The sequence below is a fragment of the Hevea brasiliensis genome, chromosome 9, assembly GCF_030052815.1.
Source record: "Hevea brasiliensis isolate MT/VB/25A 57/8 chromosome 9, ASM3005281v1, whole genome shotgun sequence".
NCBI lineage: Eukaryota > Viridiplantae > Streptophyta > Magnoliopsida > Malpighiales > Euphorbiaceae > Hevea > Hevea brasiliensis.
Genome location: NC_079501.1, coordinates 30,233,911 through 30,294,858, shown reverse-complemented (window position 1 = coordinate 30,294,858; position 60,948 = coordinate 30,233,911). Strand labels below are relative to the sequence as shown.

At 33.3% G+C, this 60,948-nt stretch overlaps 2 protein-coding genes, 1 non-coding gene and 1 pseudogene across 3 annotated transcripts; 3 read left to right on the top strand and 1 right to left on the bottom strand.

Moving 5' to 3' along the window:
* The first annotated feature begins 426 nt into the window (after window positions 1-426).
* On the top strand, window positions 427-20,689 carry LOC131183246 (kiwellin-1-like). The gene is made up of 2 exons (XM_058153669.1): window positions 427-752; window positions 20,437-20,689. Exons 1-2 carry the CDS (start codon window positions 427-429, stop codon window positions 20,687-20,689), a joined length of 579 nt encoding a protein of 192 aa, XP_058009652.1.
* Window positions 20,690-21,114: 425 nt separating this feature from the next.
* On the top strand, window positions 21,115-22,100 carry LOC131182871 (kiwellin-1-like; annotated as a pseudogene).
* A 6,987-nt stretch (window positions 22,101-29,087) lies between these two features.
* LOC110660828 (disease resistance protein RPV1-like) lies at window positions 29,088-35,446 on the bottom strand. Its single transcript, XM_058152219.1, has 4 exons — window positions 34,968-35,446; window positions 31,063-32,161; window positions 30,629-30,928; window positions 29,088-30,542 (listed from the first exon to the last, which is right to left on the bottom strand). The coding sequence occupies exons 1-4, from the start codon at window positions 35,444-35,446 to the stop codon at window positions 29,088-29,090; spliced, it is 3,333 nt and encodes a 1,110-aa protein (XP_058008202.1).
* A 13,600-nt stretch (window positions 35,447-49,046) lies between these two features.
* Window positions 49,047-49,153, top strand: LOC131183515 (small nucleolar RNA R71). The gene has a single exon (XR_009151566.1). It is a non-coding gene; the product is annotated as a small nucleolar RNA R71 (small nucleolar RNA).
* Window positions 49,154-60,948: the final 11,795 nt, after the last annotated feature.

Genomic DNA, 60,948 nt, shown 5'->3' with positions numbered 1-60,948 from the left:
AATAAAAGTTAGAATTATCCGAAGTATATCGCCAAATTTATTAATTTGGCCTTGAAATTTTTACATTGCCACAGCAAAAGCCGCCCCCTTTTGTTTCCAAGTTGATTCCAGCTTCATTTTTCTCAGATCCCAATCATCTTGAGTGCATCTTTCTAGGAAAGGAAACATATATGCCAAAAAAGTATCTTAAAAGCAATAACCCACTTATCATAACTATCTAATTCTTGTTTTCCACCATATAATTAATTTCGCCACAAAATATTATTTATTAACCACAATACGACATGGCAATCTTCTTGTAGTTTCAGCTCAAGATATACGTCCTTATGTGCCTTCTCAACACGTAGTTCTCTATTTATACCCCTAGAACTTGTTCATCCTCTCTAACCCATATTCAGTACACTAAGCAATACCCATTGTTCAAAAATGAAGCAAGCTCCCATTAGCTTTGCTACTTATCTCCTGGCATTCATTGTTCTTCTTGCCACCGCTAGTGTATTGGTTGATGGGCAAAAGTGTAAGCCAAGTGGCAAGATTAAGGGAAAGAACCCTCCAAAGGGTCAATGCAATCAAGGTGATAATTCTGATTGCTGTAAGGCAGGCAAGTATTACACCATCTACAAGTGCTCGCCTCCTGTATCCAAGCGTACAAAGGCGACTTTAACTATCAACAGCTTTGAGAAAGGTGGAGAGGGCGGTGCACCGTCGGCATGTGATGGTAAGTACCACAGCGACGACGAGCCGGTGGTGGCATTGTTGTTGACCCCGTGTAGCTCAAAATGAGCATTGATTTTGATGATAACAAAACTCAAAGAGAATCTATCTAACCCAACTTTAAAGTGATGTGTAGATTCTTTATTTTATTCCTAAAGTATCTTTGAAGTTGCATCTAAGGAGAAAGGATACTCAAAGGCATTTCAAGACAAATTCAAAATGAGAAAAGAACAAGACTATGTAAGCCAAGACTCAAAGAAAAGGTATGAAAGGCATAGTATTGGAGATTGAGTCTTAGGTCTTTTGTGAAAAGAATGGATGAGAATTTAGTCATATGGAGCTCAAAAATAAAATTTTATTTTCTGATTACTTTTTCTCATCATGACCTTGGGTACTACCATTGAAATATTTTTAAGGTCTAAATCATTTGACATTGCAAGTTGAGATATGCAGCTGTTGACTTAGTTTGCTAATTGGTTTGCTAAATTTTTTAGTTTGCTAATGAGTTTGCTAAAAACGTTAGTTTACTAACCAGTTTACTGACTGCTCCTAAAATTTCATTAGTTTGCTAATTTATCAGAGCTGCTCAACTTCGCACAAAAGGACAAAATAACGGCTATTTTGTCTTGGGCAGTGTGTGTAACGTTCCAAAAGGGTTTCAAACGGTCTAAAATAATTTGGGACTATAAATACACATTCTTTACTTCATTTACACTTGATGAAAGCCTACATTTGAACTCCAACATTGATTTTTCATTTATTGCTTTCATTCAAGAGTTTTAAAGATTTTGAGCTTCCATTGGCAAATCAACTCATCTCTTCTTTATAGTTTGATTTGTATTGAGTAAGAGTGAGTGTTACAATGTTGAATTGCATTTAAGAGAGGTTGTACAAGCACCTATTGAAGCTTGAGAGAGAAAGTGCTTGTGATAGCACTTGTGAAGGTTTCAAGCTACCTTGAAAAAGCTTGGTGTTGAAAACTTGTAAAGGGCTTTTGGTCTCTTGCCTTCAAAAGAGCAAATAGTGGAGAGAAGACTCAAAGAGGGTTCTTTGAGAGAGTGGATGTAGGCTAGTTAAGCCGAACCACTATAAAAATCGTTGTGTTTGATCTCTCTAACCTTTACCTCCTTAATTTTGTGCAATTTAAATTTTACTTGCTATATATATGATATTGAATGTTGTTTGAATAAGATTGAATTGATGAATTTGAGTAAATATTGAGTGACTTGAGAAACAAATTGTATATTGTATGATACATGCCTTGTTAGATATTGCCATATACATTGATTAAGGGTTGAATTGCTACTTAGGAACACATTTTTGAAGCACATATTATTTTCAGTATATATAGAGTAGCACTTAGTTGAACAAAGCCACAATTTTTCATTAGGCTACAAGCAAGGGCCGAAAAATTGTTAAAGTCCAATTCACCCCCCTCTTGGACTATTTTTGGGATAACAAATTGGTATCAGAGCCTGTCTCTCTTGCTTAGGGTCTTACAACCTTAGAGTGATCCACAATGGCTAGTTCATCTAGTAATTCTGCCGGTATACCCGCACCATTAGTTGAAGGCTACTCAATCACTAGACCACCACTCTTTAATGGCACTAATTATTCATTTTGGAAAGTAAGAATGAGAAATTTCATACAATCTGTAGATATTGATGCATGGAGAATTATTAAAAATGGTCCACATGTTCCTCAAAAGAATGGTCCAGGAACTACAAAGGTTCCAAAACTTGAAGATGAATATGATGACAATGATTGGAAGAAAATTTCTATAAATGCTAAAGCTATTAATATTTTGCATTGCTCACTTGACCTTAATGAATACAATCGTGTTTCAGGATGTCAATCTGCTAAGAAAATTTGGGATAAGCTTGAAGTGACTTATGAAGGAACTGATGTTGTTAAAGAGTCCAAAGCAAACCTTCTTATTTGAGATTATGAGCTGTTTGAAATGAGGCCAGGAGAATCAATTGCGGATATGAGTACAAGGTTTACTGATCTTGTGAATCTTCTCAAAGCGCTTGGTAAAAGATTTGAGGAAGCTGAACTTGTGAAGAACATTCTTAGATCACTTCCAAAATCTTGGGAAGCAAAAACTACAGTTATCCAAGATACCAAGGATTTTAAAACTTTCACCTATGATGAACTCATTGGCTCTCTCATTGCACATGAGATGGTATACAAGAAAGATGAAGTTGAAAATGAGCAAAAGAAGAAGAAAAGCATTGCTCTCAAGTCAAATAAGGATGAAGAAAAGAAGAAAGGAGTTGCATTCAAAGTTGACTCAAGTGACAACTCAAATGCTTCAAGTGATGATGATGATGAAATGGCTATGCTTGCAAGAAAATTCAAAAGAGCTTTCAAGAAGGGAGGAAGCAAATACAAGAAATTCTTGAAAAAGTATACTCCCAAGGATAAACACTTCAGAGATTCAAAAGAAGAAATTGTATGTTATGAGTGTCACAAACCTGGACATATCAAGCCCAAATGTCCATTGCTCAAAAAGAAGAAAGGAAAAGAAGATAGGAGCAAGAAAGCTCTGAAAGTAGTTTGGAGCAACAGTGAAGAATCTTCAAATGATGAATCAAGCGACAAAGAGACTGCTCTTCTTTGTATGATGGCATTTGAAGAGAAAGTAGAGAGTTCACAAAAGGAAGAAGAAAGTGACAATGAGGTAAATTCTTATGAATCTCCTAATGTAGAAGAACTTGAACTTGCATTTGCTAGAGTATATAATGAGTATAGAAATTACAAGAGAAAATGCACTAAAATGAATTTAGAGATTGAATAATTGAGATCACAAAATATTGACATGTCAAATGTGCATAAAGAAAATGAATTTTATAAAGGACAAATTGCTTTGTTTAAAGAACTAGACTTAGAGTTGAAAACCTCAAAAGAAACTTGTGAAATGCTCATTGAGAAAAATAAAGTTCTTGAAGCTAAAGTAGAGTCTTTGACAAATGATTAGGCAAAATTTACAGAAGGAAAAGAAACTCTAGATGTACTTCTTGGAAACCAAAGAATTTCAAATGAGAAATATGGAATTGGTTTTGATGGTTTCATGAACTATGACAAGTACAAGAATCATTTCATTAAAGCATCTACATCCTCCTTGCCAAATGTTACATGTTATTATTGCAATAGAAAAGGTCATATGATTAGTTCTTGTGCACTTAGGAAAGGTCATCTTAAGGTAAAGAAGGTATGGGTACCAAAGGGAACCTTACCTAAGGTCACTAACCCCCAAGGACCCAAAGTTGCTTGGGTACCTAAAGTTCAATGATTAAATTTCAGGTTTGTTTCAAAGGGATAAAGGAAAGTGAAAAATGGTACATAGATAGTGGTTGTTCAAAGCACATGACTGGTGAAAAGGACAAGTTTTCAAAAATCACAATGAAAGGTGGAGGATACGTAAAATTTGGAGATAAAGGAAAAGGAAAAATAATTGGAAATGACACAATAGGAACCAAACCTTGTATTGAAGATGTGTCGCTTGTTGAAGGATTGAAGTACAACTTGCTAAGTGTAAGTCAACTTTGTGATAAAGGTTTTGAGGTAAAGTTTACTTCTTCTCTATGTACAATCAATAACTTAGATAATGATACATTGTTCATTGCCAATAGATCTAACAATGTTTACTTGCTTGACATGAATAATTTTGAAACTAATCATGTACATGTCTAGTATCTCTTGATAACTCTAGTTATTTGTGGCATAGAAGACTAGGTCATGCAAGCATGCATACACTCTCAAAATTATCTAAGAAAGAACTTGTTAATGGTCTTCCTAAGATTAATTATGAAAATGAATTTCAATGTAGAGCATGTGCACTAGGAAAGCATACTAGAGCATCTTTTAAATCTAAAAATATTGTGTCTACCACTAGGCCACTAGAATTGCTTCATCTTGATTTCTTTGGACTCGTAACTCCTACTAGTCTTGGTGGAAAGTCATATGCTTTAGTTATTGTTGATGACTATTCAAGATATACATGGACATTTTTCCTTGCTCATAAAGATGAAACTTTGGAAAAATTTTCCTCTTTTAGTAAAATGGTTCAAAATGAAAAAGGCTTTTGCATCTCATCTATAAGAAGTGACCATGGAACTGAATTTGAAAATCATTTGTTTGAGAAATATTGTGATAAACATGGAATCAATCATAATTTTTCAACTCCTAGAACACCACAACAAAATGGGGTAGTAGAAAGAAAAAATAGGACTTTGCAAGAAATGACTAGAACTATGTTGAGTGAAAATAATTTGCCAAAGTACTTTTGGGCTGAAGCTGTTAATACATCTTGCTATGTGTTGAATAGAGTTTTGATTAGACCAATTTTGAAAAAGACCCCCTATGAGCTATGGAAAGGAAGGAAATCAAATATCTCATATTTCAAAGCATTTGGTTGTAAGTGCTATATTTTAAATAACAAGAAGGATAACTTGAAGAAATTTGATGCTAAATCCGATGAAGGAATCTTTCTTGGGTATTCAACAAAGAGTAAAGCCTATAGAGTGTTTAATAGAAGAACTTTGGTTATTGAGGAAACTATTCATGTTTTGTTTGATGAGACTAACCCTTCTATTAGAAGGAAAAATGCTTGTGATGATAATAATGAGCAGATTTTTAGAAAAGAAAATTTAATATCAAGTCAAGAAATGGAACAAGTTGATGACAAAGATGAGGAAACTCAAGGAGAAACTACAATAGATGTCCATGATGCCAATGAAGATCAAATTAATGAAGAAATGCCAAATTTAGAAGAATTACAAGTAAATGAGCCCCAACATGAAGATTTACCTAAATAATGGAAATTCCATAGAAATCATCCTCAAGAAGACATTATTAATGATCCATCTCAAAGGATGATGACTAGAGCACAATTGAGAAGATATTTTGGTAATGTTGCTTTTGTTTCACAAATTGAACCTAAATGTTTTGAAGATGCTCAAAATGATGAAAGTTGGATTCTTGCCATGCAAGAAGAACTAAATCAATTTAAGAGAAATAAAGTTTGGAATTTAGTGCCTAAACCAAAAGATCATTCAATTATTGGTACTAAATGGGTTTTTAGAAACAAAATGGATGAAAAAGGCAATGTTGTTAGAAACAAAGCTAGACTAGTGGCTCAAGGCTACAACCAAGAGGAAGGGATTGATTTTGATGAAACCTTTGCTCCGATTGCTAGAATTGAGGCTATTAGGATGTTGTGCGCCTTTGCATGTTTCAAGGATTTTATGCTTTATCAAATGGATGTCAAGAGTGCATTTTTAAATGGTTATATTGATGAGGAAGTGTATGTTGCACAACCTCCAGGCTTTGAAAATCATGAGCATCCAAATCATGTTTATAAACTTACTAAAGCTTTATATGGTTTAAAGCAAGCTCCTAGAGCATGGTATGAAAGGCTTAGTAAATTCCTTTTACAAAATGATTTTCAAAGAGGCAAAGTGGATACAACACTTTTTATTAAGAAGCATCATGATGATATGCTCATTGTGCAAATTTATGTTGATGATATAATTTTTGGTGCTACTAACGAATCTCTTTGCAAGAAATTTTCTAAGATTATGCAGAATGAATTTGAAATGAGCATGATGGGTGAGCTCACATTCTTCCTTGGACTTCAAATTAAGCAAATGAATGATGGCATCTTCATAACTCAATCAAAGTATATCAAGGATATGCTAAAGAAATTTAAGATGAAAGATTTGAAGAGCATGGGCACCCCTATGAGTTCAACAATTAAAATGGACAGTGATGAAAAAGGTAAAGAAGTAGATACCAAGCTTTATAGAGGTATGATTGGCTCTCTTTTGTATCTTACTGCATCTAGGCCAGACATACACTTTAGTGTTTGCTTGTGTGCAAGATTTCAATCATGTCCAAAAGAATCTCATCTAAGTGCAGTTAAAAGGATTTTTAGATATCTCATTGGCTCACAATCAATTGGTTTATGGTATCCAAAGTGTGAATCATTTAATCTTGTTGGCTATAGTGACTCTGATTTTCTTTGGAAGTAGATTGGATAGAAAAAGTACTTGGTACTTGTCAATTTCTTGGTCTTGCACTAGTTTCTTGTACGATGAAACAAACTTCAGTAGCTTTATCTACAGCTGAGGCAGAATATATAGCTGCTGGTAGTTGTGTTGCTCAAATCTTATGGATGAAACAACAATTGGAAGATTTTGGCTTAAAATATAACCTTGTCCCAATTAGGTGTGACAACACAAGTGCCATAATGTAACACCCCTGATTTTTTATATATTATTATTGGGCTTCGTGTAGGTATCCTCAATTCGCGGAAATTCGACAGTTGTCCGGATCTGTGAATTTCCGGCCAGACAGACCAGCTACCAGAAAAGTCTCCGAATTGGATCGAGGTTTTGGCTACCCCACCATTGTCAGGCATCCCGAGCGCGTTCCCGAAGTCGGAATCGGCAAAGGTAAACCCGAACCTTGCTTTTTCGTAATTTTTTAGTGCTTAAATAGGATTAAAAATCCATAAAATATTCGTGGTAGCTTAGAAAATTACGATTCTTTTTGCAATAGCTTAGTAATATTTCTAAGGACCGCGAGCGAGTTTTATAATTTTTAGAGCTTATTTGAGCGGTTTTGCAAAATGATCAATTATAAGGACTAAATTGAAATTTTACATATTGTGATGAATGATTGATTTGATGGGCCCAGGAGGGGCTGTGTGATGTGATTGAGTTGTGGATATATGGATTGTGGATATAGAAGTGTGTTTTGAGCCCTTTTGCAGGTTGGGTAAGTCCTAGGTATAAGGGAGACTCTGCCGGATTTTCGGCACGACTTAGGACGTATTGGGTCTTTTCTTGATTTGTATTGAGTCATTTGTATTAAATAATTGTAATATAATTATCAGGTGAGCCGGGACAGCCTTCTTCCTTCGCCTAGCCGCCACAGTGATTGCCGTCAAGTCTGTGAGTAAAATATTAATTTTAATTGTAATTTCGATATTATTATATGTTCAGCATGCCCATGCATCACTTATATGCATATATTTATGTAGTTAAACTCTAGGCACGATTTATGATGCATTGATAACTGTTAAAGTGCCATGATGTTGTTGTGGTAATTTGGAGCAGTGTGCGTGCGTTGGCGTGCGTGTGATGTGGTGTGGACTATGGATAGGACGGGTAGTCACGGCTTGAGTTCTTCGCTGGGACCCGATCCTTCGAGGGGTAGTCACGGCTTGAGTTCTTCGCTGGGACCCTCGATTTGGTTATTAAGTGGAAGTCCGAGATGAGTTCTTGGCACGGGTTGGATTTAAGAGAGTGTATAGGATCGGCTCCCATATGTTATGATTGATGCTACGAGTGCGTGAGTGCTCCAAATTACCTTTTTGATGTTATGATGTGAAAATGATGTTGATGTTGCATTTCACTCTACAGGGTGCATTAGTTCTAGATAGTTATAGAGATTATGGTTAAAATTGATATTTTACTCTCTGAGTCGAACGCTCACTCCTGTTCAAAAATTTTTACAGGCCACAGGAGGATATTTTATTCTGGGTTAACCTGCTTTTCTACTTCGCAGGTTGTTTATCAATATTTGTGTAATTTTATTTACTCCTAGAATTTTCGCATGTGTTAGAAGTATTTATTGATTATGGTCTGTAATATTATTATCATGTTGGACCTGTAAACGTATAATGATATGCATGTTTGATGGATTGGATGAGGGAGCTGAGCTCCCATTTATTATTATGAGGATATGAGTATGTGGAGGGTGAGCTGAGCTCCCCAATTGAGTATTTATTGTGTTTACAGGTCGGGTGAGTCGAAAACTCCCCGTTGGAAAGTCCATTTTATGGCCGGACTCTGTCCGTTTGTTTTCTTGATACTGGGCCCAAATGGGCCTTAGAGTTGGGTTAATGAACAGTTAGGCTTACTACGGGCCTCGGGGGCTTTAGGCTGGCCCAGGTCCTAGTGCCGGTCCGGCCCATAGGTTGGGTCGTGACAAATGTGGTATCAGAGCTTAGGCTCCAGATTCATAGGGAAAAATTATCTAAGTGTTGGGAAGAGTCTACTAGGAGTCACATGCGGAGTATAGGATTCTATTTCGTCTTTTCCTGTAATTCTTTGTTTCTAGATTCTACGTTATACCTCGGGAAATATAAGATTACCTCAGTTAGTGTCTTGATTTTCGTGGAGTACACAGAAATGTGAAATAGAGTTAGTAGACATGTGAGATCTATCATGAGGATACGTACTCCAAGAAATGTTATATTTTTGTCAGTATGGGTTTAAATGGTGTGCCCATTTCGTGTAAGACACGAGTACATAAAAGTGAGTCTTAAAAGTACAGTTGCCCTAGATAAGGATGAGGATACCACTACTGGCAGTCATCAGTAGATGACCCAGTCAGAATAAGTTTGTGATAATAGAAGATTCGTGAGAGATAAGAAATTAGGAGACCTAGTCTGTCAGGACGTATCGTAGTAACTATACAATGTTCTCGATGTCTGCTCTGTAAGCTGCAGTCTGATGCACATGAGATTATTGTGTAGAGCTGCGTGCATCCCGTGGTGCTCCATAATGAGGGTGTTTGAGATGGCTTCTGTTTTGGTACGATTATGCGAGCGAGTTCTATATTTGCAGAGGAGTTGGGAACTCCTGGCTAAGAGTCTAGAGTTAGAATATTGAAAGGTCACAGTTGGGTGATAACTAGAGTCAGTGACTCAGTTACCCCAGCATGAGCTAGAGTTACATCAAGAGTTGCCATCAGACCAGAGGTTTCGGACTAGTTGCAAAGTAAATGTGACACTTATAGAGTGAGAATAGTATACCTTGTGTGTATCAGTATGGAATAAAGTACAACTCTACTACCTAGAGAAGGTCGAAACTATGAATTGATGATTTATAGAGCTATGATATGATAAAAGAGTCATTAACTTGACATGGTTCTGGCAAGGTGGTAGATGTAGTACCTTTGTTGCAGCAAGTTAGGATATAGTCCTATCTTTTCAGAATGGATCGAAAGTTATTACTAATAATGGTGACTAACCAAATAGTACCGCCCGGATGGGATGTAGAGTGTGGTAGAGAGTAGTTGGTGGGGTATCCTGCGGATGATACAAGTTCCATTATAGGAATCATATATAATCAGATCATGATGGATGTAAATCCTTTGAATTGGATGACGGGTTTGGGTACCCGAAATCTTAAGTTTTGGCTAGTTGAGTAAACATGGAAATTAATAATAATAATAATAATAATAATAATAATAATAATAATAATAATAATAATAACAAATAAATAAAATTATTGCAGAATTAGTTCTCGAGGTAGTAAGGGTATTATGTAAGCTAAGAATATAAATCATACAATAAAAGTATGACTGTAATTTCCTGAGTTCCTTTCTAACTTCATATCGTTCAAAACAATAGTATAATCTAATTATAATAGTGTTAAGAGTAATAAAGTAGCAAAGATAAATTATAGAAGGCCAATGGATAGAGAAAGTGCAGAATGAAAGTTTGGACAATTGATTGCAGATGCAATATAATCTAAATGCTAGTGGAAGTACTAGCTAGAGTGGTCAAAGGACCAAATCTGAGTAGCATAGACATGTGATAACGTGGTAGAGACTCTGAAAGATATAGTTTGCAGGTACAGCTGTCATGTTAGGAAGAAGAATGGAACCAGGGATAGAATAGTTAAGTTCTATTTTGGGTAAGACAAAGGAAATAAATGAAAGGACAACCTAAAGAGCGCATAATAAAAGGAACAAAGTTAAGATATAAGATAGGCTAAGTGTTATTCTTGGCAAGGAGAATGACAAGGATGGAAAACCCAAAATGGGACCACATTAGTGAGAAAAGTGATGGAGGTATGGAATACAATAATAATGAGTAAATGTTAGAAGGTGTGCGATGGTATTGCGGACTACCTAAATAGGTAGAGAAAGAGAAGTTAGTAAGCGATAAGTTGAATAAAAGTCGTCTAAGGGATCAAATAGGTATGATGAGAGGAAAAGAATGATAGATAATGACACATAGGTTTTAGGTTAGACTTTTGAGATAGTGAGAAGGTAGTTAGAGGTTCGTTATGAATGTCAGGCAAACATTTTTAGTGTGATCAACAGAATCACTTTGTAGTGAAGCAATAACGACAGGACAATAGTAGGGGTAGAACGAAAAGTGACAAGTCTGGATGGTTATAAATCACTAGAAAGTTCAAGGATCAAATTAATGACCCTAGATAAGGGTGGAATTAGTGTTGGAAGAATTTAGTAGTGAGAGAAATCTTTCAGAATCAACAAAAGTTAAGGGCACAATAAAAGCGATGATAGATATGAATCATAGGTCGAGTATAAGTAAAGTTAATAAATTATAAAATATTATGTCAAGAAGGAAAATGGTGCAGTAAAGGGTTCATGCAGATGATACCTTATAGGTAGAGCATAATTGTGCTAGGAGATGATGAAATTTGGAGAGAAAGACCAAGAAACTTAGGTGAAACGTTATAATATGACAATCAAGTGTAGTTGAATATAAGAGGATATTTTCTTTCTTTTCAAGTTTAGCTTGTGCTTTTGGTTCTAGAAGGTTATATAAGGAGCAATGAGTCAAGGAGACCTAGTTATTGAGAGTTTAGTAGGCACAAATTCATACATAATTTCCTGATATGAGAATGACAGTAAGTGCATACCTAGTATTAAGTATGAAAGGATGAACAGAGTAATGACAGGAGTTAAATTGAGTTAGCTACTAAGGCTTGCAATTGTTTTAAACTATGAGTGGAGGAAGTACTATTTATGGTTGAGATTCAATAGTGAAATTGTTCTTTGATGGGTAATTTAAGGTTGAAGTTTGGAGAGCTGTAGGTAGTAGATATGATTATATTAAGGAGAATGAACACGTGAAGTATCTTATTTGGAATTAAGGCATGACACATATTTCCTAAAGCCGTGTTAGTTCAGATGGAACTTATAGTTTATGGGGCTCATATTCATCCAGGATAAGCAATTTCCTACTAAGGCTGATAGGGAATGATAATGTTCTGATAGTTAAGTTGGAAAAAGGGGATACAAGAAAAAAAAATTTCTATGAGTAATTATAAGTGTTACATAAGGTGAAGAATGTCTTTGGTAGGAGTAAATCATAGGGTTAGAATTCTTGAAGTAATGAAACTAGTATTCAAGATAAGACTAAGAAATAAAAAGAAAGTTAAAGTTGATGATGGGATAGACATCTTTGAAGGAAAAGGTGTAAGGATGAGATAAGACTAAAATTAAGGAATAAGTACAGCAGGTTGAAATGATATCAACAATACCAAAAATAGGAAAAGGGAAGTGGATAAGATGCAAAGGACAGGAAGAGAGCTCGATAGAGTCAGTTATAATGATGAGGATAAGGAGTGTCTAACCACTGCCCCTGTGTTAACACTACCTATGAGCGGTGAAGGATACACCGTGTACTGTGACGCTTCCAGAGTTGGCCTAGGGTGTGTTTTGATGCGGAATGGAAAAGTAGTGGCTTATGCTTCAAGGCAGCTGAAGAGGCATGAGCAGAACTATCCCACCCATGATTTGGAAATGGCGGCTGTAGTCATTGCACTAAAAATCTGGAGACACTACCTGTATGGTGAAGTGTGCGAGATATACACCGACCATAAGAGTTTGAAGTACATCTTCCAACAGAGGGATTTAAACTTGAGACAGAGGAGATGGATGGAGCTTCTGGAAGACTATGATTGCCCCATCCAGTACCACCCTGGGAAGGCCAATGTAGTAGCAGATGCTTTAAGCAGAAAATCTTCTGGCAGTTTGGCGCACATTTGTGAGAGAAGAGATCGTTGATTCGGGAGGTACATGAGTTGATGGATCAAGGTTTAATCCTAGATCTTTCAGATGAGGGTATTGTTGGCTCACTTTTCAGTGAGGCCAGACTTGAGGGACAGAGTTAGAGTTTCCCAGCACAGAGACCAACAATTGATGAAGATTATAGAAAGAGTACAACAAGGTGAAGGTGGTGAGTTCGGATTTGCCAATGATGGCGCCCTAGTGCAAGGTTCTAGGATATGTGTGTCCAATGTGGACAACCTCAGGAATGAAATCATGCGAGAGGCACACTACACCTTTGGACAATGTCCACCTGAGTTCCACCAAGATGTACCATGATGTGAAAGATAGCTATTGGTGGAATGGCATGAAGAAAGACATAGCAGACTTTGTGTCCAAGTGCTTGACTTGTCAGAAGGTGAAGTTTGAACACTAGAGACCGTCAGGGAAGCTGCAAGAGCTCCCTATCCCAGAATGGAAGTGGGAAATGATCACTATGGATTTTGTGGTAGGTTGCCTCGTACCACGTGAGGATATGATTCGATATGGGTAATTGTAGACAGCTTGACCAAATCAGCTCACTTCTTACCTGTAAAGACTACATACTCTGTGGCACAGTATGCCCGGCTCTACATTCAAGAAATAGTCATATTGCATGGAGTTCCGGCTTCCATAATATCTGACAGAGGGCCCCAGTTCACTTCTCGGTTTTGGAGAAAGTTGCAGGAGGCACTTGGCACAGTTGAACTTTAGTACGGCTTTCCACCCTCAGACAGACGGACAGTCCGAAAAGACAATCCAAACACTGGAAGACATGCTTCGCATGAGTGTTTTGGATTTTGGAGGTCAATGGGATGATCAGCTAGCTTTGGTGGAGTTTGCCTATAACAACAGTTATCACTCCAGCATAGGAATGGCACCCTATGAGGCAATATATGGAAGAAAGTGTAGGTCTCCTCTGTGTTGGACAGAAATGGGGGAAGCGAAGGTGCATGATGTAAACCTAGTGCAGTACACTTCAGAGATAGTTCCTTTAATCAGGAAGCAGCTTGACTTTCGATGGCGAGAAGAGTTATGCAGACCCCAGACGAAGGGATGTGGAGTTTGCAGTGGGCGACTATGTATTCCTAAAGGTTTCTCCAATGAAGGGAGTCATGAGATTTGGAAAGAAGGGCAAGTTGGCACCTCAGTATATTGGACCTTTTGAGGTTACTAATAGAGTTGGAGCAGTTGCCTACCGGTTGGAGCTACCACCCAACCTCTCTCACGTTCATCCCGTGTTTCACATCTCCATGCTCAGGAAATACATTCCCGATCCTTCTCATGTACTGCAGCCGGATGTGATAGAGCTAAAAGAGAACTTGACATTTGAGGAGCCATAGTGGACTACCAAGTGAGACAGCTGAGATCAAAACAGATCCCTATGGTTAAGGTTTTGTGGAGGAGTCAGTCAGTGGAAGAATGCATCTGGGAGTTAGAATGGGACATGCGTAGCAAGTACCCTTATCTGTTCAATGTATAATCATGTGCTTTATTCTGCCTTGTGTAAAATTCGAGGACGAATTTTCTGTAAGGGGGGAAGAATGTAACACCCCTGATTTTTTATATATTATTATTGGGCTTCGTGTAGGTATCCTCAATTGCGGAAATTCGGTTGTCCGGATGCGTGAATTTCGGCGAACAGACTCTAGGAAAAGTCTCGAATGGATCGAGGTTTTGGCTACCCCACCATTGTCAGCATCGAGCGCGTTCGAAGTCGGAATCGGCAAAGGTAAACCGAACCTTGCGTTTTCGTAAAGATTTAGTGCTTAAATAGGATTAAAAATCCATAAAATATTCGTGGTAGCTTAGAAAATTATGATTCTTTTTGCAATAGCTTAGTAATATTTCTAAGGACCGCGGGGCAGATTTTTATAATTTTTAGAGCTTATTTGAGCAGTTTTTGCAAAAATGATCAATTATAAGGACTAAATTGAAATTTTACATATTGTGATGAATGATTGATTTGATGGGCGGGAGGGCTGTGTGATGTGATTGAGTTGTGGATATATGGATTGTGGATATAGAAGTGTGTTTTGAACCCTTTTGCAGGTTGGGTAGGTCCTAGGTATAAGGGAGACTCTGCCGGATTTTCGGCACGACTTAGGACGTATTGGGTCTTTTCTTGATTTGTATTGAGTCATTTGTATTAAATAATTGTAATATAATTATCAGGTGAGCCGGGACAGCCTTCTTCCTTCGCCTAGCCGCCACAGTGATTGCCGTCAAGTCTGTGAGTAAAATATTAATTTTAATTGTAATTTCGATATTATTATATGTTCAGCATGCCCATGCATCACTTATATGCATATATTTATGTAGTTAAACTCTAGGCACGATTTATGATGCATTGATAACTGTTAAAGTGCCATGATGTTGTTGTGGTAATTTGGAGCAGTATGCGTGCGTTGGCGTGCGTGTGATGTGGTGTGGACTATGGATAGGACGGGTAGTCACGGCTTGAGTTCTTATTGGGACCCGATCCTTCGAGGGTAGTCACGGCTTGAGTTCTTCACTGGGACCCTCGATTTGGTTATTAAGTGGAAGTCCGATTTGAGTTCTTGGCACTGAGTTGGATTTAAGAGAGTCGTATAGGGGATCGGCTCCCATATGTTATGATTGATGCTACGAGTGCGTGAGTGCTCCAAATTACCTTTTGATGTTATGATGTGAAAATGATGTTGATGTTGCATTTCACTCTACGAGTGCATTAGTTCTAGATAGTTATAGAGATTATGGTTAAAATTGATATTTTACTCTGCGAGTCGAACGCTCACTCTGTTCAAAAATTTTACAGCCACAGGAGGATATTTTATTAGGTTAACTCGCTTTTCTACTTCGCAGTTGTTTATCAATATTTGTGTAATTTTATTTACTCCAAGAATATCAGCAAGTGTTATAAGTATTTATTGATTATGGTCTGTAATATTAACATAATGTTGGACATGTAAACGTATAATGATATGCATGTTTGATGGATTGGATGAGGGAGCTGAGCTCCCATTTATTATTATGAGGATATGAGTATGTGGAGGGTGAGCTGAGCTCCCCAATTGAGTATTTATTGTGTTTACAGGTCGGGTGAGTCGAAAACTCCCCGTTGGAAAGTCCATTTTATGGCCGGACTCTGTCCGTTTGTTTTCTTGATACTGGGCCCAAATGGGCCTTAGAGTTGGGTTAATGAACAGTTAGGCTTACTACGGGCCTCGGGGGCTTTAGGCTGGCCCAGGTCCTAGTGCCGGTCCGGCCCATAGGTTGGGTCGTGACACATAAACTTGGTCAAAAATCCAGTCCAACATTCAAGAACTAAACACATTGAGATCAGACATCATTTTATTAGAGATCATGTTCAAAATGGAAATATCAAAATTGAGTTTGTTGCCTCTGAAAATCAACTTGCTAACATTTTTACAAAACCTCTTAATGAAGAAACATTTTGCAGAATTAGAAGGGAAATTGGTATGTGTGAACTAGTTGTTTGAAATTTTATTCATAATAATTTCATGATTTACATTTTGTTAAATATGTGAGTGATCTGCTGTAATATAGGGTTGCTAAGAAATCTTTAAAGAATATTAGCTAACTTGTTTGTGTTCTCATGAAATTAGTTTACTAAGTTGTATGCTAATATTGAGTGACTAAAATTAGTTTGCTATATCTTGTACTGTTCAAATTTCAAACCGAAAGGTGATTGTTCTTGAAATTTTTCTGCATGTCCAGCAATGCATTTATCTTTTCACATTTGATATCACATTCTCAGTGCTGTGTCAGACATGTAAAAATGTTTATGTGTGCATATAGGGACAGATAAACTTGTTTGAAATATAGAATAAAATAAAATAAAAAGTAAGAAAACTGGTTCAGTTGAAAGTACAGTGACACTGAAAAGCGCGGGACTCAAGAGGACTTAAACCCTCTGCCACACGAAACCCCCACGCTTTCTCTCTCTCCTCTGTATCGATTGTCGTCATCTCCCAAAACACACCCAATCTCTCTTTCTAGCGAAACATACCCTAACTCACCAAAAATCTCAAGTTTCCTTTCCTCTTCCTCTCTTCACTCACCGAAACACCATTACCCGATTTCATTTCTGTCTTAATGGCTCGCACCAAACGAAAATCCCCTGTTGCTGCAGCTGCTTCATCTTCCTCTTCAGCCTCTGACGATGTTCCTGTCGCGGCATTGCGAAAGAAAATGAAAGGAGAGCAAAACTTGCCGAAATCGAAATAAGCTAGTGAGTCTTCAAACTCGTCCAAGGGTGTCGAATCCTCTAAATCGATGCCAGAAAAGAAAAAGGCAGGACAGAAGCAAGGGATGGATACCAAACGAAAAATGCGTACCGAAAAATTTTCGGGTTCAGTGGATAAAGCATTGTTGGATTGCAAATTCATCAAATGGGAGAACTTTAATCAGGTAAACTTTCAATTTAAAGAGCTTTTTGAGTTTCAAGGATGGTTGGATGTGTGTGAATGTGAAAATGAGTACTACCATAGGCTTGTTCAAGAGTTTTATAGAACCATGAGAACTGTTGATGATGAGGATCGATTTGAAGTGATTTTGAATACCAACACATATAGTGTTTCTATTGAACTGATAGCCACGGCTTTGAAATTGCCCAATGATGGAAATAGAATTTCCACACATAAGGATGTTGCTAGGGTGGCAGGATTCAATCTGGTTGAGTTTGAAAATGAGGTGTTCCCTGCTAACACTGCCAAAAATGAGAAGTCCACTAGCACAAAGGCACTTCAACATATCAAAATCATTCACAGTATGGTGAACTATATTTTCTGTCCTAAATCTGGCAGTTATGGGTATTTGAGTCACTTGGACATGTGTATTATGTGGCATATTGTGCACAAAGTTAGATTGAATCTTGCTTATTTAATTTTCAAAAACATGTGCAAAGCTTATGGGATTGGAAAACTGCCGTATGCACACCTTCTGTCTGCTGTGTTTAAAGAGCTACATGTGAATGTTTCTAAGGAAAACTCTCGGGCTGACTTGATAGTGCTTAGAGAAATACATTCAGACATTGATGGGAGAAAGACACGATTTGAAAAGGGTAGTTCCTCCTCTGCTAAGGTTGATTCTGAATCAGCTAGTGCAGTTTTGAGTGAAATTCAAGGGACAAAAGCTACTGTTAATGAACATTTTAGTTCAACAAATCAGTCCCTTGACATTCTCAGAAAATTTGTGGATGTGGTTGACTATAAAGTGAGTCACCTGCTCACTCAAAATGAGGAGTTAAAGAAGCTGATTATGGATCTTCAGCAGGCCAAGGAAATTGGAGTTCCAACTAAAGTTGAGGCTGCTACTCAAGTTTCGGCTGATAAGGGAGAAAGCAACAAAGTTGAAGAGTCTCCTGCTGCTATGGCATATGAAAGTGGCCAAGTAGCTGAATCTGAACATGAACCTGCAGTGGATGCCCATGTTGAGCATGCTAGTGACCAGGTCCTTGAACCTAAGATTGGTCCTACAGCTGATGTACCTACTGAACTTAATGGTAAAACGGTTGTAGAAGCTGAAAATGAGTTACCAAAGGAAGGTGAAAAGGTTCTAGAATCTGAACAAGTAGTTGAACCTCCACCTGCACCACTAGTTGAGACTGCTGCCATTCCTACTCAGCACCAGGAAACTTCTTTAAAAGATCACCAAGCTAGTGCTCAAACTCAGCTATCTGCAACTGCTGCCCCTGCAGCAAAGAAAGGTAAGAAAAGGTACAAGTCCACCGTGTCAAATCCATACCAGACCCTCGCTGCTGCTCTTGAACCACATTCTGAAGAAGATGAGCCTGAGAAAAATGATCAAGTGGCTGAACAAGCACCTCAGCCCCTTGTTATTAAACTCCCTAGGAAGAAAATGGTGCCTTCAAAATCCACTCGCAGGAGTAACAGACTTAAATAGCATCTCATCTGGATTTTTAGTTTATTATCTGCATATTTAGTTTCCTAGTCTGTTTGCTACTATTGGTTTTTAGTTTGCTACTGTCTACCTTACTGCATTTACTTTGGGCTAACATGATTCTTTTTGGATTATTTTCTCCTGTTTCCTTTTTGATTGATGACAAAAAGGGGGAGAATGGATATGGATATGTGAATATGTGTTCATGTGAATATGTGTTCATACTTGTGTTGATGAACATGGAAATATGGAAATGTGTTGATATACTTGTGAAGTGTGATGATATGTGAATATGTGTTGATACTTGTGTTGATGGATATGTGTTTATACTGGTGTTTATACTTGCGAATTGTGAATATGCTTTATAGCATAAATTCAGGGGGAGCTTATAATAGATTTCTTGGAAATTATGTGCATATATTTAGGGGGAGCATTTTCGGTATACTATACTTGAATTTACATACTCACATAAACTTTCACACACTTTTATCTTTGATTGTTGATTCAGTTGAGTTTTGTCATCATCAAAAAGGGGGAGATTGTTGACCCCGTGTAGCTCAAAATGAGCATTGATTTTGATGATAACAAAACTCAAAGAGAATCTATCTAATCCAACTTTAAAGTGATGTGTAGATTCTTTATTTTATTCCTAAAGTATCTTTGAAGTTGCATCTAAGGAGAAAGGATACTCAAAGGCATTTCAAGACAAATTCAAAATGAGAAAAGAACAAGACTATGTAAGCCAAGACTCAAAGAAAAGGTATGAAAGGCATAGTATTGGAGATTGAGTCTTAGGTCTTTTGTGAAAAGAATGGATGAGAATTTAGTCATATGGAGCTCAAAAATAAAATTTTATTTTCTGATTACTTTTTCTCATCATGACTTTGGGTACTACCATTGAAATATTTTTAAGGTCTAAATCATTTGACATTGCAAGTTGAGATATGCAGTTGTTGACTTAGTTTGCTAACTGGTTTGCTAAATTTTTTAGTTTGCTAATGAGTTTGCTAAAAAAGTTAGTTTACTACCAGTTTACTGACTGCTCCTAAAATTTCATTAGTTTGCTAATTTATTAGAGCTGCTCAACTTCGCATAAAAGGACAAAATAACGGCTATTTTGTCTTGGACAGTGTGTGTAACGTTCCAAAAGGGTTTCAAACGGTCTAAAATAATTTGGGACTATAAATACACATTCTTTACTTCATTTACACTTGATGAAAGCCTACATTTGAACTCCAACATTGATTTTTCATTTATTGCTTTCATTCAAGAGCTTTAAAGATTTTGAACTTCCATTGGCAAATCAACTCATCTCTTCTTTATAGTTTGATTTGTATTGAGTAAGAGTGAGTGTTACAATATTGAATTGCATTTAAGAGAGGTTGTACAAGCACCTATTGAAGCTTGAGAGAGAAAGTGCTTGTGATAGCACTTGTGAAGGTTTCAAGCTACCTTGTAAAAGCTTGGTGTTGAAAAGTTGTAAAGGGCTTTTGGTCTCTTGCCTTCAAAAGAGCAAATAGTGGAGAGAAGACTCAAAGAGGGTTCTTTGAGAGAGTGGATGTAGGCTAGTTAAGCCGAACCACTATAAAAATCGTTGTGTTTGATCTCTCTAACCTTTACCTCCTTAATTTTGTGCAATTTAAATTTTACTTGCCATATATATGATATTGAATGTTGTTTGAATAAGATTGAATTGATGAATTTGAGTACATATTGAGTGACTTGAGAAACAAATTGTATATTGTATGATACATGCTTTGTTAGATATTGCCATATACATTGATTGATGGTTGAATTGCTACTTAGGAACACATTTTTGAAGCACATATTATTTTCAGTATATATAGAGTAGCACTTAGTTGAACAAAGCCACAATTTTTCATTAGGCTACAAGCAAGGGCCGAAAAATTGTTAAAGTCCAATTCACCCCCCTCTTGGACTATTTTTGGGACAACAATTGTCAACGGGGTGGTTCAATAACAAGAAGAGGTGTCACAATTACATCACCGTTCGTGGAAATGGAAGGAGTGTGAAGGCTATGGTAGTGGATGAGTGTGACTCATCTATGGGATGTGATAGCGATCATGGCTACCAGCCACCATGCTCAAATAATATCGTTGATGCCTCTAAGGCAGTTTGGAAAGCTTTAGGTGTTAAAGAAAGTGATGACAGATGGGGATTTATGGAGGTGACCTGGTCTCATGCTTGATTTCCATTGCTGTGGTTTTTCCTTCTGCTTCTTAACAGAATGTTTTTGTTTAAGACTGCCTCAATAAGATTGCTTAAAGCAAGGCAGTATCGATTTCATACTTTTTACACTACCCAGTTGGAGGGATGATAGTGTCAATAAGACTGTTCATGCGTTGAATCTAAGTGCAATGCTTCAATCACATTGAAAAATAATGGTATTCTACCTTCCAAATTAAATCCACTGAATTTAGATTTTAAAGATCAGTATCTGTCTCTTATCACCAAGCTTGCCTTGCACCATATTATCTTCATTCAACTGCTGATAAACCATGTTATCGTCCTGCGAATAGCTAGACTGCAGCATATCCCCAAGAAAATTCCTTTTTCCCAATATATATATTATTCCATGGGGCTAGCTCCATCATTAGGTGAATCTTCCTAGTAATGGACCCAGCCAAGTTGGTCTTCACTCTTCATTCAGGTGAATCTTCGCTGATAGAAAATTCTGCGGAACATGTAGGAGCTTTGGCTGCTGGCTCATTAATTTGCAATTGCTGTCACATATTCCCTGTATTGTCGTTATGTATTTATTTTTTGTATTGTGGTGCGATTAAATTTACTGATAATAAAAATAAAAGCAATCACTTTCATGATAAAATAGGTGAAACCCACATCTTTGTATCCCAAGTTTATAATTATTCCATACAACGGTTGCATGTAAAATAAATGGATTTTAATCGTTGATTATGATGACATCATAAGAAACCATTTGCACAAAAAACTATAAATCCAGCAGTCTTGTTGTAATTTTTTCACTTTTCAGTTCAAAATTTACGTCCTTTTATGCCCATCTTTCTATACATGTACCCACAATTTAAACATCCTATCAACACCAACAATTAACATCAAGCAACATCAATACTCCGAAAAAAGAAGCAAATTCTCATCGGCTTTACTTATATCCTATTCTTCTTTCTTCTTGTTGCTGCAACTACTGTAAGGGTTGAGGAAGGTGAAGGGAAAGAAAACTCCAAAGGGTGACTCTAACCAAGATAATGATGCTGATTGCTGAAGAGGAAGGCAAGTATTACACTGCCCATAAGTGTTCACGCCCGTGTCCGAACATATATAAAAAGGCGATTTTAACCATCAATAGCTTTGAAGAGGGTGGAGATGACATCTCACCATCATATTGTTGTGGCAAGGACCGTGATGATGACACGCCTGTGGAAGCCTTGTCGACAATATGGTTCTATAACAAGAAGAGGTGCCACTATTATTACATTAACATTCATGGGAATGGAATGAGTGTCAAGGCTTTGGTGGTGGATGAATATGTGACTTTACCATGGGACGTGATAATGAACATAGTTTCCAGCCACCGTGCTCATAATATCGTTAACGTTCCGAAAGCAGTTTGGAAGGCGTGAGGTACTAAAGAAAGTGATGGATGAATATCACGCGATTTGATGCTTGATTTCAACTTACTTGTAATAGGAACGCATCAAAGTTTGAAAGTGCAATGAAAATGGCCAGGTAATATCTGCCTTCTAAATTAAATCTCAACTTGCGTTTTAAAATTGGTGTCTGTTTAGAATAAGAAAAATTCTTACCTAAATCAAATTTATTATAGACTCAAAATATAAAGGGGGTCTCACTATATATCTTATATATTAGATTTATGGTAAACCCAATCTAGGTAAAAAAAGTCTTTAGAATAAAAGGCCTAATAAAAAAAAGCTAATCCTTATTACATTTTGATAATTTTCTAATTCTTTTAATTTTAGTAGAATATGTCAAAAATTTAAAATGTATAAAAATTTAACTCAAAATCGAAATTGGATATAAGGGAGAATGCCTCAACTTATGCAGCACTCCACCTACTATCACTATATATAAAACAAATAAAGTTTTCCTTGAAAGTGTTAAAGCTTGGCTTAGTAATTATTAATTATTACTTTTTCTTTAATTTTATTATATTAATATTTTATTTTTTCTTTAAGCATGTCAGTTATATTTAAGACTAATACATATTGTAATTCATGTAATAATTAATAAAAAAAAGTAATTAATTGTTTTTATTACAATATTGATTGTGACTCAATTATTATAATTATTATTATTTAAAATAAAAATAATTTAGTTTCTTACTATAATTTAATTAATTTAATTTAATAATTGTCACCTTTTTAATAGAATTTTCTTTGGTTTCATAGACTTAATTATAGCCGGCTAATTAATTTGTCGTTTAATTATTAAAAATTATCTTATTTAATTATTTTCGTATGTAAATAAAAATTATTTTCTTTGATGTTATTATATTAATATTTTAATTTTTTCCTTAAATCATTTAAATTTTATTTAAGAAATCACTCCAAAATTGCTCTATTTGGCCTTATAAAATTGCTTTCTTTATTTAATTCATCTTTTTAAGATTAATAAATATTGTAACCTATGTAATTATTTAATAAAAGAAAATAACTACTTTTTATCATAATATTGATTGTCATTTAATTATCATAATTGTCATTATTGTTTTAAATAAAAAGTAAATTTAATACTATAATCGTAGCTAAAATTTACAATATATGTAACTATATTTATTTAATTAAATTTGAATGTTTTTAATATTATTTATCTACTAATCATTATGATAACATTTTATATATTTTTTAATATTTTTCATTTGTTTTTTTTTATTAGTGATGATATATTTTAATTATATATATATTAATTTATTTATTTTTTCATAGAAATTGCAAAAAGTGATAAAAAAATATAAATTTATTAAAAATCTAAATTTGATATATAAAAATTATAAATAAGTATTAAAGTAATAGTATTATGGCACATGTATAAATTTTAATAATCGAATTATAAAAAAAATAAAAAATAATTTTAATAAAAAATAAATATTAAAATTTGAATTAAATAAATAAAAAAATTAATTTCTATTAAATTTGTGCATATCACAAACATTTAGCTAGTTTATATAAAGTAATAGTCCCACTTGCCACATATGACTAAATAAAATTGAGATCTTTAATCATGGTTAACAATCTAACTCAAGGATAAAAATGTAAATTTAACTTTTAGAAACCCTATGAAAGCATTGTCATTTGTAAAATTTGATTTAGAATTTTTATGTATTAAAATGACTTTCTAATTTCATTTAAATAAATAAAACTCAAAATTAATTAAATAAAGTTAAGTTTCAACCTTTAAATCTTTTAAATCAAGTGAAATTTGACTTGACTTAGTGTATTTACACGCCTAATTCATTGGCATGGAGAAAATTAGAAATAATTTAAATAATTGAAACAAAAGTCATTAACTTATCAATCACGACTTGATGATAATTAGGACTTACTTTCACTGTTAATTATAATTAGGACTTGCTTCCCATGAAAATGAAAAGTAGGGGGAGGAATACTAATTGCATGGAGAAAATTAGTAATAGTGGGCCTATAATTTAAATAATTGAAGCAAAGTCATCAACTTGTAAGGATATTATTAACTACAAGCTTCCTCAGTGAAAAAATATAGGCCCCATTTTCTATAATCAAGGAAAAATTAAATGTTTGAGTCTAATTTATTTTAAATGTATTTAATAATTAGTCTAATTTAAGACTTACTTTTAGTTTTATACTTTTCTATAATTAAAGAAAAATTGAATGTTAAATAGTATAAGAGAGTATTATTTTTTTTAGTGCTCTCGATGTATTAATTTAATAATTAACCCAACTCATTAGTTAGGACTTGATGATAATAATCAGGACTTACTTTCAGTATTATACTTCGATTGGAAATCAAAAATAGGAGGAAGAATATTGCTCGCAAGGAGAAAATTAGTAGTAGTAGGCCTCTAATTGAAATAATTGAAGAAAAAGTCATCAACTTATCAATCACAACATGCATGATGATAATCAGGACTTACTGTCAATGTTATGTGATCAATTCTCATTCACTGGTGGTTCTTATTTTCTCCTTCTACGAGCAAATACATTCTTGCTTGTACTCAGGAGTATATATATATATATATATATATATATATATATATATATATATATATATATATATATATATTACACAATAATTCATAAGCCCAAAAGCACCCCATTCAAATTAGTCATAATTTGAACCAAAGAGTTAAAAAGATGAAAATAAATCAATGTGCCCTTACTTTGCGTGTAGCTATTAATGATTTTAATATATAAATAAATATAAAAATATTTTAAATTTATTATTAATTATTATGTATTTTATTTTTATTAATTTTTATGTAATTGAACTTTTTGTCTCTCAAATTTTTAATGAGATTTCATATATTACAAAAATAAAAAATATTTTTAATAGAAAAATAAAAAATAAAACACAAATAAAAATATGAAATAATTTGAGATTGATTAAATCATATGATTATTTTTATTATTTTAAAATGTAAAAAAATTATATTATATTAATATATTAAAAAATATTCAAACATTTTCTTCATTAATAATATTAATACTATTCTAAAAAAAAGATATTAATAATATGAAAAGTATATTAATAATAGAAAATGAACAAATAAAATTTGTGTGCACTATATATAAATTTTTAGGTATATGGAATATATGTTAATAAGAATTAATGATATTGAAGCTAAAAGCTAAGTTAATTGGCTAGCGTTATATCTATAATTTTTCTATCATAATAATTAGGATTTATATATTTTTACCGAATAAATACAACTAAAATAATAAAATAAATAAAATAATATTTTATGGAAATTAAAATACAAATATTAAAATAAAAAATATTATAAACTTTATCCAAAAATATTAGAAAAGAAAAAGACAACCTTATTGAAATTAATTAATTTAATATAATATAAACATATATAATTTAATTATTTGAGATAAGAAATTATTTTATTTATTTTATTATTTTAGTTATTTTTTTCAGTAAAAGTTTATAAATCTTAATTTTATATATATATATATATATATATATATATATATATATATATATATATATATATATATAAAATAGTAGCCAATTAATTCAACTTTTAGCTTTAGTGCTATTAATAAATATTAACATATATTTCACATACCAAAAACTTTATATAGTATAGATATATAATTTTATTTTATTATCTTAAAAGGATTAAAAAATTTTGATATTTTAAAACGATAAAAATATAATATAATTTATTCAATCTCAAATTATTTCACATCTTCAATATGCATTTTTATTTTTTCTAATTTTATTGACATTATTTTTTTTATATAATATTATTAAACTTGATTAAAAAATTGTGAGATAAAAAGTTTTCATAATCAACCTACGAGTTAAAATATGAAAATAAATCAATGCTAATGCTCCCGTTTTTTGCATGCAACTATTAGTAATTTTAATATAATAATAAATATAAAAGTATAAAAATATTTTAAATTTATTATTAATTATTCTGTATTTTATTTTCATTAATTTTATGTAGGCTAAACTTTTAGTCTCACAATTTTTTTAAATGAAGATTTCATATATTGCAAAAGTAAAAAAAAAAAATATTTTTAATAAAAATAAAAATATAGATAAAAAATATGAAATAATTAGATATTGATTAAATCATATATATGATTATTTTCATCATTTTAAAATATCAAAAAAATTCTATATCATCTTAATATATTAAAAAATATTCAAACATTTTCTTCATAAATATTATTAATATTATTCTAAAAAAGGATATTAATAATATGAAAAATATACTAATAACAGAAAATAAAAAATAAAATTAGTTTGCACTATGGAATATATGTTAATAAGAATTAGTGTTATTAAAGCCAAAAGCTATATATGTTAATAAGAATTAGTGTTATTGAAGCCAAAAGCTAAGTTAATTGGCTATCATTATATTTATAATTATTTCTATTATAATAATTGGGATTTGTATATTTTTATTGAATAAATGCAACTAAAATAATAAATTAAATAAAATAATATTTTATGAAAATTAAAAAACAAATATTAAAATAAAAAATATTATAAACTTTATCCAAAAATATTAGAAATTAAAAAGACAACCTTATTGTAATTAATAAAAAAATTTGATATTTTAAAATGATAAAAATATGATATAATTTAATTAATTTCAAATTATTCCATATCTTCAATATGCATTTTTATTATATTGTTTATTTTTTATCAATTTTATTGATACTATTTTTTTATATAATATTATGGAATCTTGATTAAAAATTGTGAGATAAAAAATTTTATTTATATAAAAACTAATAAAATTAAAATATAAAGTAATTAATAAGAAATTTAAAATATTATTTTATTTTTATATAAAAAAATTAAAAAAAATAAATACATAAATTAAAATTATTAATAATTACGTGCAACAGCATAAACAATTCCTTTACGCATATGCATGTGCATATATATATATATATATATATATATATATATATATATATATATATATATATATATATATATATATATATATAAAAGCTGAAATTTACAAAATGGCCGATAAAAGTAAACAATTAGGAGTTATAAAAAATTGCTAAGTAGTATATTAAAAGATTTAACTTAATATAATTGTAAAAAGTAATAAAAATAATTTATTAATTAATTTATCAACTTATTTCAAAATTTAAAATTAAATTGTATATATCTTTATAGCCTTTATCACATGCAAAGTTATGTCATTTATTATTAAAAATATAAGATATTATTTTTTACATTCTTATAAAGAAATATTTAGAAAAAATAATTAATAATCACTTAAAAAGTAAAGATTTTCATCTAATTTTGATAGGTGCATAATTATTCAAATTTTAATATAAATTCAAATTGCATTTAACATAATTAATTAAAATTTTAATATTAAAAAATTTTAATATAATTTAAAAATAAAAAAATAAAAAAATAAATGTTAAATTATGTTATCAAAATAAAATAAATAAATAATTTATGTAACGCACAAATAAAATAACTAATTAACTTTACATTTTAAATCAAATCGAGGGTCTACCGCATTATTAATTCATATCATCAAATATTTCTATTTATAAATTTAAATGTTATTATTTTTATCTTATCAATTATTTTTTCACAAATTTTAGGGAAAATGATTAATTTTTTTCATTGCTTATAATTTATCTCCATTTTATGGTAAAGCAATTAATAATTTTTTATTTGTTTATAATTTTTCTCTATATAGAAATGCGATTAATATCTTTTTAAATCATTGTAAATATATTAAATCAATGCGAAAGTGAATGCATCAAATAAAGTTAAACCATACAAAAATATTTTACAAATACAAAGTTATAACAATTATTATTAAAAATATAAGATATTATTTTGTTATATTTTGCAAAAAAAAAAATTTAGGGAAAAATAATTAATAATTATTTAATAATAAAATTTAATTTAATTTGATACATGTATAATTATTTAAAATTTTAATATAAATTTAAATTACATTTAACATAATTAATTAAAGATTTTAACATTAACAAAAATTTAGTATGATTTTTAAAATATAAAATATATAAAAATAAATATGAAATTATATTATTAAAATAAATAAAAATAATTTACGAGATTCGTAGGGAAAATAACAAGTTAAATATTATATATTAAATGACAAAAAATTATGACAAATAAAAACCTAAAAAGATCTATTCGAAGAATAAAAAAAGTAGCGATATAATAGTTTTTTGGGTAATTTACAACTAAATTAAAACTCATTGTTCATCAAGCAATAAGTGAAAATGAATAAATGAAAATATTATATATATATATGAAAGAGAGCAAAAAGTCCTCCTAACCCCTCTCTCTCTTTTTAATACACATATTCTGAATAAGGATGTTGAATTGATAGTTTTAGGCTTCAAGGATAGTAAAATATTTTGTTGGTCTTAAAATGCCTCTGTTTCAACTCAATATGCTAAAATGCTTACTATGTTCAGATGGCCCAAGCATAACTTTTGAGTCAATAAAAGAAATTATTCTTTTAACAAATGAAATAAATTTTAGAAACAAAAGTTACAGGATGAAGCTTCAAAAATATTACAATGATTACAAAACTGAATAAAATAAAGAAAGATATTGATTAAAATTTGTGATCAAATATGCAGTTATGGATGCGAAAAATGACATATTCTTAATTTTTAAATAAATAAATAAGATTAAAAAAAAAAAAAAACACTTGATGCTACAACTACAGGTCAATAAAATTTTATTTCTTTTTAGAAAAAATATATATATATTGATTATTAAGTGGTGGTAGTGCTGCAAAAGATTACAAGTACCTGTTAGAGTAAATAAATTATGAATGATGAAACACCAAATAAGAAATTCCTTTGCCTGTTGTCATTCTGAATCTGGTTTGGTTTAGTTGGAGAGAAGGTTCATGATTTATCCTGCGTATGAGAAGGGTTTTGTTCTTGTTTCAGTCTTTGAGGTGAAGGTTTGTCTTCCTCATCTTCTTGATTTCTGCTTCTCTTTTTATCTCTGCAAAGACAATCGTCTCGAAACATAGGATGTACCCCACACTTAATTATAGCCTTGTAATCAAAATCCTCATGATATGTTGGCTTGAATGACACCTTGTGAATGCAGAACTGAAATGAGGCCTCAACGAAACTGTCTTCCATGTCGAACAATTCATTCCAAAGGAACACATGTTCTGAATATGACAGAGCAACTTTCAAAATCATCAAATAGAAATCAAAATTTTTACTGTTATCTCCAGATTTATCTATGAATTGGGCTTTGCAAATAATGTTAGCCATATCATCACCAGGACAATTTTTGGGATCAAAAATAGCACAAAAGGATAAACCAATCAAGTGAGGCCGATCTAGTATGAATGATAGAGAAGATCCACTCTGGTTCTTGTATCTCATTGTTTGAGGCACTTCATCCCCGGCTATACATAATTTAACAATCTGTATCGAGAAAATTGTAAGTTCTTTCATGAAAGAAAGAAAAAAAAAATCCATGCTTATCTTTGTGTTTCTTGTAAAACCTGAGAAAGGGAACCATACCTTGTGTTTCAACAGATGCGTTTCCAATACATCCTCCATTACTTTCTCATATACGCCCTTATCCAAATTGATGCAATTACGAAAGTCAAGATATTTTTCTTCTTCTTCGTCTTCATGTTCTTGGAAAAGGAATGATGTTGATGCAGATTCCAGAGATGTGCAATTCGATGCATGTAACTCTTCTAAGCATGGAAGCTCCGGTAAAAATTTAAGTCTCTTGCAACCATTTAATGTAAGCCAGTTCAACTTGTGTAGTTGTTTAATGCTTGCCGGTATGCTCTCAAAATTGTTTCCACCTAAATATAACTCTTCCAGTGACACTAAAAAACAAAGACTCCGGGGAATTTCTAATGTACCAGTGTCATCTAAATCAATTACTCTTACACAAGACAAACCTGTCAAAGGAGGCAATGTCAAACCTTCACATCCCCTACACCTTAACTCTTCCAATTTTCCCAATTGATTGATGGATGATGGTAATGTTTTTATTCCACTTCCAGATATATAAAGGACCTTCAACAATTCTAAATCCCCTATGTTCTCTGGCAATCCATTGACATTCAAACAATATGAGATATCAAGGTCTGTAAGAGATTTCAGATTGCAGATGCTTTGTGGAATGCTATGCAGTTTTTTGCAATCATTGAGAGTAACTTCTTTTAGACATTTCAACTTGCCAATGCTGCTGGGAATCTCAATCAAGCTTCTACATTCGTCCAAATATAAAACCTCAAGATTTGGGACGCTAGACAAGTCTGGAACTCTGATTAGCTCGAAAGAGTAGCTGAGGTCTAAATATTTCAAATTTCCAAGAGCCTGTAATAAAAATATCAACAAATTAGCAGATGTTAATTAACTTCACAAAATGTAGCTAAATTATAAAGTAGCACAATAACTCTTGCCTTATATCGATTCCAAAGTTGTATGAGGTTGCTTCTAGGCATGTGAAGTTCTACAAGATTTTTTGGGCAAAAATTTAATGGCAAGGATTTCAAAGGGTATCTTTCCCAGTAAAGATATCTTAGCTCTTCTGGTAGAAATTCAAGGCCGCTAGGAAGCAGAACTTGTCCTTGTTTGGAATAAGAAGCATCAAACAGTTTGAGAAATCTAAGATTGCACATCTTCGTGAAGGCTATGGAACTTAGCTCCAAATATCCATTCCCAGACACGTCAAGTAATATGCCTTCAACATTTTCAGTTCCCTAATAAATAACAAAAAGGATAATTCAATACAATATAGTCATTGCACTTAATTCTTATGAAAGCCACAGTTTTCTTACAAAACTTAAATATATATGATAAAGAGAGAAGATGTATAGGTTAGTTTGGTCCTTACAGCATTTGTTGTCAATACATGACAAATATCCTTATATTTCCACAACCTGCTGCGTTCTCCAAGCTGTTTGGATTCCTCATAAACAATATCCTTCCCCATTTGTTGTAACAAGTCATGCATACCCATCCTACCGTTTGAATCAGTCACAAGAGATTTATCAATTAGACGACTTATCGCTCTTCTTGGAAAAAAATCACAACCTTCTAATATTCTCTCAACACGATCTTTAAGCTCCTCTTTTAGCAAACATGCAATATCAAGAAATATGCTCTTTTCATGTCGCTCTAGTCCATCATAACTTATTTTCAAAACTGCTTGAATGTTCATATCAGGAATATCTTTCAGTTTTTCCAGCTCACTTTCCCATTCTTCAATCTCCTTTTCATACAAAGTAGAGCCTAAAATTCTAAGAGCCAGTGGAATGCCTTGAGCATATGCTATCACCTTCTTCGATATATTCACATATCCTTTCTTGGGATGATTTTGTTTGAACGCATACAAGCTAAAAAGACAAAGATCTTCATCATAATTTAATTTTTCAACCTCATATATATAATCCTCGGGGCAAACATTCTTAAGTACTTGCCTATCTCTGCTAGTTACAATGATTCTACTTCCATTATGATATAAATCACACTCTCCTGCTAGAAGCTTTAAATGGTTTGGATCATCCACATCATCAAAAACAATAACAACCTTTTTGTTCTTAAGTCTTCTCCTAATGAAAGCATGTAACTTAGGTGTGCTTATATGTAAATTTTTGTCTCCTAACAATTGATGAATGATTTTATCTCGTAAAATAATTGGTCTTTGCTTTCTCATTTCCTGTCTGACATTATCAACAAAATAGTGACCGTCAAATTTAGCCATAATTCGACTAAATACTTCACCAGCAATAGTTGTCTTGCCAATACCTCCCATTCCCCAAATTCCTATGACCCTTTTATCATTTGTTGATTCAATACATAATAAGGATTCCACTTCCTTGACACGTGAATCAATTCCAACTAAGTTATCATTGTAAGAATCACTTGAAGAGGCGTGTCTTAATTTCTCTGAAACATCTTTGGCTATTTTCTCAACTAGTTTGGATTCAGACCTGATACATATAAAGAATAAATGCTAGTAAGTCAAAATGAGCCACTTTCAGACTCCATTTATTTTACGAAAAATTTACATATGGAAAATGATTTCTATGTAAATTGTTTTCTAAAAAAATATTTTTCATGAAAATATTTTTCATTATTTGGTTGTAATGTTAAACTAATAATACGTATGTATTTATGTCATACATGTATAAGTTTTTTAATATTTTAATAAGATTGTCAAAGTCCATAAAATGACTTCCCCTTTTGAAAAGAAGATGCCATTTTGTTGAAAAATGGCTTAATTTTTCCTTTTGATCTCCATTAATGTAATACCTGCTATTTTTTAATATCAGAATATCTGTATTTGATGGAATATTCTAGTGAAAAGTAAAACTTCACTGACAAGGTAATGGCAGTAAGATGTGAAGGTATGTTTATGTATGTGTGAAATTTTCAAAATGTATTTAAGAACGAAAAATGTTTTAAAAATTTTTAAGTGAGTATTTTCAGCGGAAGGAGTTTCGGCAGCCAAAACATTGACTTTTGATACCTAAAGCCCCTTTTTGCTGCCCAAAAGCTCTTTTGGACAGAAACAACCTCCGTAGCCAAAGCCCCTTGATAGAGAGGGTATAAAAGGGATCCAAAGCCTATTTTGCTACAAAAAACACTTGGATTTTTCTTCTTTTCTCTCTCTCTCAACTATTGGGGCTTATAAGGAGCTTTTTGAAGAGATTTCTTTAGATTTTTGAAGATTTTGAGGGAGATTCTTCCATTCAGAAGTGTGGAAGAGTAGATTCAAGTTTTGAAATTTTGGTTCTCCAACCTCAAAGCTCCAAGAAAAGAGGTAACTTCCTTTTCTTCTTGATCTAATGGGTAGATCTAGGAAAGTTGATGAGGAATGAGGTTTCTATAACTTTGATTGCATGAAAAATTGTTTTAAGTTGAGTTTTAGGGGAAATTTATGCATGTTAGGATTAGAGTTTTGTGATTTATGAGGAAATCTCACATTTTATTATTAGAATAGTTATGTTTAAGTGTTATAGGCTTTAAATGGCTAGTTTCCCATGATAGATTTGAAGAAATCCATGCATATGCTATGTTAGGTTTGGGGAAAACCTAGGATTTGAGTTTTTTTATTAATGTATGTGGGTATTAAACATGTTTCCAAGTTACATTAGGCCCTAAAGATGTGTAAATGTGATGGAATTATGTTTTGGAACTTTAAAATGAGTTTGGGTGTTAATGGGAGAAGGAATCTTTAGGTTTTTAACTTAGGAATTCTAGAAATTTTCAAGTTCACCAGCTAAAAACTAGAGGTTTGACAGCCGAAGCATGCAATTTCTCAAAAAATCTGAAAATTTTTTAGGTTCAGCAGCCAAATTCAGCATTGGATAAAAATATTATCTGAAGCCTAAGACTTCAGCAGCCGAAGTGGGTTCCGCCTGACTTTTTCTCCCTTCTTTTCTAAGGTTCCAAAATATGGTTTCACGATTTCTAAGGGCTTAGAATAGGACATTTATGATATGTATAGATTTTTAAAACCTTATATAATACTCTAGGGTCCAATTTTATAGGATCGGGCTTGAGGGACTTAGAAGGATAAGAATCCAAGGATAACTTTTATTCGAGTAAGGTGATTGATAGGCTACAAGAGGTGAGTAAATCTAACATTAATAAAATGAAAACCATTTATATATAATTGATGAGCATCCTAATGCATCAAGTCATATTTATTAGGATATATGCATATAGAATATAAAGATGTTGCATAATTGCATAATTTGTTATTGGTGCATTGATGGATGTTGGATGACCCACTAACTCTCCCCATGTTTTGAAGATGTAACATTATGTATGTTATGCATCCATAATGTAAATCCCATGGGGAGATCTTTGAGTTACCCTTCAAGGGAGATCTGTAAGTTGCCCTAGGGTATATGACACAAGTCATGTTTGAAAGGAAAGTTTGGAGAGTTACTGGTGATAATATCCATTTTACATGAAATATTTGTAATGTGAAAATCCACGTGAATGATGTATTGCACATGTATGAATGAATGATACAATTAATGATGATTAGTTTACTCACTGAGCTTGTGTAAGCTTACCCCATTCCCCTAACTCCCAAATGCAGAGTTACAAGACTAGAAGAGTTCCTCGAAGAGAGAGTACCAGGGGTAGCCTTAGCCCTTCCTTGATGTATGATGTATGGGTAGATGGACATATAATTTATGAATAGATAATGCTGTGCTGGTGATTAAATAAAAATTAGAGTTATGTAATATTATCAAGTATGATGATGTATATAATACGTTATCCCTTGTGGGAGCATGCATGTAGAACCATTACACTTTGGGTCCTATGTATGTTAAAATTCTAATTATAAACCATTTTTATATTAAGAATATTTATGCATGGATGAAAAGACTAAGGTGTAATGATTTGAAATATGTTTAACTGGGGAAATGCAGGAATGTATGTATGCTTCTCAGGTTTTAGGCTTGCTACGGGTTCCGGCAGCCTTAAGCTGACCTGATCTCTAACGCTGATAACAACCCTTGGTTTGGGTCGTTACAGTTAACTCATTTTTTGAGTGCGAGAAAATGTGAAAAATGCTTTCCAAGAAAATATTTTCCACAAAATAAACGGAGCCACTTCTAAGAAAATAATGCACAACTAATATGTTTTGATTTTAAAATATGGTATCATAATTGATGTACATATTAGCAGTGTCTATATTTGAATTAATACTCTCAAATATATATATATATATATATAAACAAAAATAAGAATGTTAAAAGAAAATAACTGAATTACTTGATGTTCCGTGAATCCCATCCTGATAAATTGCTTATTTCCGTCAAAGCATCGAGCCATTTATCCACCTTGTCTAAATAGCCTTTGAGTTCTTCTCTATGCTTAGCAAAAGCAAATGCCTCCCCAAAATTCCCTGTGAGATTTTGAACGTCAGTTGGATATACATGGTAAAAAATTGGTAAGACTACTTGTCCTAAAGTTTCCTTGCATTCGAGTATCTTCACAAGCTCATCCAAGCACCATGGAGAATCTGCATAATTTTGAGAGAAAACAACTATTGAGACATAAGAATCTTCAATTGTTTCCAAGAGAGTAGGTGAGATCTCTTCTCCCTTCCGAAGGTTTTCATCCAAGAAGGTATTGATTTGTTTTCGCTGCAATGCATCAAAGAGATGGGAGAGAAAACCCTCACGAATATCTTTGCCTCTAAAGCTAATAAAAACATCATACTTGGAAGGAGTTGAAGAAGTGGAAGCCATGGTAAGTTATAAAAGAAGGCTTGTGCAACTGAGTTTGAAGAAGGTAAAGACAGCAAATCACTATAGATTAATATTTTGGTAATTAAACTTTTCTGAGACAAGAAATTTTATGAAAACCAGATTAGAAATGATGTAAAACCAAGAAAGTGAAAAAGGAAACAACAAATGCACCTTTTAGCAAGGAACATATTATGATTGGAGCATGAATTGAAAAAGTGATTAACTACAAAAAGGGTTCAAAGTCACGTGACAGTAATTTGACCAAGAAAAAATGCAGATAAATTAAAATAGCTACACAGTATAAATTAATATATTAGGATGTAAAATATTAAGAAGGTTTAATTTTATAGAACTAAGAGGGTCTTTTTTTTTTTTTAGTTTATAAATTGATCAAATTAGCTTAAATAAGCTTATAAGTTATAAAAATAAACTAACCTATTTGTTTATAATAATTTTTGAGCTTATAAATTAAATTTATAAATTAAAAAAAAAATAAGCTAGGGAAACTTAACTATTCATTTTGGTGCTTATAAATTCTATATGTATAAACTAGTTTGACCAAGTATTTTACTATATTATCCTCTTTTATTTTTTAAAATTTCATCACAAATTTAATTAAATATTCTTTTTAGTCATTTTAATAATAAATATGCTTATAAGTTATTTTTTACTAAATATATTAAGTCATTTATAAGCACTTCAATTAAGCATATAATTATTTAAAATTTTAAATGCCTATAAGTTTAAAATTAATTTATGAATTATACATATAAATTAATTTTTATAAACTAAATTAAACACCTTTTAAGTTGTGTCTGAAATAATAAAATTAAAAATTAAAATTTTAATGCAAGGCAAATAAATAAAAAAAAGGATAACATAAAATTTTATAAAAATAATTACTTTTTAATACAAAAGGATTTAGGAAGTAAATTATCATAAAGAATACATGACTAGGAAACAGTACATGCGACTTCCATAAATTAAAAAAGAAAAATACAATAATTGAAACTACTGAGGTTGACATGACACGTTTTAAAGGGAAATTACAATGATACCAAGTTTGCAGCATGTTGATCATTATTAATTCTTAATTAACTAGTTTAAAATAAGTACTTTTTTTTATTACAATAAATACGTCTAAAGTGACACATTTCACTACTTTAAATCTGTTTAAGATTACTCTTAACGTTGCTACTAAGAAAAATTCCTTTTTAAACATACTGGTAGAAGAATATTAAAAAATAATTTAAAATTAAATTTAATAAATATTAATTATAAAAATATAAAAATAATAAAATAATTTTTTAATTATTTTTTTAATAATATTTAAAATAATATTTTTTTTAAAAAAATAATTTTACCTTTCAATTTTAATACCAAATAAATACTTAATATATATCAAATCTTACTATTTAAACTAAGAAATATGGCCTTTCTTTTGTTATTCTTTATTAAGAATTTTGGGCGTTACGACTGGGGTGTTGTTTCCTTTGTCTATTTTGTACTTTATCTTCTAGGTTTTTTTCTCACCTAGCACCTACTTGTTTAGATTAGGTGTATTAGGTAAGCGTATTGACGGGTTTAGATTAATGACAATCATATTAAGTGTTTTCTAGAATCTTATTTAATAAAATTTTTACTTAAAAAAAAACTAAGATATATGGCCTACTGATTCTGAGCAGTTAAGGTTACAAGCCTCATATTCATTGGTCGAATTGTTTAATAGCTATTATTATTAATAAAAGTAATGTGGCCCAACCGCAAGTATACGGGTCGTATAAGTAATATAGAAAACATATCGTTCCCATGAAAAGTTGTCTTAATGATCGAATTCTTGATATAAAAATTGACTAATTTGAACTATTTTTGAAATTAAAGCAATAAATTAATAGATATTAAAGTGTGAAATCTATATATGTAAAATTAATAATTTATTCAACAATGTAATGATTCAATTAAATTTGCGTCAGATTAAAATAAACAAATTGAAATATGGCAAGATTTAAAATGGCCAGCAATTAAATTCGATTAGAAATTAACAATGATAAAAGGGGCGATTCAGGAGTTTGGGAGTTCATATTCAAGCTATTTTGATATTCTTAAATTTGTTATTCAACTTAAGGAATTTACTGGTTTTAAGGAGATTAATCATTAAATCCTTTGAATACTCTTTTGAGTGAGACAAAGAGTGCCTTAATCAATCTAATCCTACTTTCGTGGAGTTAAAATTAATAAAGACCCATTAAGTATCTTAATTAACCTGTAAATCTTCTTAATCCTTAGTATATTTCTAGATCTAAATTAATTAAGTCTAATTTCTTGATTATCTATCACAAGGTTTTCTCCTTTCGGTGCTTCAACTATGGATTAAGAACAATACTTAATGGGATCCTACATAAGAAATGAATAAAACTCCATTAAAATCACAAAATATGGATTACCCAATTAAAATCCACAAAATATCTCAAATATTACATTCCAACTCCAGAATCTAATGAAAATTACTCACTATCCATAATATTTACAATAAATTCTAAGTAAATATAGAAATAAATCTTAAATCTAAGCTGAGAACTAAGAAACCCAATACAAGAAAGGTAGGAAATAGGGAAGAAAGGGAGAAAACTCCAAATCTAGTTTAGAAATGGAGAGTTGACGTTTTTTTGCTCTGTTTTCTGACTCTTCCCCTACTGCTCTTTTCTCACCTCCTCTCATCCTTTTCTAAAATGAGATAAGGACATATTTATATCTTTCTAACAAGTAGTCCTAAAATGGTGTGTTTGAGGTAAAGTTTACATGAGGAAATCTTTTGCCAGCTCATTATGAAAAGTTGCACAAGTTGTGCAAGTTTCTTATGTAGATTCCATGCAAAATTGGTGGTTCTAGGTGCTTCCTATGATGTTGCATAAGCTATGCAGGTTGGTTGTGCAGTTTCTTCAAGCTTTGGAGACTCTATGAAACTGCATAAGTGGACTGCATAAGTTATGCAAGCCCTTATGTAGTTTTCGGCAGGTTTTGGGCCCTCTGTGTGAAGCTGCATAAGTAAGAAGTAAGTCTGCATAAGTCATGCAGTGACTTATGCAGATTTCGGCAGGAATGAAAAATTGCTTCTTCTCCCTGTGCAGAACTGCAGAACTGCACAACTTATGCGGCAAGTTATGTGAATTTTGACCACTTTGCATTCTTCAACTTTGAAGCTTTGTTTTTGACATCTTTGGCTATAGGAATCACTCCTCACTGGCATAATTTCTTTTTAGTCCCTCAAAAACACCATTTTACCTACAAAACAAAGCAAAAATTACAATTTAATCCAAAAATTGACAATCATGAAAAACTATCTAAATAACTAATAAAATTAGCTAAAAGTGACTAACAAATAAATAAAATGGCCATGAAATTAAACCTAAATGACTATGCAAAATGCATGTATCAAATACCTTCAAACTCAAATCTTTGCTTGTCCTCAAGAAAACTTTAAAACATAATGCAATTTTTTAGGGGTGCCTTGTCCAAAGAGCTATGAAAATCACCTATTAAAGTAACTTAACATACCTTTAGCCATACCAACAATCCATATACCCATCCTTCAAGATGCAAAGAATCTAATGCTTATCCAAGCTTTCACCGCTTAGCCATCAAGTTAATTATCATCCAAAATTCCCAAACCAACCAATCAAAAGAGAAAGTCATGCTCAAAAGGAATTCTAGAACAATCAATAGCCAAAGTGTCTCTATGATGGAATTTAATGAGTGAATGAATAAATTTACAATCCCATAGGCAAACTCCCTACTCCTATCTCCACTAATATAGCAAGTACTATCAAGAGATCAAAGGTCTTTTTAGGAATGTAATGAGGCTATAAGGTTCAAAATGAGGTTAAGAAGGAAAAGGGTAAAAGGGATTCAAAGCATGAGAATATTTTCAATCTTGAAAACATAAGGTACACTTATATATATATATATATATATATATATATATATATACATATATATATATATAAAGAGGAGAGAGATACACAATGAGAATTTTTTCAAGTGCTAGCATATTTTACAAAATACATAAAATGGAGGGACACTTTGATACTTTAAACTTGTATCTTATATTTTCTCTCGATGATTGTCCCTAAAAATGCCACCCCCAAACTCATTTCCTTTAATTATTTTAGGTGGATTTCTTTTAATTTGAATGACAATAGTGAAAAGCACATATACTAGCACTTTTACAAGATGACAAGCATTTCTTCTCCCTTTCATTATTATATATTTTTCTCTCTCTTTTTTTTTTAATAGAAAGTGTAGCTAATATTATAAATAATTATTCTCATGAAAAGGGTTAGAGTGTTTGGTTTATTGGCTGGGTAGCAATAAGGGTTTCAAGAAAAATTTAGAATATGTAGGCTCAAAGGGGTTTACAAGAGTTAGTTTTAATTGGGAAAAAGGCCAAAGATTTAAAATAAAAAGGTTTAAATCAAAGAATGCTTAATCATCTCCCTTTTCAAGTACAAGCTAATATTTCGCCTTGAAAGGTTTAGAGAATTTGTTCTAGGATTGGTGAGATATCACTTAACTACCTTTTATCCAATAACTCCCTCTAAATACTCCAATCTCTAAACACTCCAATCTCTAAAGGACTAGTTGGGTAGCTTTTTGGCTAAGAAGATATAGGCAAGGGATAAACACTTCAAAACTTTGCACCTCTTAGAAAACTTTCAATCCACAAACCCAACTTAAGGTAAGTCAAATCACTCTCATAGGCAACTTCTCATTACTCAAGGGATTTGGCAAAAGATTTTATTTCATTATGCATTATTCCTAAAAATGAGCAATGCATTAACTAAATGGAAGAAATCTATTTGTATGCAATGTGTACAATTTCTAAGTGATGTATAATGTGTATGTGAATGCATTATATATATGTGTGTATGGATGTGTATGTAAAATATTTACAATATATATATATAAATGGAATGGGATGAGATGTTCCTATACTCAAAATGTGAAAAATGTAGCAAAAATCAAAATGCACACACTCCCAAACTCAAAATTGGACATTATCCTTAATGTCTAAGGTAGTGTAGCATGAAAACTCAAAACAAAGAGGAATAGTTAAATTTAAAAGCAAAAAGAAAGAGTTACCTGGTATAGAGCAGTATTTTAGCATCCAAAATGTGAATTTAAAAGATGATGGTGATGGATAAAGAAGCTGCACAGGTTATGTAGAATAAATACTTTGCAGAACAGGTGCATAAGGAGAGTGTATAAGCTGTGCAGTATGGCATGAGTTGCATAAGAGACTGCACAGGCTATGCAGAACATTTGCATAAGGAGTTTCATAGACGGTGCAGTATATTGAAAAGCTACAGCATAATGATATATCAATGAAAAACTTGAAAACACCAGCAGAAGTATGTAAATATATACAATGTATTGACAAGTATGCATAAAGGGGCAACAAAGGTAATGAGAAGCAATGAAAAACTAATGGAATAGCCATCCAATTGTATCTCAAGAAAACAGAATTCAAGACAGACTAAAATTATTCCAGCACATATAAAAAGAAAAGCTCCTAGAAGTTGAACAAGAGCAAGATAAAAACTAATCTATTTCTATGGTCTTGCCCTTGTCCAAAAGTTCTACTAGAGGACTGGATGGAGCTAGCTGCTGCTGAAGGGGTGGTTCTGGAGGAGGTGATGGAGGTGGAGGTGGCATACCCAGAAAAGCCATGAGCTGCTTCATCATCTCTTTCAACTCTTTCTACCTGTCTCTGGTCTCCATAACAAGATCAAAGAGTTTATCATGACGATTCTTAAGGGTATCAAGACCAGATTCAAGCTTCTTATCCACAAAATATACATCATCACTAAGCCTCTCAAAATAAGTGAATAAGGCTTTAGTGTTGAAGGGAGGAGGTGCTATGGAGGAAGAGGGTCCAGCTACAGATGGTGTTGGCTGTGCAGATTCTGTTGAGGTATCCTGCATAGATTGAGTAGGTGGTGCAGGTTCAGCAGGAGGCTGTTGGACTACTGGTGCAGATTGTGCCTCTAGTTGTGTAGATGGTCCTGTATCTGCCACTGGTTATGCAGTGTTAGATGGTGGCAAACTGAATCCAGTCTTGTATAAGTGAGTAGCATCAAAATATAGAGTGTCTGAAAGTGCTGGTAGAGGATGCTCTTCCGGATCAAAACCAAAATGTTTAGCTATAACAGTTATGAGCTCACCCATGACTATATCACATACAGATTTGGTAGCAATATGCAACACGTTCACAGAAGAAGTAACCAGGACTTTGTGAAAAGCACACCATAGCATGAACAAGTCAGATTTTCCAACAGCACCAGAACTAGTCCCTCGGCCCAAGATAGTGCTAGTAATAAGCCTATGGATAAATCTAAGTGCTGGGTCTATTATTTGAGAGGTCTTAGATCTGCCAGCATAAGAACCCTGAGATTGATTTGTAATATTTCTTCAGAACTGAACAGCATTCCAAATACTTTTATTTGCTACCTCTATGCCTATATATGGGACCCTAAAAAATCCATCAATAGCAAACCCAAAGATACTGTGAAATTGGTCTAATGATAGCTCTCTATTTTGCCCCAAGCACCTAAATTTCATAATTGGCTTGTAATCTATCTCATGCAATTTCAAAGTAGCAGAAAATGAGGAAATAAATTCCAAAACTGGGGCTGGATAAACTAATTCTTGTTTATGCACAAATTCCATCTAACCTAGACCATCAAGGTAGGCAACAACATTATCAAATAAACCAACAAATTGGAGGGCATCTGCAAAAATGTACCTAGTGGGTTGCACTTTTCTGTCCTTTAGATTCTTAAAAGTTGCCTTATGGGTTGGATCAAGAAGAGGCCAAGGTAATTTGGATACCTGAGTTGCCGCTGCTGAAGGTTGCTTCTTGCTAGAGGAGGGAGATTTGGTTTGTGGGGTAGAGGTAGAAGCAACAACCATTGTCATGTGGAAGTCGAAGTTCTAGGGTTTTTGGGTGTAGGTTCATAAAGTGGAGTAGCAGGAGGGTCCTTGCTTGCGGGAGGTGGTGCAGATGCCATGGGTCGGGTTGATTTAGATCGGATTCTCCTTTTATAGGTGGATGTGGGAGGAGGTGGAGGGGTTTGTTGTGGAGGAGAATCGGGATTGGGGGCTTGCATAGTGAGGGGTGTGACTTGGAGAGGAGAGTCTTGAGGGGAAGGGGGAGGCATTTCCATGGTAGTGGTGGTCGATGATCGTAGGAATGGAGGCGGGAAGAAGAAAATAAAAGAGATAGAGGGGAAGTTAGGGTATCGGTCAGCGAAAAGGTAGGGGGCTGAGGGATTGATGCCGAGAAAAATGAGAAAGAGGGTGGTTGTGAATAGTAATAACGGGAAGTGGGAGATGGGAAAGTGGGTTATGCGAAAATTTTGATTTGCACAGGACGTGCGAATTTGTGCATAAGGGAAAAATGGGTGTGCATAACTTATGCAGGTGCTTATGCAAGTTTCAGCAAGAATGGGGATTCTGAAAAGTTAGTTGTACAAAAGTGCATAACTTATGCACACACTTATGCAAGTTTCAGCAAGAATGGGGATTCTGAAAAGTTAGTTGTGCAAAAGTGCATAACTTATGCACACACTTATACAAGTTTCGATAGAAAAAAATCCCTGTAAATTTGGTGATGCAATAGTGCATATGCTATGCACTTGGCTATACGGAATTTAGCAGAAATGAAAATTTCAGGATTTGAAGTTATGCAAGTGTGCATAAGTTATGCATACACTAATGCAAGTTTCGGCAGAAATGGAAATGGCAAAAATTGTGGTGGTGCAGAATTGTATAAGTTATGCAAGAACTTATGCAAATTTCGGCAAGAAATGAAATGGCAAAAATTTGGTTATGTAGGATTGCATAAGTTAAGCAAGAACTTATGCAGGTTTCGGCAGGATTGGAAATTAAGGCAAAGTGAAACCCGAAAGTTGCATAAGTTATGCAGTTACTTATGCACATTTCAACAAGATTCAGATTACATTAAAAAATGATTTGCAAGTTTGAAAAATACATGAGAATGAAGAAATGTAACCCTGTGAAGCATAAACCATGAGAAATTATCATAAAAAAAAAACACATCAATATATGCAGAATCCATCACAAGTGCACCATACAAGCCTGTAGAAGTAAGTTCTGCATAAGAGACATTTGTGAATTATGCCATTTCAACTCAAACCCTGCAAATTAACATTCTAGCACATTAAAACTCAATAAAAATCTGCACAAAGTTGCACTTATCCACAAAAGAAAATAGGTTCCCAAGTTATGCCAATAAAATGCAGCATGTGCACATTGAATCACACAACCCAAATAAGTTCAAAACTACTAAAATGACCCACTTACCATCATATCAACATGATAAGCACAGATATATAAAAGATACACACCCAACCTCAATAAAGAAGCAAATAGCATATGCTGCAGACCCTTTTTGCTGAAAAATTTTTCTGCATAAGCCAAGAAGGGGTCCTGCATAGGAAGCAATAAAAATAAACCAATCTTGAGAGAGTTAATGGATAAAATATCAGATTAAGAGTAACTCCCCAACAGTGCAACAACCTTTATCCATTGAAATACATCTACAAAAGACAAAATTCAACAATGTCAAAAATTGAATTTGGGGAGATTTAAGACAAAAACAAAAGTAATGCAAATAAAAGTAAATCAACAAAAGCAAAATAAAAGAACTTGGGGTGTCTCCCAAGAGCGCTAATTTATAGTTCTTAGCTAGACTCTTTATGCATTTCACTAAAAAGGAGTTGTGGGGTCAGAGAGCTTGTAACAGCTTGATCCCTTTATTGGGTCTCCAGTTATGTAATGCTTCAAATATGCCCATTGACCTTAAAATTCTCAGATTTTTCACTCCAAATTTCAATTGCTCCATAAGGGAAAACTTTAGAAACTCTATATGGACCAGTCCACCTTGATTTAGGTCCTGGGAACAATTTCAATCTTGAGTTGAACAACAAAACTGAATCACCTTGTTTAAATTCCTTTTTTCCTGAGATGCTTGTCATGCCAAACTTTAGTTCTTTCTTTATAAATACGGATATTTTCATAGGCATCCATCCTCAATTCTTCAAGCTCATTAAGTTGCAATAGCCTCTTCTCACCAGCTTGCTTGAGATCAAAATTCAAGGTCTGAATGGCCCAATATGCTCTATGCTCTAGCTCCACAGGTAAATGATAAGACTTACCATACACCAACCTAAAGGGAGTAGTTCCTATAGGGGTTTTATAAGCAGTTCTATATGCCCATAAAGCATCATCTAGTTTGACAGACCAATCTTTCCGAGAATTGCTCACTGTTTTCTCCAAGATATGTTTGAGTTCCCTGTTAGAAATTTCAATTTGTCCTAAAGTTTGAGGATGGTATGGGATAGCTATCTTGTACACTACACCATACTTCCTCATTAAGCTCACAAATTGCTTATTACAAAAATTGAACCCCCATCACTAATTACAGCCCTTGGAGCTCCAAATCTACTCAAGAAAAATTTCTTCAAGAATTTCACTACCACCTTAGCATCATTAGTTGGAGTTGCAATAGCTTCTACCCACTTTGATACATAGTCGACTGCAATTAGAATATATTTATTACCATATGAAGGAGGAAATAGGCCCATAAAATCTATTCCCCATACATCAGATAATTCCACCTCAAGAATATCATTTAAGGGTGTTTAATCTCTTTTCAACAGATTTTCACTCCTTTGACATTTATCACATTCTAATACAAATTTCCTCACATCCTTGAAAAGGTTTGGCCAAAAGAAACCAGCCTGAAGAATTTTACTAGCTGTTTTAGAGATTCCAAAGTGTCCTCCATAATCAGAAGTATGGCAATGATGCATAACACTCTCTATCTCCTCATCAGGAATACATCTTCTTATTAAACCATCACAACATCTCCTAAAGAGTAAAGGATCATCCCATCTATAAAATTTTGCCTCATGCAAAAACTTTTTCTTTTGTTGCCATGTCATTCATAGAGGTAAAACTCCACAAGATAGATAATTCACCAAGTCTGCATATCAAAGTAGTTTAGCAACAAGAGAGAAAAGTTGTTCATCCAAGAAAAACTCATCAATGGGGACTGCATCCATTTCTTCATCATCCAATTTCAACCTACTAAGATTATCTGCAACTACATTTTCAGCTCCCTTCTTATCTCTAATTTCCAAATCAAACTCTTGTAGCATCAGAATCCACCTAATGAGCCTAGGTTTAGCCTCCTTTTTATGGAGTAAATACCTAATAGCAGCATGATCTAAAAATACAACCACCTTTGAGTCAATAATGTAAGGTCTAAACTTTTCCAATGCAAAGACAATTGCTCAGAATTCCTTTTCAGTTGTTGCATAATTTGTTTGAGCCTCATCCAGTGTTCTACTAGCATAATAAATAGCATAAGCCCTTTTGTCTTTTCTTTGACCAAGAACAGCTCCAATTGCATAATTGCTAGCATCACACATAATTTCAAAAGGTAGACTCTAATCAGGCGGTTGCATGATTGGTGCAGTAATAAGAGCTTGCTTCAACCTATAAAAGGCATCCAAACACTCTTGGTCAAATACAAATGGTGTGTCATGACTTAACAAATTAGACAAAGGTTTAGCTATTTTAGAAAAATCCTTGATAAAGCGTCTGTAGAACTCGGCATGCCCTAAAAAACTTTGAATTCCTTTGACATTGGTAGGAGGAGCCATCTTCTCTATTTCTCTATTAGACACCAAATGTCCAAGCACTATCCCTTCCTAAACCATGAAATGACACTTTTCCCAGTTTAACACAAGGTCAATATCTGCACATCGCTGCAAAACTTTAGAAAGGTTAACCAAGCATATGTCAAATGAAGATTCATAAACAGAAAAGTCATCCATAAAAACCTCCATTATATCTTCAATGAAATCTGATAAGATTGCCATCATGCACCTTTGAAAAGTGGCTGGTGCATTACACAACCCAAATGGCTTCCTTCTATAGGTAAAGGTTCCATATGGACAAGTAAAAGTTGTTTTCTCTTGATCATTTGGATGGATAGGGATTTGGAAAAATCCCGAATACCAATCTAAATAGCAAAAATAAGAATGCCAAGCCAGTCTTTCTAATATTTGATCAATGAAGGGAAGTGGAAAATGATCTTTTCTAGTGGCAATATTTAATTTTCTGTAATCTATGCACATTCGCGAACTAGTTACTATTCTGGTGGGAATTAATTTGTTATTTTCATTTTTGACCACTTTCATTCCACCTTTTTTAGGGACAATATGTACTGGACTCACCCAAGTACTGTCTGAGATAGGATATATGATCCCTGTATCAAGCAACTTCAAAAATTCCTTTTTAACAATTTCTTTCATATTTGGGTTCAACCTCCTCTGATGTTTAATAGATGGCTTACAATTTTCTTCCAAAATAACTCTGTGCATGCAAAAGTGTGGACTTATTCTCCTAATGTCATCTATGGTGTATCCTAAAACCTTCCTAAATTGCCTCAACACTCTTAACAACTTATCAACCTCTAAAGTGCTCAAGTTTGCATTTACAATTATTGGATAAGTGTTATTGGGGCCAAGAAATTCATACCTGAGCTGAGAAGGAAGTTGCTTAAGTTCTACCTTAGGTGCATCTTCTTCCTTGAATGATGGTTGCTTAGATTTGACTTTTTCCTTTTGTGTGAGTTGAAAAACTGGAGCAAAAATGAATGGTGGACTACCCTCTAAATGTTGAGCATATGCAGCCACATGAGGGTTGTCATTGTCTATGCTTCCTCCATGAACTAAGCAATTTTCAAGTGGATCTTCCAGATATCTCTTTCTAAAGTGTTCTTCAACCAGCTCATCAATGATATCAATTCTCAAACAAGTATCAGCTTCAGAATGATACTTCTTCATGGTGTTATTAATATTGAAAACCAATTGATCTTCACCAACTCTAAAAGTCAATTTTTCTCCCTTAATATCAATCAATGCTCCTGGTGTAGCTAGAAAGGGCCTTCCCAAGATAATTGGGATATTAGAATCCTCTTCCATGTCCAAGATGACAAAGTCAATAGGTATATAGAACATCCTAACCTTCAGAGGCACATTCTCCAAAATCCCTTCAGGATACTTAATTGATCTGTCAGCTAACTGAAGAGAAATGTGGGTTGGCTTAAGATCTCCCATATTGAGCTTCTCATAAATGGAGAGGGGCATAAGGCTAACACTAGCCCCTATATCACATAAAACTTTTGTAGAACACGACTCTCCAATATGACATAGAATTGAAAAACTTCCGGGGTCTTTAAGCTTAGGAGGAAGTTTCTTCTGGAGTATGGCACTACATTCTTCTGTCAAAGCTACAGTTTCATGGTCTTCAAGTTTCCTTTTGTTTGAGAGAATTTCTTTTAAGAATTTTGCATAAGAGGGCATTTGTGAAAGAGCATCAATGAAAGGCACATTTATGAATAGCTTCTTCAAAACCTTTAAGAACTTCCCAAATTGTTTATCAAGCTTTGCTTTCTGAAATCTTTGTGGAAAGGGAAGTTGTGGTTTGTATGGCTCTGGAGGTATATACTTCTCTTCCTTCTCTTCAATTTTCTCTTTACCTTTTTCTGCACTTTCTTTCTCACTTTCTTGTTTTTCACTCTCATCAATTTCTTTCTCATTTTCTCTCTTCTCACTTTTTTCACTTTTCTTCTTGTTTTCACTCTTCTCATTATTTACAACCTTCCCAGTTCTTAAAGTAATAGCTTGACACTACTCTTTTGGGTTTTTCGGTTGACTTGGAAGTTTTCCAAAAGATTTGGTACCTGAGGAAGATGCTTGTTGTGCAATTTGATTTTCCAACATTCTGTTATGTGTTTGCATCTGTTCTAGCCTTGCTTTCATCTCTCTCATCTCTTCATCATGCTTAGTTTGGTTAGCAAGAATCTATTATAATAAAGCTTATGTGGTGGAACTTTGCTCTTGCTGTTGTGGTGGAGGATTCATGTTTCTTTGCTGAAAATTAGGCAATGGTTGCCTATTTTGCTGATATGGAATTCCTTATTGCTGTTGTGGTTGAAGATTCTGATTTGGGACTTGATTTTGCTGATTTCCCTGTGAAAAGTTGAGATGATTCCTCCAAGCTAGATTATAAGTTTGAGAGTAAGGATTCCCCATTTGTTTGTTTTCATAATTACCAACATATGCAGTTTGCTCTCCATAGTCTATTCCACAGTTAGTAGTTCCTTCTGTATAAGCAACTTGTTGTGAACTTCCAGATGATGATGATGAACTAACCAACATACTTAAATCTTCCATCTTCTTAGCCAAAACATTTGTAAGTGCATCAAACTTTGCATTAATCATGTTGAATGGATCAAGGTCATACATTCCAGCAACTTGCCTCTTTTGAGTTGGATGGTCCTCTTGGACTACTCCAAAGATGAGTATTCTTTGCAATTTTCTCCAATAGCTCATAAGCTTCATCTTCATGCTTCATAATAAATTCTCCTCCTATTTGAGCATCAATAATCCCTCTAATTGCAGGAGTAACATTGGTGTAAAAATTCTGATTTATCATCCATTTTGGAATGGCATGATGTGGACATTGTCTCTCTAATTCCTTCCATCTTATCCATGATTCATAGAGAGTTTCATCTTCTCTTAGTCTGAAAGCTGTCATTTGATTTCTCAATTCTTGAGTTTTTCCAAGTGGAAAATATTATGCAAGAAATGCATCAGTGAGTTGCTCCCAATTTGTAATGGAGTTGCTCCCAATTTGTAATGGAGTTGTGAGGTAAAGAATCAAGCCAATCCAATGCTCTATCCTTCAAAGAGAATGGGAACAACTTCAATCTTGCTGCATCATCAGATGCTCCAGGTTGTTTTTGCATATCACAAATCATAGCAAACTTCTTTAGATGTGTGTGTGGATTTTCGGAAGATGTCCTCCAAATTGGGAATTTTGAATCATTTGAAGAAACCCAAAATCCATCTTGTAGCTATTTGCATCAATTTTTGATCTTGCTATACTCTCTCTCAAGTCATCAAAATGAGGAAATGCATGATCCATCATACTTCCCCTAGGCACATTAGCATTTACAACTTCTTCACCTTGGGCTGCATTTTCATTATTTCGATCATTTCCAGCATTACCACCACCAATTCTAATTCTTTCATCAGCCATTTCTGCTTCAAATTCAGTTGCTCTCAAGGCTTCTTTCGTTTTTCTGGTTTCTTTCTTGTTGGCTCTATAAAATTTCTCAATTTCAGGATTAAACAATAAGGATGTGTCACTTGTGCTTCTAGCTCTTCTCATAAAAGATTAAGAGAACCTAAAAAGAACAAACAAACACAAAAAAATGAAAAGATAACAAAAGTAAAAAAAAACTATAAACAACTAAAATAATCAAGAATTCAATCTTAAACCAAAAACTCTCCAGCAATGGCGCCAAAAACTTGATGTGGCCCAACCGCAAGTGCACGGATCGTACAAGTAATATAGAAAAGATATCGTTCCCACGAGAATTTGTGTTAATGATCGAATTTTTGATATAAAAATTGACTAATTTGAACTATTTTTGAAATTAAAGCAATAAATTGATAGATATTGAAGTGTGAAATCTATATATGCAAAATTAATAATCTATTCAACAATGTAATGATTCAACTAAATTTGCGTCAAATTAAAATAAGCAAATTGAAAAATGGCAAGATTTAAAATGGCAAGCAATTAAATTCTATTAGAAATTAACAATGATAAAAGGGGCGATTCCAGAGTTTGGGAGTTCATATTCAAGCTATTTTGGGATTTTTAAATTGGTTATCCAATCTTAAGGAATTTACTGGTTTTAAGGAGATTAATCCTTAAATGCTTTGAATACTCTTTCGAGTGAGATAAAGAGTGCCTTAATCAATCTAATCCTACTTTCGTGGAGTTAAAATTAATCAAAACCCATTAAGTTCCTTAATTAATCTGTAAATCCTTTTAATCCTTAGTCTATTTCTAGATTTAAGTTAATTAAGTCCAATTTCTTGATTATCTATCACAAGGTTTTCTCCTTTCGGTGCTTCAACCATGGATTAAGAATAATACTTAATGTGATCCTACACTAAGCATGTCATTGAGTACACAAGAAATGAATAAAACTTCATTAAAACCACAAAATATCAATTACCTAATCAAAATCTACAAAATATATCAAATATTACATCCCAACTCCAGAATCTAATGAAAACTACTCACTATCCATAATATTTACAATAAATTCTAAGTAAATATGGAAATAAATCTTAAATCTAAGCTGATAACTAAGAAACCAAATACAAGAAAGGTAGGAAATAGGGAAGAAAGGAAGAAAACTCAAAATCTGGTTTAGAAATGGAGAGGTGACATTTTTTTACTCTGTTTTCTGACTCTTCCCCTGCTACTCTTTTCTCACCTCATCTCCTCCTTTTCTAAAATGAGATAAGGACATATTTATATCTTTCTGACAAGTAGCCCCAAAATGGTGTGTTTGAGGTGAAGTTTACATGAGGGAATCTTCTGTTAGCTCATTATGAAAAGTTGCACAAGTTGTGCAAGTTTTTTATGCAGATTCCATGCAAAATTGGTGGTTTCAGGTGCTTCCCGTGATGTTGCATAAGCTATACAGGTTGCTTGTGCAGTTTCTTCAAGCTTTGGAGACTCTATGAAACTGCATAAGTGGACTGCATAAGTTATGCAGGCCCTTATGCAGTTTTCGACAGGTTTTGGGCCCTCTGTGTGAAGCTGCATAAGCAAGGAGTAAGTCTGCATAAGTCATGTAGTGAATTATGCAGATTTCGACTGGAATGAAAAATTGTTTCTTCTCCCTGTGCAAAACTGCACAACTTATGCGGCAAGTTATGCGCATTTCGGCCACTTTGCATTCAACTTTGAAGCTTTGTTTTTGACATCTTTGGCTATAGGAATCACTCCTCACTGGCATAATTTCTTTTTAGTCCCTCAAAAACACCATTTTACCTACAAAACAAAGCAAAAATTACAATTTAATCCAAGAATTGACAATCATGAAAAACTATCTAAATAACTAAAAAAATTAACTAAAAGTGACTAACAAATAAATAAAATGGCCATGTAATTAAACCTAAATGATTATGCAAAATGCATGTATCAAAAAGCTATTAAATTATAATAATAAACTCACATCCAAATAATACAAAAGAAATTTGAAAAAGTAAGGAATCTAATAAAAATTATAGTTGGAATACTAAATTGATTGGAATTTATTTTAATGGAAGTTTTTATCCTTATTTAGGTATGATTCCCTTCCTATTAATTTAAGTTATATGGGAAAAATAAATGAGAGTCCTAACTCCATGCTCGTTCCTTGTTTCTTCTTGACCAATTTATGCCTTGACCAACTACATATTTTAAGGTAATTTCTTTTAGGTTATAAAAATTCAAATTAATTTTATTTTGTTTATTTTTATCAAAATTTTTTATTTTAGTAATTTCAATCCAGTTAATTTAAGAAATTAAATTGCAACCCTTAGATATATTTAATGAGAATTTAATTTGGGCTGAAACCAGTAGGATAATGTATGAAAATAAACTATATTAAACACGAATTATCTATGTATTTGTGATGAAAATTTGATGTTTTTAAGACTTGATAAAATTAATCCATTGCCTTTCTTGCCATTGCTCCTGTGAATTTCCTTCCTTGCTATTGCCTTTGCATTTGTTGGTGTAGCCTTTGTTATGGTTTGCCTCGTCAATGAGCTTTTGTTCTTGGTTTTCTTGTCATTTGTGACGTTCAAGACTTGATTGGAAACTAAAATTTTATAAGAATTTAATTTAATTAATCTCTATTTTATTAATTTTCATATTTAAAAAGATAAGAGGTGAAAAAAAAATTAATTCACTTAAAAAATTCATTTAAAAAAAATAAAAATTAAGCTAAAAGTAATATAATTGTGTAAGAATTCAGTTTAATTTTTTTTAAAATAATTTTTTTCAAACGAAGCCAATAAGATTTAGATTCTGTAAATTTTGTTTCTTGCCATTAATTGCCTTTGCACTAGTCATGTGTAATTTCCCTTTGAAATTTTAAAATAGAAGGATGAAATTATATAAACATAATAATGGTACAAATTATAAGGCATCTCAATCATCCAAATGGAAAAACACAATAAGGGAAGAATCTTATGCCTACGACCATAATCAAGAAGCTAATAAGAAACTGAAGTTGAAGTTGTCGGTTATTTACATTAATTAGTTAGTTGATCTATCATAACTGATATAAGAGAACTGAGTTGTGATTGAGAATGAAGATTAACGAATACAAATTTTCTTTCTTTACCATCTTCTCCTTTCTTTTGTTCTTCTGTCTGGTTATGACTAGGGATGAGCATTCGGTTCGAATCGAATTAAATTATGAAAATTGAATTACATATTTTAGAAATCAAACTAAACCAAATTTGATGAAAAATCGAATCGTTTTATTTCGGTTCGATTCGGTTCAAACCGATCGGTTTTAATTTTTTATTATTTTTTAATTTAGATTTAATTTTCAAGTTATTTGGTCTAATTTTGACTTTGGTTTGAACATAATAACCATTAATCAATGAAATTAAGCAATTTATATATATATAATTAAATATAATTCATAAATTCCCCATAAAAATAAATCAATTCAAAAATAAATTCGGTTTAATTTGGTTCGATTTGAATATATAAAATTACTATTCAATTAGGTTCGGTTTAATCGATTTTTTTCTCTTCAAAATTGAACTGAACCGAAATAACCGAAATTTTTATAATATAAAGCCGAACCGAACAGATTAAATTTAAAAACCGAAATGATTGCACCGAATTAATTTGATTCGGTTTGATTTTTTGATTTGAACCAAAATCTGCTCACCCTTAGTTATGACCAGGTCACAGCAATGAAAAACAGATAGTTTAGAGAGGAAAGCAATTGGAAAAACGTAGAGAAAATGGCTGAAAGGGAAATTCATTTCATTTCATTCAAAACATCAACTTTATACAAGTTGTTGTCATCATTAAAGTCACAAAGTTTCCCATGATTTTAATTAAGGACATTTGTTTTCCTCGAATTTAGGACTACTACAAATTGATATTAGAGATATTATAATACTTTTAACTACAAAAATTAAACAAAATCACTGCTTAATTACTCTTAGAATTGTGTAGCAATTATGTTACACTACTGCCCAATGATTTCTTAGCAGCAATTATATACATACAAGGCAACAGTTTTGTAACAATTTAAAACTATTGTAAATAAATTAATAAATTATGTAAAATATTTAACAAAATTATTATTAAATTATTACAATAACAATGATTTACACTCATTTAAGTAGTAGTTTTTATTCGTTGCAAAAACATAATTAAACCATTGCTTTAAATAACGACAATGAAGATAAATGTAACAGTTACTTATGACTAGAGTTTAAGTATATATGGTAGTAGTTTTCCACTGTTACCTTACATCGTTATTATGTAGTAGTGTTAAAAAATTAACAAAAACACATGAGAGCAAACCATTGATGCGTGAATCCGCAAGTATAAGGGTCGTATCAAGTAATAGAGTGATAAGTAAAGTATCGTTCCCACGAGGAATTGTATTTGAGTACTAGACTATGGTTGTTTCGATTATTTAGACTAATGACAATTTGTAAGAACTAAATTTACTAAATGCAGCAATTTAAGTGGAAAATAAAGAAAATAGGCAATGGGTAATGTAAATAAAGTGTTAATCTAAGCAAAAATTAACTAAATTAATAATGGGCAAACAAAAACAAAGACTAATTAATAGTAAAATTGATTCCAAAGTTGGGGTTTATGAATTAAGTCTATTGGGATTTGTATTGGGTCATCCAATTTTAAAAGGAAATAGAGTTTGAAGGTGATTGATTCTAAAATCCTTTGATATCTTTTTCAAGCAAACCAAAGAGTATTTTAAGAAAACCAAACCTACTTTTGTACGATATTTGATTAACTTAAAACCCATTAAGTTTTGTAATCAATCAATGAATCCTCTTAAAACCCTAGTTTATTTCTAAATCTAGGGGATTTCAAGTTCTAATCCTTGATTATCTATTAATGATTTTCACCTTTCGGTCATTCAATCAAAGATTAAAAACTAGACCCAATGGGATCCAACATTAGGTAAGTCATAAAGTACACAAAGAAAAGAATCAAAACTTATATTTATATAAATTTAGATACAACCCAATCCAAATCCACAAATAGATTGAAAATAGTACAACCCAACTCTGAAATCTTAGAAAAACTATTTTATCATGATAAAATTTACAAGAGGAAATGATAAAACTAGCAAAAGAAACATAAAAATAAACTAAGAAATAGAAAAACCCAGGGGAAGGAGAGCCCAAAACTGTGAAAAATTGCAGGTGGACATCACTTCAACAGCTCTCCAGCAGAAATAGTTTGCTCTTTCTCCTTCTTATTCTTTCTTGCGTTTTTTTTTTCTTTGTTTCTTCTCATTTCCTCATGTGGCAAAAACTAGGAAATGATGAATTTATATGGTCACAAAAAGTTGCCCTAAAAGTGAATAAGAGCCAAGGAGTGGATAGGAAATGAGGTGTAAAATTATCAAAGTCAGCAGTATTATTCACGTTTTGGGCGGTCTACTTAGGGTGCTACTTAACCCTAAGCAGCTTCTTCAGCAAATTTCAGCCTCTGGTTGCACTGTCTGCTTAAGGTTAAGCAAACTCTTAGCAAATCTCGACAGGTTTGGAGTACAATGGACTTTTCTGCTCATACTTGACTTCCAGCTTGTCCTGTGCTGCACCTTAAGCACTGCTGCTTACCCTAAGCAGGATCTTAAGCAATTCTCGGCAGGTTTTGGAGTAAAAACTTGAATATGTAGGATTTAAGCCGTGCTTGACTTTCAGCTTGAACAGGCTTAAGGTTAAGCAATATGACATACCCTAAGCAACATCATAAGCAAAGTCTCAAGCAAATTTTGGCTAACTTTATCTTTTAAGGTTTGATTTCTTTAACTTTCCTTCATGCTTAAGGGACTTCAAATTTCTTCAAATCACTTCCTAATGCACTCATTGACCCTCAATTTGCCACAAAAACCTATTAAAAATAACAAAATTGCAAAAATCAAATATAAAGTAAATATAGTTAACAAATAAGCTAAAATAAAGCTAAAAACATAAAATATACTAAAATATAAGGGCAAAATAGATACAAAACTACCCTAAAATGCCTATATGAAATGAGTGCAACAACCATCTAAAGGGAAAAGAAATTAAGAATGGTAAAAGAGAAAATAAGAAATTAGTTTTACTTATAGTCATTTTGAGTTTGGTTCAGTAGACAGAGATTTAGAATTTCAATGAGGGAAGACCTTTTCCTCTTCATGATTCACAAAGTGATTTTGGTCCTCATTTTTCAAGAAAAGTCTTGCTTTATAGTCATCCTCATAATGTTTATTTATAGGATGAACCCCACACTTAATTATCCCTTCTACAATGGATGATAAGCGATGGTCCATATAGAAGTGAAATGAGAGGTCAGCGAAACATTAGTTGACAATAAATAAATTAATATCAATAAAAAAAATTAATATCAAAGAAGAAAATTTAGTCCCTAGAAGTTCATTAGTTTCAAATTTCCAAGAGGTTGTAATGAAATAGAAAATTAACGAAGATTCCATCTCCAAACAGTCTTTCGTCTAGGCGGACGAGGGCTATTACAACGTACAAAAATCTCACATGATAATGGTAGGTCCTAACTTATATTGTATTCCCACATGCAGTCGGTGTAGGATTCTTCAGGGTTTATACGTGCCTTTAACTTCTACTTCTGAGTGGGGACAATGTGTTTTTTTTTTTTTTTGTTATCTAACACCAATAATCAATAATTATATTTATAATTAAGAAAAGATGAATCAAAATGAAATTTTAAATTCATTTAAGCCTTATCCAATAAAACTAATTTCACTTTAAAAATGAAATTTGAAATATTTTGTATTTTTTAAATTTTGAATATTTTATATTTTACATTTTTATAATTATAATATAAAATTTTGTAAAAGATAAAATTTTTAATTAATTATGATTTTAATTTCAATGTCTATAATAAAATAAATTGATTAATAAATTATATTATTATTATTTTTAAATTAATTGGATACACTTTGCAAATTTTGGTTAATAATTTTTTAATTTTTTGCTTTTATTTAGGTAATAATCATTTTGCTCATGCCTTGCATGGATTATTTATTATTTTATTTATGTATCTTTATATTTTACATTTTTATAATTATAATATAAAATTTTGTAAATGATAAAATTTTCAATTAATTAAGATATTAATTTCAATGTCTATAATAAAATAAATTGATTAATAGATTTTTTTATTATTTTTAAATTAATTGAGAAAGTAATATACTAACAAAATGATAAATAAAATAAAAAGAAAAAAAAAACAATGTAACACCCCAAAATTTTAAATTTTATTATTTTATGAGTATTATTGATATTTTAATTTTAATTAAATTTTAAGAAAATTATTTGAGATTTTTCGGATTTTAAAAATCGGGTTCGATTTTCGGAAAATATAAACTTTGATGATTTTTAAAAATTAATTTAAAGACCACGTGGTAAAACTAAAAATATATTTGGAGTCTACGAATTTTTCTGAGTTTTCTGAAATTTTTTCGGAATTTTTGGACCTCGTTTTCGGTTCCGAGGCAGAGTAAAAATTTAAAATTTTGCATCCTGAATTGGACCGGCCGAATCGAATCGGACCGGTCGAATCGGACCGGCCTTTTCTTTTTCTTCCTTCTTCCTCCCGCGCGCGTCTGACCTCCTCCCCTTCTCTCTTTCTTTTCTCTCTCCTCCCTCCTCCCCTTACCGCGCTGCCACCTCCCCTGCTCCCCACCTCGCCAAGACGCCATCTCGCCTCCCCACCACGGCCACCGAACGCCGGAAAACGGCTCCAGAAACGATGAGCAGCGCGCGCGCGACTCCTCGACTTCCCGGCCAAAATTCGGCCGATCCGGCTACCAATCGGACCGGGTCTTGTGTCTTAACTCATCTACTCGTCGAGAGCTTTCCATAGACACCAAGAACACCGAAATCCATCGAGCGGTTTGTCCAATTTTTGTCCGGGAAGTTTTAGCCCATTTTGAATTTTGGGCTAGATTTCTCACAAACCGTGAACCCCATGAGAAAACCGAGAGTACCAGAGCGCTCCACTCGTCGAGAGCTTCGCGGCGACATAAATTTTGAATTTTTTCGACACCGTTTTTCGGTGGGTCCCACGGAACTTCGCAGTGTCTTTCCGAGCATTAAATGAGCTTAGAAAATTCTAAAATATTTATGTGCTAACCCCCGTGTTATGGGCTTCGTGTAGGTATTCTCAATTCGCGAAAATTCGACAGTTGTCCAGGTTTGTAAATTTTCGGCCAGACAGACCCGTTACCGGAAAAGTCTCCGAATTGGATCGAGGCTTTGGCTACCCCACCATTGTCAGACATCCCGAGCGCGTCCCCGAAGTCAGAATCGGCAAAGGTAAACCAGAACCTTGCTTTTTCGTAATTTTCTAGTGCTTAAATAGGATTAAAAATCCATAAAATATTCGTGGTAGCTTAGAAAATTATGATTCTTTTTGCAATAGTTTAGTAATATTGCTAAGGACCGCGGGGCAAAGTTTAAGAATTTTTAGAGCTTATTTGGGCAGTTTTTGCAAAAATGATCAATTATAAGGACTAAATTGAAATTTTACATTTTGTGATGGATGACTGATTTGATGGGCCCAGGAGGGGCTGTGTGATGTGATTGAGTTGTGGATATATGGGTTACGAATATAGAAGTGTGTTTTGAGCCCTTTTGCAGGTTGGGTAGGTCCTAGGTATAGGGGAGACTCTGCCAGATTTTCGGCACGACTTAGGACGTATTTGGTCTTTTCTTGATTTGTATTGAGTCATTTGTATTAAATAAATGTAATGTAATTATCAGGTGAGCCGGGACAGCCTTCTTCCTCCGCCCAGCCGCCACAGTGGCCGTTGTCAAGTATGTAAGTAAAATATTAATTTTAATTGTAATTTCGATATTATTATATGTTCAAGCATGCCCATGCATCACTTATATGCATATATTTATATAGTTAAACTCTAGGCACAATTTATGTTGCATTCATAACTATTAACGTGCCATGGATGTTGTTGTGGTAATTTGGAGCAGTGTGCGTGCGTTGGTGTGCGTGTGATGTGGTGTGGACTATGGACAGGACGGGTAGTCACGGTTTGAGTTCTTCGCAGGGACCCGATCCTTCGGGGGGTAGTCACGGCTTGAGTTCTTCGCTGGGACCCCCGATTTGGTTTATTAAGCGAAAGTCCGGCTTGAGTTCTTCGCTGGCACCAGGTTGGATTTAAGAGAGCTGTATAGGGGATCAGCTCCCATATATTATGATTGATATTACAGGGTGTGTGAGTGCTCCAAATTACCTCTTTGATGTTATGATGTGAAAATGTTGTTGATGTTGCATTTCACTCTACAGGGTGCATTAGTTTTAGAGATTATGGTTAAAATTGATATTTTACTCTCTGAGTCGAACGCTCACTCCTGTTCAATATTTTTTCATGCTACAGGAGGATTTTATTGTGGTTAACCTGCTTTTCTCCTTCGCAGGTTATTGATCAATATTTGTGTAATTTTATTTACTCTTAGAATTTCCGCATGTGTTAGAAATATTTAAATGATTCGGGTCTGTAATATAAATTGTCATGTGGACCTGTAATTACATGCATGTTTGATAGATTGGATGAGGGAGCTGAGCTCCCATTTATTTTTTGATGCTGATATGAGTATGTGGAGGGTGAGCTGAGCTCCCCAATTGATGATATATTATGTTTACAGGTCGGGTGAGTTAAAAACTCCCCGTTGAAAGGTCTACTTTATGGCCGGACTCTGTCCGGTTGGTTTCTTGAATTTGGGCCCAAATGGGCCTTAGGGTTGGATTAATGAATAGTTAGGCTTACTACGGGCCTCGGGGGCTTTAGGCTGGCCCAGGTCCTAGTGCCGGTCCGGCCCATGGGTTGGGTCGTGACAAATGTGGTATCAGAGCTTAGGCTTCAGATTCTTAGGGAATGTTTGTCTAAAGTCTTGGGTCTTACTAGGAGTCACATGCGGAAAATAGGGTTCACATTCGTCTTGCATTGTCATCTTTGCTTCTAGTTTCTGCTCCATATATTGTGTATAAATATGAGTCTATAAAGCTGTGTAAGGTGCAGTTTTGAATTTTGTGGGCTAATGCTGCTGAATTTCAGGAAAATGCGTAGAAGCAGGAGAGCTGCCAGCACTGTAACTGGATGTGCCTGACGAGGTGTCAGCACAGAATGAGGCGCCTGCCCTGAGGAGGCGGGGTAGGAGGCCTAGAGCTGCTCAAGTAGAAAAGCAGCTGCCACCAGTACAGGATCAGTCTTTTATGGCACAGGGTCCCATGGACCCAATGGTAGCTACTCTAGCTGGGTTGCAGAGAACCATCGATATGATGGCACAGTATATAGTCCACCCTCCACAGCAGCAGCAGTCCACCGCACCAAGAGGGGAATCTTACAAACAGATAATCAATTTTAAGAAGTTGGTGCCTGGTACTTATGATGTGTCAGACGATGCATATCGGTTTTTGGATTCCTGCAGACAGGTGTAGTTGACTGATAGAAGACTTATAAAGTGTATGCAGCATGTTATGGGGCCTATGCCTAGACAATGGATGAATGACTACATATTACCTTGGATGGAGGATTTGTCGTGGACTCAGTTTGTGGAACTGTTCATCAATCGGTTTGTGCCAGAAAGCTTCAGAGATCAGAAACAGTGGGCCTTTGAGGCCTTAAGACAGAATGGCAGGTCTGTAGATGAATATGCTACAGAATTTCTGGAATTGAGCAGATATGCCCCTACAGCAGTAGCTACAGAAACTATGAAGGTGAAGAGATTCCTAAAGGGGCTTGACAGGAGGTATGCGAACCTGGCCATGATGTCTGATCAGTCTTTTGATGTGGTGGTTGATCGAGCCAGACAGATTGAGATTAGCTATGCTGTGGATGACAGCGGAAGAGCAAAGAAAAACAGAGCAGAGGGTTCTACCGGTGTTCCCCAAATGGGTACTCCGGATAGTGGTGGCCAGAGTAATTACAGAGGAAAGAGTAGGAACAAGAAGAGTGGTTTTAGACACAAACCTCGAGGATTCAGACCAGGGTACGGATCCAGCAGTGGTCACAGTTCAGGGTACAGTAGTTCTGGGTCTGGTTCAGGATCCTCCTTGGCACCTTGTGCACAGTGTGGAAGAGGACATTCAGGACCTTGTATGATGGGTTCAGGAGTATGCTTCAGGTGTGGCCAACCAGGTCACTTTGCTAGGGAATGCCCCGTGTTCAGCGAGCCACAGATGGGGTCACAAGGTTCTGTTGCAAATGTTCCTCGACAGTTGTATCC

Excerpts from the sequence above, each read along its gene's own strand:
- LOC131183246 (XM_058153669.1), top strand. The coding sequence starts at position 427 with ATGAAGCAAGCTCCCATTAGCTTTGCTACTTATCTCCTGGCATTCATT. Across the intron at positions 753-20,436 it reads GACGACGAGCCGGTGGTGGC|ATTGTCAACGGGGTGGTTCA; the intron begins ATTGTTGTTGAC and ends TTTGGGACAACA.
- LOC110660828 (XM_058152219.1), bottom strand. The coding sequence starts at position 35,446 with ATGGCTTCCACTTCTTCAACTCCTTCCAAGTATGATGTTTTTATTAGC. Across the intron at positions 32,162-34,967 it reads TGGGATTCACGGAACATCAA|GTCTGAATCCAAACTAGTTG; the intron begins GTAATTCAGTTA and ends TATATGTATCAG. Across the intron at positions 30,543-30,628 it reads AACTTTGGAATCGATATAAG|GCTCTTGGAAATTTGAAATA; the intron begins GCAAGAGTTATT and ends TTTTTATTACAG.